The sequence below is a fragment of the Schistocerca nitens genome, chromosome 8 (assembly GCF_023898315.1).
Source record: "Schistocerca nitens isolate TAMUIC-IGC-003100 chromosome 8, iqSchNite1.1, whole genome shotgun sequence".
Lineage (NCBI taxonomy): Eukaryota > Metazoa > Arthropoda > Insecta > Orthoptera > Acrididae > Schistocerca > Schistocerca nitens.
In genome coordinates, this window is record NC_064621.1 from 138,566,831 (window position 1) to 138,638,919 (window position 72,089).

Sequence of the window (72,089 nt, forward strand, 5' to 3'; positions counted from 1 at the left end):
GTTGTCGTGGTGGGGGTACGTGCCATCACGAAGCGATGCAGCGATCTTCTGAGTTACAGCGCTTGCGCTGTACATGTCTGGGAGCGGGAGGAATGGGACTTCCTCCCACTCCCCTTCTTGCGCTGCTGCTTCGTGGTCCGTATTGGGCTGTGTTGCCTCCCCTTCGGCAGGCACGTCGGTCTGCGTGGCCACCGTCGCGACCTTCTTCTCTCGTGGAGGAGTCGTCTGGGTGGCGGTGTCGACTGCTGTGGCGGAAGCTGCTTTGGCTGAGCGAAGCTCCTGCGTCAGCTCAGTAATCTGACGCCGAGCCTGGCCCAGTTCCGCCCGCATGATCGCCCTCTCTTCCGCCATGGCGGATTTGAAGGCGGACATGGCGTCTTGTACGGCGTCGTTAAGGCGCCTGGAGACGACGTCTTCTGTGCAAGTGACCACCTCTTCGTGTGTGGTCGTCACTTGCTTCTGCGTCTTCTTCTCCGGTCCGCGCCAATTTCTTCTGTAGGCGCAGGAACGGGCGTTGGCCGCGTGTGCGCCGCCGCAGTTGGCGCAGGTGCAGGGGACGTCCTTCTGCTTCTTGCAGTCACGTGTGTCGTGTGCTTGCGCACACTTCAAGCACGCGACTGCTCCGCTGCAGTGCTTAGCCACGTGGCCAAGCTTTTGGCAGCGAAAGCACTGCAATACAGTCTTCCTCTTCTTCTTGCCGGATGTTCTTGCTAACGTGAGCAGCAACTCCGCCAAGGCAGCAGCTTTGCGTCCACTTCCGCGTCCAGGCATCTCGAGTGGCAACAGCGACAATCAGCTTATGCGCAACTCTCCGCGAAGTGTCGAGATGCTGTGTTGCGCGGTCCTATAAAGGCTCCTGGACCAGATTCCGGGCGCCGACCAATCAGGTACCTGCGGAATCGGCCGCCGCGCCAGTGGTGGGAGGTTCGCGGCGCGGACCGGGCGTCGAGTCCCTGCCGGTTCCAAATACGTCTGTGGCCGCTACCGTCTTCGTGCCGGAGCGTTCTCTTCTAATTTTAGTTATTGCGGGATTCCACGCTGTACTGAGTTGGAAACCAGTGTCTCGATTGATCAGGTTGCTGTTCAACCGAATTTCTACAGCCTCTTTGAAAACTGAATCCCAAAATCCTTTAGCGTCACACAGCTTCTTCGTACCCTCAAAGAGGAAGGTGTGTCCTTCGTTAAGGCTATGTTCCGCTACCGCCGATTTTTCTGTCTGACCAAGGCGTACATTTCTAATGTGTTCCGAGCGCCTCTGCGTGATGCAGCGCTGCGTTTGTCCGATGTATTTCGTACCACATTCACATTCAATACTGTATACGCCCGGAGTCTGCAGTCCTAGGTGGTCTTTGACTGAGCCAAGTATGTCCTTAATTTTACTTGGGGCATGAAAAATTGTCTTGATGTTGTGTTTCTCCAGAATGCGGGCAATCTTGGCTGTTGGCGGTCCCGCGTATGGTAGAAATGCCAGGCATCTGGTCTCATCTTCTTCTTCTGGTGTGTCTACCTTCCTGCTCTTGTGAAGGGCGCGCGAGATTTGCGTCTCATTATAACCGTTGCTGCGGAAGGTCTTCCTTAGGTGTTGTAACTCTGCCGGTAGGCTATCATCATCACAGATAGACTTGGCCCTGTGCACAAGTGTGTTAAGCACTGAGTTGCGTTGTGCTGGGTGGTGGCAACAGAGTTATACAAAGCAGAAGGTAACAGAAATGTGTCACTGAAGTGTCTTAGCAAATTTCAGTTGCATAGTTATTCAGACTAAACATAATAACAACTGATGTTGTAAATGCAGATTGTGTAGGATGATGTGAGTTCTAACAACATTTAATGAATTCTAAAACAAATTAGCAATAAAATGCAGTGAGCGATATGCGCACTTCCATACATGATCTAAGTTCAGTATTGCTCTCAGCTACACATAATTTTGTGCTGTTTCACATCAAGTTAAATCTTTATTCTAATATATTAAATAATAATTCTATCATCTTTCTCGACCATATTTTAATATAATAAAAAATTTAATTACTTCTACAATAACTCGTTACGTTAGGCTAGTTTGGTTTTATCATACGATCACAAAATTTTAACTGCAAGAGACAATTGTTTACTGATACTGTAGTTAATGCTTAATGGAATATGGTTTGTTATTTTCTTAAGGAATGTTTACATTGTCCTCTTGATTTAGTACACTTTACTGTGATATACTGTATGAAGTCTGATTTGAATGACGCAGTAACAAAGACGACGAATGATAGTTAATTTCTGAAACACTATTGTCTACCTGGCAGTGGAAGTTCTCTGGAGCTTGCACTCTGCTGTTCTCGATTATTGCTGAGCTGCTGCAAGATGGCAATGGCCAATTTGTCGATTTAAAAATTAGTTACAAAAATTAAAATAAAACTTTATGGTGGCTCTGGCATGTTATTTGGTAGCAAAAAACACTGTAAAATAAGCTTTAGACTGTTTCCAAAAGTACTGGAGGAGATATGCTGGGTTGAAGAAATTTGGAAGACAAGATTTAACTCTTCCAACAATGACAACTGTTTAACTGTATTTTCAAATAGCTAATAGCTGGTTTATTATTTCACCCAAACACTATAAATTGTCAGAAACTTGGCCCTCGTACTGTCAATACACAGTTTAAAGAACAATTCACAGGTCAAGTCACAGAATAATGCCAGTCAGTCTCAACTCGATGGGAAACAATAAAATGTTTCACAAAATTCATAAAATGAAGCTGTATTTGAATCTTTTGTTGTACTATCGATTATGGTTACAAACTATTTTCTGCTACCAGTATCATTGTAATTGAAGCACAAACCACAAATGTAATGACAATCGCAAAAATAAACTATAAATGACAAGTGCATTACACAGCAGTACTTACGAAACTCAAACAAAAACACGGTACATATTATAAGAATGGAAACATAGGAATACAGCTACTGACAGTGACATAAATACGTCCATCAGATTCAAGTTGAAATAACTTTACAGAATACTAGAAAGTGACAAGATGAGCTGCATACCTGTAGGTGAAGTATAAACAGGAAATTTACTAAGAATGGAAAGTTACAGAAGCAAAACAAATTCTTTTAGGAAACCATCAGTGTTCGAATAACAATAACGTTACAGTTGTGTCCAGGAGCAGCAAGTGTAGCTCACAATTAGAACGATAAATTAACATGCCAGCACGTACCTATTCCCTACCAACATAATTATGGAATGCCAAAAAGTCTTCTTTGGGAAGCAATATAATTTAATTCATGAAGAGAAATAATAGTTACTGTAGTCAGGTTAAATAAGCCCATCAACATAGATCATTTTATCTTTAATACAAGGGATGTGGAACAAAACTAAAGATGTTCGTAATGTGCATACATCTTAGTGGTCATACCAATTGAGTGCAAAATAAATAGCAGTAGATATGATAAAGTTACAGAAAATTGACAAGGTGAAATGAAATGTGGAACAGTATCCTAAGCTATAATTTATGTCAATCTGTTAAAAGTAACACCTAGACAAATACTACAAGGATGATAAAACACACCATTGTATAATAGTAACAAAGAAGTACAAATCGGTGATATTTGATTACTGAAGACATAAATGGTAAAATAGAAATATATGAAAGTAACACAGTACTTGTTAATACAGCAACAAGGAATTACTACAAACATGTAAAGGCAGTTGTATATTGGTTGCACAGGTACCCTGTCTTATCTCTTGTTCCCATTTTTATGCTAAACAAAACCAGGATAAACTAGCATGTTACATAGATAACCAACAATATGCCATTACTACGATGGAGCACAAGTGAAGGCAACTGAAAGGCAAATTTTTCAACCATAGGAAAAGAGACAAGACACAAAAAATAAATATACATAAATAAATATACATTCCCATTACATCCGTTACATGGATTATGGCAGTATATGGCTTAAAGTAGTACAGTGTTAAGAGGAAGTTACAGGAAGACATGTTCATTGTAATATGCATAGATGGCATAACGTCCTAGACCCAAAATTGTAAGGCAGGTCAAGTGACAGGATCCTCCAGAAGTTTTGTAATATGTAATACAGTAGAAATACAAAGTTTATATAACAGTCACTGTTCAATTGTCAAAATCACCAAGAGCTGTACCCTGAAAAGAAGATGCCAAAAATTCTGTTAAAAATTGTACATTTAAAAAAAATGAAGAACAATATTATTGTTGTCAGCTTAGCCTAGTCCATTATAGCAAATCACTTGGTCATAACATATGGAGATTATGGAACAAAAATTTAGGTATTTAAAACACAAAAATATGCTGGAAAAGTATATACATCCTAGAGGACATATTAGTTAAGTAGCATTATAAAACAGTAGGCATGATGAAACTATAGAAATTCACAGAATGAAATGAATGGAGAAGTTTATCACAAGCTATAACATATTTCAGCAGTTAAAAGAAACCCATGGCCAAATAGTATAGGAACTCTCTCTCTCTCTCTCTCTCTCTCTCTCTCTCTCTCTCTCTCTCTCTATATATATATATATATATATATATATATATATATATATATATATATATATATATATACATCATTGTATAGTAGTAATTAACAAGTAAACCTGATGAAAGTACATTTTTGAAGAATATGATTATCCTGACATGTCTGTACTAATTCCTTATGCCTATATTGACAAGTACTGTGTTACCTTCATATATTTCTATTGTTTTATGTATGTTTTCAGTAAGGAATTATAACCAGCTTGTACCCCTTAGTTACTGTTATACAATGATGTATTTATCATCCATACAGTATTCGATTACATGCAAGAACAATTTGTAGCCTACCAGTTTAGTACAAATAATTAGCGCAAGACTTACATAGTCACTCCAAAAAATCAGTCAATGATGGTTCCTTAAATTTTATTTTTATGGTGTTCCACAGCTTCAACGTGTTTTGAGGATGAAAACATGGTCCAATTGGGCTGCAATCTGTTTATTATCTGCGCAATTTGCTAATTTTAATCATGGGTCGTTTGCAAGCACATATTTGGAGCTTCACGCTTCAGTTGAAGTTTTACTACATTGGTGGTACATGTGGACAGATATACATCGTATTTCTGTGCATAGGTGGCACAAAAACAATACAATAGTGTAAATGGCTCAAATGGCTCTGAGCACAATGGGACTCAACTGCTGTGGTCATAAGTCCCCTAGAACTTAGAACTACTTAAACCTAACTAACCTAAGGACAGCACACAACACCCAGCCATCACGAGGCAGAGAAAATCCCTGACCCCGCCGGGAATCGAACCCGGGAACCCGGGCGTGGGAAGCGAGAACGCTACCGCACGCCCACGAGATGCGGGCACAATAGTGTACCACGCGCGCACAGAAATGTAGTAAAATGTGAACTGAAGCATGAAACTTCAAATATTTGCTTGAAAATGACCCACGGCTGATACTAAGTGCACAGATGATAAACAGATTACAGCCTCCTTGGACCATGTTTTCATTCTCAATGATGTATTGTCGTTGGGGTGAGAGAATCATTATTAAAAAAAAGTATTTGCTCTTAGCCTTGTTTATTCCGAGTTAGAACTAGATGGCGGTCTTCGAGTTTTTATTAATCTGTGCTGATATTGTTGCACATGCTGTTTCCAGCGTTGTATGCATCCTTAGTGTGACGGTACACGGGGGAGAATATAGAGGTGTGCGGAGAAGGGAAGTGTTAGCTGTGCCTGAGCAGTATAAAGCAAATCTCGATATGCTGAATTCCGCTGGTTACAGAATCCGCACGCAAAAGTGTAACAGAACAGCATTTCAAACCCCTATTGCCACAAGCAGCTTGTACCATCAGACGTAACAGAAGCAGCGAGCCCAGAAGCGGTGGGAAGATAGCAGCTGCTTGCTATACGGCAGGCGCGTGTTTTGCCTTAGCATTAATTACGCCTGTCACGTATATTCCTTGCAAATTGCCAGCCCTGTCAGAAAGATTGTTCTTAGTGACTCACTTGGAATCCCTCCTTGAGATGTTAGAAAGATGCAGAACGTTCACCTTTCGGCGGTAGAGGAGCCCCAGCCCTCTTGCTGTACACTGGGGATACGCTCTGTGTTGAAGATGTGGCTGTCTACTCGAGTCCCAACATCTTTTGTTTTGCGTGGCTGGCCTATCTTTAGTCAATACATTACTGCCTTTTCTGCAGATCAAGGTTCAAGACGTCAAACACGCCCTGCAGTAAGCCACGAATAGCCAACGATCAGTTAATACCCTTGGGCAACGTAAATGTAGCGACATGACACAAGGGTCAAATCCTGGTTTCGTACTAAGGAGCAGTAGCATTCAAAATCCGTACTGTTCGTCAAGATTAGCAACACTCACTCACTTGAATCAGCGGCTATTCTATTCCCCTTCTGTTTGTGACATGTTTAAAGATGTCGCTGACGCCAAACAAAGAGAAATTAATGTCCGACCCTGTTTTATGTGTGGGCTGTGGTGACTGAAAGGCTTTACGACGTGATTTCTGTGGCAGTTACTTTCAGTACGCCAGCGGCACCACGCAAAGGGGGAATAGTGATGGCTTCAGTTTTGCGGCGTAGACCTTGTGACAGTTGCAACTGTTAATATTTGAGGCCAACCTTGGGGGAGAACAATTTGGTCATCGAAGAAATGGAGGAACACGCGAGGCAATAAGGGCTCTACGACTTATCTTGGAAGATAGGTTGAAGAAAGCGTAACCTACATTTAGTTGTAGATTTAGAAAATAATTTTGACAATGTGGATGGCTCTACACTCTTTGAAAGCAGGGATAAAATACAGGGACCGAAAGTTTATAACGTGTACAGAAACAAGACTACAGTTACTGTATCAATATTCATATCTATATCAATGTCATTGATTTTGTATGTAAATGCTTGAGTAATAAACGAATCTTTAACGGGCAATTAAAAATTACAAATGGACCAGCTACCGCGCACCTCGCCGACAGTAGGCAACTCTTACCCATTGGCTACGCGACTTCCCTGAGGCATGGGCTCACGGAAGATAATTTACACAAATGCCTAAACTCCAAATACCAACTATAATTCAAAAATGACACGAAGCTACCAGAATCCGACAGCAAGCACAAGAGTTCTTGCCGTAGACGGGCACGTATAAAAGGGAGCGTAGATCCGGAGGGGGCTTGAGTATGCGCGCACCATCGACGGAAACAATGCTCCCCACCCAACCTTCTTCACCTGGCGTCATTTCCCGGGTCGAGGAGCTCGTGCTACGGAACACTCGCGCACCAAGTGATCGGGGCCACCGCACCGAAGACGAAGACAACGTTTCCCAGAAAATGTGTTGGATCCTTGAGGAGCCTTATTAATTGTCGAGACGGGCGGAGGAGTTTCCAAGTGCTCCTCACGCCTTCGCGCCTCATCGCAAATGACAAGGACTCCATGGAATCAACAATGTTTGCAACTCCCGGAAGTTAGTGGGGCGGGAAGGAAAGGCCAAGCGATACCTATCCTCCAAAATCTCTGAAACAGTACTGAGTGACGAAACCGACATACTAAGAGCCAAGGTGGCTAGGCGCACTCGCTTGACATACTGGCTCAGCGATTCAAATGATGCCTGCACCCGTCAGTAATATTTGCGTTCAAGCTAGTTCCGCATCGGCGGCTAGAGCTTCCTATCGACAATCAGTCCCCTTAGTTGTCCTATTGGGCCCTCCCGCTTCAGGATTTCAGATATAAAATCACTGAGAGTACCCTTCGCCAACGGATGAAGTAATGCTAATATCACGTTGTGAGACGTCCCCAAGGCTTTCGCATGAAACTGAAATCGCACCAACAGCCACAAAAACAGCTGGATACGGCCCATGGTATCGAGTGAAAGCTCTGAAATACCGTTGAGTAGGCACGTAAATGGGTTGAGTAGTTTAGCGAAATGATTAGCCGGAGGGTCCCTAAACCTTGAGCCCCAGACATTTGAGCAAAGAACTGATTGGTGGAGGTAGGCGCTGGACTTGCTCCCACTTCCTGACTTTGCAAGCTTATAGATGCTGCTTGGACCTGCAAATCCCTCTCTCGATCACCATGGTAACTTCAGGCTGGCTAAGTTGCAAGGAGATAATGCCCCTCAAACGATTCCCCAAATGTTCTAGGTGTGCCTGAATTCTACCAAATTGCCTGCCAGTAGGTTGGCTGTCCTGCAGCAAGGACAGGTTCCGCTGCACTTCATCCAACACCAAGGAAATATTGGCGAGAGAAAGACCTACCTCCCAAATGGCGCTCATCGAAAAGCTGATTGGGGAGCCCAACGTCGCCCGCAACCTGACCTACAGCTCTGCAACACTACCCTCGACGCTAAGCTCATACTGCAAGTGGTCCTTCTTTAGATGCCCGATCCCGGTCTGGCCTCTTGGATCCATAGCAAGCTAGCTCCCTGCGAACAACAGAATAAATTAATACAATGCTCGACAGATAGTAAGGGATCCTTACACACTAAGGAAATGATCACAGGAAATGACAAGTGACCTGAGAAAGGGTAGACAATTCTAAAAATCCCCCCTGCCAACAGAATGCAATAATGCTCTGCTACCAGTTGCAACCTAGAATTTTTGATAAAGGAGTGTAAGGCGAAAGGTTAGAGCCCATGTACCATGTGTCATTTTCTGTTACTACCATATTGACAAAAATACCTCTGAAACAGGTATTGGCGAGAGGCGAGATGGCAATCACAGTGTCAATCAATTAGAACACAGATTTAGTAAGATATAAGATCTCAATAATAGGGCAGTAAAAACAGGCAGGCCTTGATTAATAAGCGTTTCAGCCAATCCAAATCATGAAATAGCTCATTAAACGGTTACAGGCAGGTCTTCAATAATAACAGCTTCAGTTAAGTAAAATTATCAAATAGAAAACAGGCAAGCTTTCAGTAATAACAGTTTCCGTTAAGTAAAATTACCAAACAGAAAACAGGCAGGCCTTCAATGATAACAGCTTCAGTTAAATAAAATTACCAAAATAGAAAACAACCAGACCTTCTTTAATAACAGCTTCAGTTCAGTAAAATTATCAAATAGAAAACAGACAGACCTTCAATGATAATAGCTTCAGTTAAGCAGAATTACTAAATGTAAAACAGGCAGGTCTTCTTTAATAACAGCTTCAGTTAAGTAAAATTATCAAATGCAAAACAGGCTGGCCTTCAGTAATAACAGCTTCAGTTATGTAACCAAGAGTTTGAATTGCCTCCTCGCAAGAGATGCACCAGAAGGCTTACACGTAAGGAGCACAAGACTACGCCCAGTGTAAGTAGGCTGTTTAGGTTTTTATGTTGGTAACGTCACGAGTGCTCTGTATGAAAATCACTGGCTGTGCTGTGTCCAGTCTGTGGCTGTTTGGCATTGTTGGGATATTCGCTATTGTAGTGTTGGGCAGTTGGATGTGAACAGCGCGTAGCGTTGCGCAGTTGCAGGTGAGCCGCAAGCAGTGGTGGATGTGGGGAGAGAGATGGCGGAGTTTTGAGAGCGGATGATCTGGACGTGTGTCCAACAGAGACAGTAAATTTGTGAGACTGGATGTCATGAACTGATACATACATTATAACTTTTGAACACTATTAAGGTAAATATATTGTTTGTTCTCTATCAAAATCTTTCATTTGCTAACTATGTCTATCGGTAGTTAGTGACTTCAGTAGTTAGAATCTTTTATTTAGCTGGCAGTATTGACGCTCGCTGTATTGCAGTAGTTCGAGTAACGAAGATTTTTGTGAGTTAAGTGATTCATGAAAGGTATAGGTTATTGTTAGTCAGGGCCATTCTTTTGTAGGGATTGTTGAAAGTCAGATTACGTTGTGCTAAAAATATTTTGTGTCAGTTTATTCATTATCTGAATAAGTAAAGAGAGAAATGTCTGTGCACGTTCAGTTTTGCTCAGCTGTTTGAAAATCAAATAACGTAAGGGGTTTATCAGCACAATCATTCATAAATTTTCCTATGGGGAGGTTTCACCAGTATGAAGGCCAAGAAAGGTTATAACGAGAGGACCAGCGTGCCAAGGCCCTTTTCGTTGGGTACAGACCAGCAAAAGAAATATCAACACAGCAATGTTAATTACGTGAAAGCAACAAATAACTAGCCAAACGGTATACTCGCGTCACTTCAAGATACCGTCTCTACAACGACGGCGAAACGCCAGAAACCCAATATACAGAGCAATGACGTCTGCAATGTCCGATGATATCTCGAAACCGGCACCCGGGTGTATTACGAGAGACAAGTACTTATCTGGTGTTCGAAGGCGTTTGGCAAAGAGGTCGGTTAACATTCAACCATCTAGGTTCCGCATGACGACGACGACAGGGGAGGGGGGGGGGGGGGAAGGGGGGGAGGGGGGGGGCGAAGATTGAGGGTTGCCTTTATCTTCATTTCAGCTGATACCACAGTGGCAGTTTCACTTCTCATATTTGTAAACGATCATATCAGTTTTTATCTCTTTGAATGTGGTCATATCATCTTTTGTACTCAGAGTGTATATTTCATCTTTAGTAGCCATAGTGAATCAGCTTTTATTTTTTATTTCACCTTTAAGAAGGAGTGGATATTATAGTATTAAGAGTGGACATCTTAGCTTATATCATCTTTTGCAACAGTTCTCCTATCTCGAGTTCACTAAAAGCTCGTGCTGGCAGCAATGCGAGGTGTGATGAAGGTCGAACCAATGCGTTTGCGATGTGTTCATTACTTACGGATGGTTGCACATCTGGTTGTAACCTATTGTAGTACCTTCAGCATCCATGCTGCTTTCACTCACAGCTTCGTTAATATCTTCCACATTTACGTCCATTTGTACTCCGTTATTTTACTCGTCTGAAGATGTATTAAAATTTATTTCTGACATTATTCGTTTTTTGCCAATTTTCACCTTAATACTGAAAGACCGAACAGTAATGATGCGTTTTTTTAGTAAATGACATTATCTAACAATAAGAATATTAACACCGTTGCTGAATGGGCACTGTACGGGCTGCATTTGTGTCAGTAATGGAATACGCCATAAGGCGAGCGATGCAACAAGATGTCCACCTTGTACAAGGTAAACTGCATATTGTGAAGTTTGTCACTGTTAACTGTATTGTGTTATGTTGTATTTTCTACGAAAATAATGTACTGTTGATATACTCGTATTTAAATGAATAGTCTATTGCAGAAATAGCACTTTTCCACTTTTCGACGCTATGTGAGTTACTTATACTTTCATGATAATAGAGACAATACCTACATTTTATGTAGAAAGAACACGTCTATCATATGTCCCTGGCCTACATACAGCGTGTAAAAGTTCAGTTTAGTGCAGAAATGAGACTCCTCCTGGAGAGGTGATGTTTCTGCTCTAAATGTGTGCGTGCGATATCAACCAGCACAGGAAGCTTTTTATGCAGGCAATTCACCATAAATGTAGCTAATATTCACAACATGAGGGACAATACAGCAAAATTTTATGTATATCATGCGTGGAAGGCTAATAAAAGTCTGGTTGTAGTTTTCTCTTTTATGTTAGATGACATTAGTAGTGAGCTACTAAGTTCTGCTAAGTACCCAAGCGTATTTTCTGATGGGCGTTCTGATCAGTCAAAAATAACACTGTTGTTATATAACACTGTTGTTATACAGGGTGCATCAAAAAGAATCATCCGATTTGGCACGTCTGTATTTCTGATACAAATAAACATATACAATGAATTTGGCTTTTGATGAACAGGAAACTCAAAATGTTTTTTTTCCTACCTTTTCATAGGTATTCAATATGCCCCACTTGAATGCGGTATTCAAATTGTTCCCACACTGCTGCTAACATGTCTTGAGTTACAGATTCAGCTGCTTTTATGCGATGTCTCAGTTCGATCACTGCTGTTGGTAACGGAAGCACATAAAGAGTCTTTTATAAACCCCCACAAGCAATAATCACATACAGTCAGGTCCGGTGACGTTGGAGGCCAGTAATATAGGGCTGAATCATTTGGTTCAGTGCGACCGATCCATCGTTCAGTAATCCTTTGATCTAAAAATTCCCGCACTTCAAGGTGCCATGTAGTGGTGTCCCATCCTGTTGGTAACTGAAGTCGATCGAATCAGTCTCCAACTGTGGGAAACGAAAGTTCTACACCTTTTCCCATGAAACTGCATAAAACACATCAAATTTTAGAGAATCCCTCTGATGTTGTACAACTTCATGTAGTTGTTCCGTACTCCATATCCAAACATTGTGACGATTCTCCTTTCCATTTAAATGGATTGATGCCTCGTCACTATATTCTAAGCGTGAAAGAAAACTGTCATCCTCCGTCTTGCCAAGAACGAAATTACAGACCTCCACACGTTGTTGTTTGTCACCTTCACGAAGAGCTTCCATAGCTGCGACGCAACACACACCCCAGACGGACATAGGGGGCATGTCGAGTTGCACGTTGAACGGATTTCTGCGCACTCCTTGTGCAACTACGGCGGATGCGTTCGACGTCTGTGTCAGGCATTGGGGACCGCCCGGCGATTTGCCTTTACGCAACCAACCTATTTCTCGAATTGTTCATGCCATCGTCTAATGCTCTGTGCTCTAGGAGGATTCACACCGTACCTAGTACGAAATTCACGCCGATTAGTTATTACTGGCCCACACTGCGCAAAACATACAACACAAAACGCTTTCTGTTGAATCTATTCTCTGAAGGAACAGTCCGCCCCCGGTAGCTGAATGGTCAGCGTGACGGATTGTCAGTCCTCTTAGTCCTGGTTCGACTCCCGGCTGGGTCGGGAAATTTTCTCCGCCCAGGGACTGCGTGTTGTGCTGCCCTCATCATGACCCTCTCATCCTCATCGACTGCAGGTCGCCGAAGTGGCGTCAAATTGAAAGACCGGGACCCGACGAACGGTCTGCCCGACAGGGGGGGGGAGGGGGGAGGGCTAGCCATACGATTAAATAAACAAATACTGAACGAACAGAACAAGGACACACAGCAGACTTTTTGATTTTCATAATTGGTGGGACAGAGCTTCAAAACATCAGTATTTTCAGTGAAGTGTATGGGAAGCAGTGTGAAAATGATGAAAAAGCAATGATCCATGTAAGTGAATTTGTGGAATTTCAATACGAGGAGAATTGTGTCTTGCGATAGAAGTTTTTCATGGAAAGCTTATTCATAATTTTCAACAGTTACTTTCTACGATCAGCTGTCTATTTTTACCACAATTTTCAACTGATACTTTCTACAGTCAGTTGTCTATTTTTACCATGTTCTCCAGCTTATCCGAAGGCCTATGTGGAAGTAAATGAGAAAGTAGCTGGCATAAGGAAATCCCAATCACATATACCAAAAAAATGTCGTGACATTTATGGTGAACTACCAGCTAGACCCAGCACAACAGCTGGGGACAAATGGTTCAAATGGCTCTGAGCACTATGGGACTTAACAAAAATGGTTCAAATGGCTCTGAGCACTATGGGACTCAACTGCTGTGGTCATAAGTCCCCTAGAACTTAGAACTACTTAAACCTAACCAACCTAAGGACATCACACACATCCATGCCCGAGGCAGGATTCGAACCTGCGACCGTAGCAGTCGCACGGTTCCGGACTGCGCGCCTTCCGGACTGCGCGCCTAGAACCGCGAGACCACCGCGGCCGGCGGGACTTAACATCTGAGGTCATCAGTCCCCTAGAACTTACAACTACTTAAACCTAACTAACCTAAGGACATCACACACATCCATGCCCGAGGCAGGATTCGAACCTGCGACCATAGCGGTCGCGCGGTTCCAGACTGAAGCGCCTAGAACCGCTCGGTCACACCGACCTGCAGCTGGGGACAAATTGTGTTGATAAAGCTCCGTACATGGATATATTATTTTTATGTTTTCATCCTTTATTGAATTTCTAACAGTGCAGCCTCATAATGTAATAGAAATGTTGAAAAATTTTATTTTTATTTTTAAAAAGCATGTTTTGTGAGGAAATTCTTGAGTCATAGTAGTGTCCGGGCGTAACGACAAGCGTCCGCACGAAGATGAAGAAGGCAAGAACAGAGAGGGCCGTGAGACGACGTCAACCAATAGCGCGCTGACTAGGACCGCAACCACGGCAGGAGCGGCCTCTACAAGAAGAGAATATAAGCGCCTCTACAAGAAGAGAATATAAGCAGACCGGCAGTAACAGATCAGACTTGCAGTAGAGGGCGGACATTAGTAGAGAGGCTTAGAAGAGCAGTGATATTAACGATAGCAGTGACATATGAGCGAGTGTGAATTACTTGCGTGGACATTCTGTATAGCGAAAGGCACTGACTGTTTGCGTGTCGCTAGTCGCTTGCGACACTTTCTTGGAACCCAAAGTTAAGTATTGTGAATCGGCTTTATTGTAATAAAAACCATTAAAGTGTATGCTTGATTTATTACATAGCTATCCGAGAAGGCAGCATCCTTTAGGCACCCTGTAAGAGACGAGTGAGCTGGGCCCCACATTGGCGACGAGTAGTTACAAACAAATCACGCGCCTGACGGGCACGGAATTTAGTGTTTGCTGGCTCCTTAATTCTCTCTTGTCTTTACAGGGGCGTTTACTTGCTTTAACAGTCTCTTTCGCAAATCAGTGTTTTCAGGTGAGCGTTGTAGATATCTTCTACGCTTGTTGTCATTTTGATTGCTTGCCTTGTCTGTTTGTTGCATTGGTCTCTCCCAACTTCCCCCCCCCCCCCCCCCTCCCACACCCGCCTATCCTACTCCCTGCCCAGACGCCACAGCCGCAATCGATAGTTGCCACACAGCTAATGCAGATGTTTCAGTTCCAGACGCAGCAAATCTCCGCCCTGCCGAACACGGTGAAGCAGCTACTGGCCAACTCTGCGCGCCCGGCAGAACAAGCACCACCTACAGCAACATCTACTGCTATGCCGCCCTTTCGACAGTTTCGTGAACAAGAAGAGGAAAGGTTCGAATGTTTGTTCCAATTCAAGGCACACATCCTACAGCTCACAACGTACCAGGTACTGTGAAACATCCATACCTACTGTCAACGGTAGGTAGTCCAGTGTTCCCACTAACTCAGAAGTGTTCCCAAACGCCACTCCGAGTGAACTTGCTTACAAACAAGTGGTACAGTCGCTAACTAACTATTATGACCGACAAGTGAATGTGTTAGCAGCTAGTTCTTTAATTGCAAAAAACGGCCAGAACAAACTTATCGTGAGTGTGTAACCTCCCCCTCACTTATCGACCTTAATGACAGTGAAAAATTAAACCGCGAGTACCTAATGGAAATTTGGGAAAATCAATCGTCACCGAAGTTAATCTGTCGGTAAAGAGGGGGAAAGGGTTACATCTAAATGAAAGGAAAAATGCAAATGAAACTGGTGGAAATTAATTTTGAAATGGGGTAAAGTTAATAAAGAAAGTAAATGTGCGGCCGTTACGTTAACAATTAACTAGCGGTAATTAGATATTTGAGATTTGGGAAAAATTACGGTCGCCAGTCCTATGGACAATTACTATAATAACTGAAAAAGAAAGGTTATTGCACATATAATTAGCACTAAAAGCGTGGCAACTGAAGGTTGACACGTGTTGTGTGAAAACTGAATGCTTGTCTGAAGTAATAAATTTCGCTACACACTGACTTAATTCAGCAAAAGAATTAATAAAACTGGAAAATTGAAAGTTAGTTTAGTGACTGAAATTAATAGTGAACTTTGTTTCTGAAGCATATCGAAATTCAGTAAAATACAGTTAGTCTTGGGCTACCTCAACAATCATTTCAAAAGCTACTTGAATCTACGCAATTTAGAAATAAGAGATTTAACTTCGAACTTGAATTAAATGATTCTGAACAATTAACAATAGTAAAATTTAGTACGTACCAAGCTGAGCTGCAGTCACAGGTAAGCTAAAATATGCTAACAAAACTCGCACTCTTAATTTGTGCTCGTGTAATCTAAATATTGTAGCCAGCTATGAATACTTTAACTGAACTTTGAAATTAAGGCAGTGAAATTGAATTATATTATTTTAATGCTGGCGTCAGAATTTCAACGACACTCGGGTTCATTTCGGAAAAGGAAGGGACCCTGCTTGGCAATGCAATTGGGACAATGAGCAACAAAGGTTCATGCTAAGTTGCTGTAATTTTGTGATGCAACAATTTTAAAAGCTGAGGTCTGCCATACAGTTCTGAAACTATACGTGCTTTTAGTCTTCCTTGTTGGCTGATTGAAGGTTTGAAGTCGTCGATCGAGGAGGTGGCGACAGTCACTCATTGTCGGCCGTCGCTGTTGCAGAAGCTGGAGTCGGCGCGCCTTCTTCTCCACACGGTCACCAGACGAAACGGGCTCTTGACGTGCGCCAGCTAATGCTTCCCGTCCGCGACACCACGTCAGGAACTATCATCGCAAGTCGAGCGCAATTACATGCTGCCAAACCCCGAAAGTGCGGCAACTCGCGGGAGCGTCACACAACACACCTGCTCCACTCGCTACTCCAGCCAGACTCCCTCTCTGCCCGCGCTCCACGCGACAGAGTTAACACTACCAAAGATCCTAAACACTTTGGTTCTCCACACGACCTATCGATGTATTCGTTCGATAGCATAGTTTTCCCTAGGCCAGACCCAGCGTATAAATACAAATAATATTCACAAAACAAACCAACATACATCGACGTAAATGCATATATATATATATATATATATATATATATATATATATATATACTCCTGGAAATTGAAATAAGAACACCGTGAATTCATTGTCCCAGGAAGAGGAAACTTTATTGACACATTCCTGGGGTCAGATACATCACATGATCACACTGACAGAACCACAGGCACATAGACACAGGCAACAGAGCATGCACAATGTCGGCACTAGTACAGTGTATATCCACCTTTCGCAGCAATGCAGGCTGCTATTCTCCCATGGAGACGATCGTAGAGATGCTGGATGTAGTCCTGTGGAACGGCTTGCCATGCCATTTCCACCTGGCGCCTCAGTTGGACCAGCGTTCGTGCCGGACGTGCAGACCGCGTGAGAAGACGCTTCATCCAGTCCCAAACATGCTCAATGGGGGACAGATCCGGAGATCTTGCTGGCCAGGGTAGTTGACTTACACCTTCTAGAGCACGTTGGGTGGCACGAGATACATGCGGACGTGCATTGTCCTGTTGGAACAGCAAGTTCCCTTGCCGGTCTAGGAATGGTAGAACGATGGGTTCGATGACGGTTTGGATGTACCGTGCACTATTCAGTGTCCCCTCGACGATCACCAGTGGTGTACGGCCAGTGTAGGAGATCGCTCCCCACCCCATGATGCCGGGTGTTGGCCCTGTGTGCCTCGGTCGTATGCAGTCCTGATTGTGGCGCTCACCTGCACGGCGCCAAACACGCATACGACCATCATTGGCACCAAGGCAGAAGCGACTCTCATCGCTGAAGACGACACGTCTCCATTCGTCCCTCCATTCACGCCTGTCGCGACACCACTGGAGGCGGGCTGCACGATGTTGGGGCGTGAGCGGAAGACGGCCTAACGGTGTGCGGGACCGTAGCCCAGCTTCATGGAGACGGTTGCGAATGGTCCTCGCCGATACCCCAGGAGCAACAGTGTCCCTAATTTGCTGGGAAGTGGCGGTGCGGTCCCCTACGGCACTGCGTAGGATCCTACGGTCTTGGCGTGCATCCGTGCGTCGCTGCGGTCCGGTCCCAGGTCGACGGGCACGTGCACCTTCCGCCGACCACTGGCGACAACATCGATGTACTGTGGAGACCTCACGCCCCACGTGTTGAGCAATTCGGCGGTACGTCCACCCGGCCTCCCGCATGCCCACTATACGCCCTCGCTCAAAGTCCGTCAACTGCACATACGGTTCACGTCCACGCTGTCGCGGCATGCTACCAGTGTTAAAGACTGCGATGGAGCTCCGTATGCCACGGCAAACTGGCTGACACTGACGGCGGCGGTGCACAAATGCTGCGCAGCTAGCGCCATTCGACGGTCAACACCGCGGTTCCTGGTGTGTCCGCTGTGCCGTGCGTGTGATCATTGCTTGTACAGCCCTCTCGCAGTGTCCGGAGCAAGTATGGTGGGTCTGACACACCGGTGTCAATGTGTTCTTTTTTCCATTTCCAGGAGTATATATATTCCTGGAAATTGAAATAAGAACACCGTGAATTCATTGTCCCAGGAAGGGGAAACTTTATTGACACATTCCTGGGGTCAGATACATCACATGATCACACTGACAGAACCACAGGCACATAGACACAGGCAACAGAGCATGCACAATGTCGGCACTAGTACAGTGTATATCCACCTTTCGCAGCAATGCAGGCTGCTATTCTCCCATGGAGACGATCGTAGAGATGCTGGATGTAGTCCTGTGGAACGGCTTGCCATGCCATTTGCACCTGGCGCCTTAGTTGGACCAGCGTTCGTGCTGGACGTGCAGACCGCGTGAGACGACGCTTCATCCAGTCCCAAACATGCTCAATGGGGGACAGATCCGGAGATCTTGCTGGCCAGGGTAGTTGACTTACACCTTCTAGAGCACGTTGGGTGGCACGGGATACATGCGGACGTGCATTGTCCTGTTGGAACAGCAAGTTCCCTTGCCGGTCTAGGAATGGTAGAACGATGGGTTCGATGACGGTTTGGATGTACCGTGCACTATTCAGTGTCCCCTCGACGATCACCAGTGGTGTACGGCCAGTGTAGGAGATCGCTCCCCACCCCATGATGCCGGGTGTTGGCCCTGTGTGCCTCGGTCGTATGCAGTCCTGATTGTGGCGCTCACCTGCACGGCGCCAAACACGCATACGACCATCATTGGCACCAAGGCAGAAGCGACTCTCATCGCTGAAGACGACACGTCTCCATTCGTCCCTCCATTCACGCCTGTCGCGACACCACTGGAGGCGGGCTGCACGATGTTGGGGCGTGAGCGGAAGACGGCCTAACGGTGTGCGGGACCGTAGCCCAGCTTCATGGAGACGGTTGCGAATGGTCCTCGCCGATACCCCAGGAGCAACAGTGTCCCTAATTTGCTGGGAAGTGGCGGTGCGGTCCCCTACGGCACTGCGTAGGATCCTACGGTCTTGGCGTGCATCCGTGCGTCGCTGCGGTCCGGTCCCAGGTCGACGGGCACGTGCACCTTCCGCCGATCACTGGCGACAACATCGATGTACTGTGGAGACCTCACGCCCCACGTGTTGAGCAATTCGGCGGTACGTCCACCCGGCCTCCCGCATGCCCACTATACGCCCTCGCTCAAAGTCCGTCAACTGCACATACGGTTCACGTCCACGCTGTCGCGGCATGCTACCAGTGTTAAAGACTGCGATGGAGCTCCGTATGCCACGGCAAACTGGCTGACACTGACGGCGGCGGTGCACAAATGCTGCGCAGCTAGCGCCATTCGACGGCCAACACCGCGGTTCCTGGTGTGTCCGCTGTGCCGTGCGTGTGATCATTGCTTGTACAGCCCTCTCGCAGTGTCCGGAGCAAGTATGGTGGGTCTGACACACCGGTGTCAATGTGTTCTTTTTTCCATTTCCAGGAGTGTATATATAGTAAAACAATTACAGTATACAAAGACACAGAAACGTGATATATTGAGGTAACAAAATAAGGAAAAAAAATATAGTACAATAGATGGAAATAGGAGGATATGCATTTCCGGCGTTACAAGTGGATAACAGATTTGCAGGGTATGGCAAGGAAATGCAAATGCAAATGTGCTTGCGGTGCTTTATATTCAGCTGTTACGTTGCGTGATGAGATCGTCTACAATTTACCTGACGTCAGAATCAGAGAACAGATTTTGCACCAATCCGATCCATCATTTCAGCAGGTAATGCAAATATTAGACCAGTGCTATTCAGGTGTCTGCAGCTCGTGGTCTCGCCGTAGCGTTTTCACTTCCCGAGCACGGGCTCCCGGGTTCGATTCCCGGCGGGATCAGTGGTTTTTCCCCTGCCCCGAGATGACTGGGTGTTGTGTCGTCGTCATCATCATCATTCATCCCCATTACGGTCGGAGGAAGACAACGGCAAACCACCTCCATTAGGAGCTTGCCTAGTACAGGTGTGCGGGTCTCCCGCTTCGTTCCCCTACGCTCTATCAAGAAGCATGGGACTTCATCATCACGATTCAGGTACCCTGTTAGCCGATACATTTGAGCAGCCAGCTATTTACCGGGTTGAGTATCTTGTTTGTGATCGGCCTATTCAGCGGCAGCTTGCGCTGGCCAAGATGAGTAAACAACACCTCTCCACGCCGTGTAAGCAGTTCGCTAAACAGGCGGCTACACAGGCGAACAGAATGAAGTCTTCCCCTCCGTGTGACTCACGGCACAAACGCCAAGACTGCACCTTCCGCCAAGCTCAGTGTTACGCTTGTAGCAGGAAAGGACATGTACAATACGTATGTTTGCAATGGAATAAACATAAGAATTCGGCTCACTCACAAAAATCTAGTCACAATGCCAATGTCATTAACGCAGTAAATTAGAAGTCTGCAACAGGGAGCAGCAAAACTAGAAAGCGTGCAGTTTTCCTCAGTGATACGCCAGTCAAACAAACTTTTTTGTTCAATTACTTCTTTGTGGGCAACGTGGGAAACTTCAGTTGGACACCGGTGTCTGTCACGTTGCTAATCGTCACACATATGAACTTACAGGGTCCCCACGCCTGTCTAAAATTAACACATAACTGACAGCTTGTAATGGACAAGACATTCCCGTTATACAAGAACAGTAACTTTTTGCTACAATCACGCGATGGTGAGAACATATTTGGTCTTGATTCTTTTCCGCGGGACTGCTACGGTCGCAGGTTCGAATCCTGCCTCTGGCATGGGTGTGTGTGATGTCCTTAGGTTAGTTAGGTTTAAGTAGTTCTAAGTTCTAGGGGACTTATGACCTAAGATGTTGAGTCCCATAGTGCTCAGAGCCATTTCTTGATTCTTTTGATTTGTTTGGCTTTAACATTCAGGACAATGTGTTGTCTATGTCTACATTCCATGCAAAAGACAGTGTAGCTAGCTTGCTAAAAGAATTCCTGGAACTCTTTTCTGTAGGCTAACAATTTTGTTGCACATATTACTCTGAAAGACAATGCTCAGCAGAAATTCTGCCGGCCCAGAACTGTTACCATTGCATTACGGGACAAAGTCGCGGCTGAACTTAAAGAATTGCAACATAGCGGAGTTATTGCGCCCATATCAGATAGTCAATGGGTAAGTCCACTGGTTATGCTCCCCAAACCTTCAGGTTACATACATCTGTGTGTTGACTTTAAGCCCCACAAACTGTTATTGGTACTTATCCATTGCCACGGCCAGAGGATCTCATGGTCAGATTAGGCGCTGGTCGCTACTTTTCAAAAATTGATTTGCGCGACACATCTTCAAATAGCGCTAGAAGAAGAATCTCAAAAAGTTTGCTAGTAAATACTCATTTGGGCTTGTTTAAATATTTGCGGTTGCCTTTTGGCAGTGCCTCCGCACCCGCGATTTTGCAAAGGTATTTGGAAGAGCTGACTGCTCAAATACCAAACTGTTAGGACGACATTGTCGTAGAAGGTCGTACACCTGAAGAATATATTGCAAATTTACGTGCTTTGTTTCGTGTGTTGTCTGATGCAGGACTAAAGTGTAGACCGGACAAGTGTAATTTTTTTTAAACCTGCGTTGCAGTGACTTGGTCATGTCATAAACAGTCAAGGTGTACATCCTCTTCAGTCGAATTTGTTAGCCATAAGAGATTTGTCAGTTCCTCGCAATGTCACACAATCACAGTCAGTCTCATAGAAAATGAAATATTGTATTTGGTTCATACCGAATGCTGCGCAAATAGCGACTCCATTGCATCGCTTGCGTCAACCAGACCATCCCATCTGTTTGGACAAATCAGTGCCAAGTAGCTTTTCAAAAACTTAAAGATGCATTGCTCAGTGATCGATGTTTACTTCACTTTGACCCTGACAAACCAGTGGTATTGCAAGTTGACGCTTCCTCTTACGGAATCGGTGTAGTGCTTTCGCACAAAATGGGTAATAAAGACAGGCCTATTACTTTCACGTTAAAAGTGTTCACCAAAGCTCACTGTAACTATTCACAAAATGAAAAAGAGGCTTTGGCTATTGTGTATGCTCTCCCCAAATTTCACCACTGTTTGTATGACAGAAAATTATAATTAATAATGGATCACAAGCCTTTGCAGTTCTTGTTTCAACCGAATAAACCGGTTCCTGTACGAACCGCCCAAAAATTGCAAAGATGGGCTTTGTTGTTGTCTCAATACCTGTACGAGATTGTGTATCGTCAGACGGCTCAGCATGTTAATGCGAACGCACTTTCACATCTTCCGATTGGCCCTGACACAGACTTTGACGCTTCTGCTGCACCTTGTTGTCACATCGATGCTCAGGATTCTGAACTGCTTCAATCTTTCCCGCTGAACTATGGAAAAATTGGACAGGTTGCGAAAACTGATTCACAATTGAACACTTTACTAACGTACATCCCCACATATTGGCCTGATATCTTGCATAGCATAAAGAATCTGTAGTGAGCCGATACTTTGCACTTCGGCATAGCCTCGCTGTACAGAAAGTTATGATTCTTGTTCAAAATGACAGTGGACAGTTATGTATGTTGATCCCTAAGGCTTTGCAAAAAGAAGTGTTGCTGTTAGTTCACCAAGAACACTGGGGGATTGTTCGTACGAAACAGTTAGCGCGTCGGCACTGTACTTCGCAGGGTATTGACCTCCAAATAGAACAGATGACGTTAGTGTCACGCATGTACTGAAAATCAGTCCATCCCACCTCAAAAATTCTCTGCTTGACCTAAGTCGCAATCGTGATGGCAACGTGTGCACATCGACTTTGGGGGACCTTTTCGATACACCCGTTGGTCGATTGTGGTTGACTCGTATAGCAAGTTTCTTCTTGTTGTGCCAGTGAACTCCACAACGTCACGTAGCACAATTCAGGTGTTGTCCTCTATTTTTTGCCTCGAAGGTTTACCTGATGTAATAGTGTGAGACAACAGCTCTCACTTCATGTCAAATGAATTTGAAACATTCTGTGAACGCAATGGTATACAGCACCTAACTAGTGCACCGTTCCATCCACAGTCAAACGGCGAAGCGGAACGTTTTGTCAGGACCTTGAAGCAGCGGATGGCTAAACTTCGTTCCGTACACACCAGGGATCAAGCATTGCAACCGTTTTTCGCCTCCTATCGTTCGCACGCACGGGATGGACCATCGCCGACGGAACTGCTTCACGGCCGCCGCCATCGGTCACTGCTCCACCTGCTCCACCTTCCTGAGCATCCGGCGCGGATGGAAGGCCGCAAGTATCGCCTCGTGCAGCATGATATTGTCTTTTACAGGGTTTTTAGCGACAGCATGTAATGGTACTTGAATTACGTAACCATTATGGTACCTCACCTGAACCTCTCGATACCAGTAATATTCTACTGTATTTCTGTTAACTACTTAACATATTTCTGAGACAACATTCAGATTTGATTTCACTTTTGATACATCGATATGTTTATATTGCAATGATATTATTCTTATCTGTATTCTTTCTTTTGTCACTATGATCTTTGACGTACTTGTAACTCTGATTTTTGGGCGCGTAAGCGATAGTTAGTTAGTTAGTTGTTAACTTGTTAGAGAGTCGGACCTTGAGAAAGTCAAGTCGTGGACGTCATGTTAGAGAGACGAATATTGTCGTAAGCTTATAAAATGTGAACTTTAACAGTGACTGTGAGGAAGATGTTTTCAAGTATGTTTTGTATTCTGAAGTGATGTTTTGTGTGTTACGTGATATTGCAATAAAAGCAATTAAAAGGAAGTGTAACTTAAATTCGGAGTGCTGATTATTTTCTTTTACATCACTATTGTGCTAACTTTGAAAGGTTTAATCTCCAAGAATGGTTTGAGAAGCGCATCGACAAAACTTTTGAATATAGCAGGATAAAACCTAGGCCTCTTTGCATCCGAGCTTGGAAAAATAACCACCTAGATTTTCAACGATTGAGCCATGATTTTACGACGAGACCAGCGTGGGAAACACAAAAAGATGACTGCCTAGTTTTTTCAAAAATGGTTCAAATGGCTCTGAGCACTATGGGACTCAACTACTGAGGTCATTTTTCCCCTAGAACTTAGAACTAGTTAAACCTAACTAACCTAAGGACATCACAAACATCCATGCCCGAGGCAGGATTCGAACCTGCGACCGTAGCGGTCTTGCGGTTCCAGACTGCAGCGCCTTTAACCGCACGGCCACTTCGGCCGGCTCCTAGTTTTTTCAGTATTACATGAAATGACTATTAACTCTAATGACACCTGCCACATAATATGACTGCTGTTGCCCGAAAATGCAGTATTTACCAGCGTGAGCAACACCACAATCGTTATTAAAATGCTACCTTTGTTGTGGTAGGGTTGTTAGAAGCAGACGGTGGGCGCGAAGCGAGATCGTCCGTAGACCTGGCGCTTGCATGTATCTTATTCCAGGACCAGATGGCTTGCAGTGCCGACATCAAAATCAACTTCGTCGCTGTCATGTGCACGAAGATCTTTCTGTCTCTCTTCCCCCAGATTCACGGATCAAGAGGACAGCGCGGCCACAGGAGCCGCCAGAGGGTGTCATCACGACACCGCGGGACGACCCCATGGAGACGGAACCTTCGCCTCCTCCTCTCGTCCTACCGATGGAGCTGGACCCGTCCACGCTGCAGCAGTCGCCGTCGCCTTCTTCATCTGGTTCGTGGCAGCAAGAGATGGACGCGTACCCTTCTGGTCGTTTTCCGGGGGACGTTTCCGCCAGAGTAAAGACCGGACGGCGGGGCACGACCGGAAGCTTGACGTCCCCTGCAGTCACAGCTTCCGGTCCAGCGATCCGTCCACCCTCCTGCCTCCCCCGCCGTGGTCGCACTCCCTACACGACGACGGTTCTTCGCTTTTGGGAGGGGGGAGGGGGGGAACAATGGTCCGGCCGAACGACAAGCGCCTTCACGAAGGTGAAGAACGCAAGAACAGACAGGGCCGTGAGACGACGTCAACCAATAGCGCGCTGACTAGGACCGCAACCACGACAGGAGCGTCCTCTAGAAGAAGAGAATATAAGCGCAGCTGCTGCGAGCCTCGGCCGGGCAGTAGTAGACCGCCACTAACAGAGCAGACCTGCAGTGAAGACGGACATCAGTAGAGAGGTCTAGAAGCGAGTGATATCAGCGATAGCAGTGACTTATGAGCGAGTGTGAATTACTTACACAGACATTCTATACAACGAGAGGCACTGACTGTTTGCGTGTCGCCAACGCTTGCGACACGCTCTTTTAACCAAAGTTAAGTATTGTCAATCTGCTTTATCGACATAAAAACCATTACGGTGATTTGCTTGAATTTATGTATATCTATCTAAGAAGACAGCTTCCTTTAGGCACTCTATAAGAGACGAGTGAGCAGGACCCACATATAGCTTTTTTTTTTTTTTTTTGTTACTAAGAACGCCTGTCATAGAATATGAATTAGGCACATAATCTGTTATCAGTTTACAACTTTTCTGTAGTAAGAAATAAAGTTCTAAATTCGTCGCAGATTATTAAAATCGAATTACTGCTATATGGTTTCTACACTAGTGGCCACTAAAATTGCTACACCGAGAAGAAATGTAGACGATAAACTGGTATTCATCGGACAAATATATTATACTAGAACTGACATGTGATCTACATTTTCACGCAATTTGGGTGCATAGATCCTGAGAAATCAGAACAACCACCTCTCGCCGTAATAACGGCCTTGATACGCCTGGGCATTGAGTCAAACAGAGCTTGGATGGCGTGTACAGGTACAGCTGCCCATGCAGCATCAACACGATACCACAGTTCATCAAGAGTAGTGACTGGCGTATTGTGACGAGCCAGTTGCTCGGCTACCATTGACCAGACGTTTTCAATTGGTGAGGGATCTGGAGAATGTGCTGGCCAGGGCAGCAGTCGAACATTTTCTGTATCCAGAAAGGCCCGTACAGGACCTGCAACATGCGGTCGTGCATTATCCTGCTGAAATGTAGGGTTTCGCAGGGATCGAATGAAGGGTAGAGCCACGGGTCGTAACACATCTGAAATGTAACGTCCACTGTTCAAAACGCCGTCAATGCGAACAAGAGGTGACCGAGTCGTGTAACCGATGGCACCCCATACCATCACGCCGGGTGATACGCCAGTATGGCGATGACGAATACACTCTTCCAATGTGCGTTCACCGCGATGTCGCCAAACGCGGATGCGACCAACATAATGCTGTAAACAAAAGCTGGATTTATCCGAAAAAATGACGTTTTGCCATTCGTGCACCCAGGTTCGTCGTAGAGTACACCATCGCGGGCGCTCCTGTCTGCGATGCAGCGTCAAGAGTAACCGCAGCCGTGGTCTCTGAGCTGATAGTCCATGCTGCTGCAAACGTCGTCGAACTGTTCGTGCAGATGGTTGTTGTCTTGGAAACGTTCCATCTGTTGACTCAGGGACCGAGACGTGGCTGCACGATCCGTTACAGCATGCGGATAACATGCTTGTCATCTCGACTGCTAGTGATACGAGGCCGTTGGATTTCCAGCACGGCGTTCCGTATTATCCTCCTGAACCCACCGATTCCATATTCTGCTAACAGTCATTGGATCTCGACCAACGCGAGCAACAATGTCGCGATACGATAAACCGCAATCGCGATAGGCTACAATCCGACCTTTATCAAAGTCGGAAACGTGATGGTACGCATTTCTCCTCCTTACACGAGCTATCACAACAACGTTTCACCAGGCAACGCCGGTCAACTGCTGTTTGTGTATGAGAAATCGGTTGGAAACTTTCCTCATGTCAGCACGTTGTAGGTGTCGCCACCGGCGCCAACCTTGTGTAAATGCTCTGAAAAGCTAATCATTTGCATATCACAGCATATTTTAATGGCCAGTAGTGTAAGTTATTGCCGTTTATTTCAGAAACAGCACTTCTCCGTCACATATCAAAAATTCTGTGGGCTTTTGTATTGGTCTCAAGGTGCGGAACAAGATATAAAAATATCTGCACGCAGCAGTGGATAAAACAAAAAAATCCGTAGCTTTCCTCCCTATTTTATCCCTTACAAATTTTTTTTCCATTTCCTGGGGGATGTCACCGAGTGGAGAATGTTGTTTCAGAAATAAACGCTTCTGCCAGGCACTCAAGTGTGATTGCAGAGTATCCATGTAGAGGTAGATGCAGAAGAATCATAGAAGAAGGTTGTATACATGAAGGAGGACGGCACAAATAAAGAAGCGTAAGATAGCAGCCTAGCACTCACTCCTCCAAGCAGCAAAGCGCAATAATGACTTTTCTCTTACCTCAAATGCTTTCATTCTAGTTCTGGATTATTGTTAACTTGCCTTCGTATTTTCTTTTGTAATTCATCTTTACCTGTGTCTAGTTGTTTCAAGTTCAAGCTTTCGCTTACTTCATGTCCAAACAGTAATACTTCGAGCGATCGCTCGACCATAAAAAAGACAACAAATTAGTACAATGAAAACAATGCCAGTCGCATACAATGGGCGTTATTTAATAACTGTGAGGCCGTGAGCACCAGTGTGAGTTGGGTTCCACCTCCACCAACTCAAATATTTCAGAATTTTTTTTTACCAGAATGAAGATTGTAATATCAGACTGGTGCAGGGAGCGGCGCAACCGAACATGTGGGGTGATTGAATTTTTGATAAGTGTACTCTGCATATTACGATCAGGTTGTCGGTCAATGATGTATGATTGATTTGAAAAACTCTTCTCTGAATGACTGCAGGTTCAACGTACACAATATGTAAAAATGAACACTGCAAATTAGTAATCCCAATGGCGGATCGGTGCCACATCGAAGTGTTGCGTCTTTCCTACAAAAATTATGAAAAATAAAACAGGTAATACAATAAATGTTGATATAAACATCTAAGATGGTAGACCAATAAGAATGAAACTACAAATAACTCAAAATAAGGTCGTATATTATGAAATCATTTATAGCTACAGCCCATGATGCTTACAGTGTGATAGGACAATTGCGAACAGCCAGGCTTCCACTACCCCCTCTCTAAAAAATTTGAGGGCTGCGCCTTCTTTTGTTACTCAAGCATTTACATACAAAATCGTTGATATTAATATCGATGCAAACATTGGTATACAGATACGGAAAGTATTCTTTTAGGAAGAGGAATTACAAAAGGCAGTGTATCTGAATTGTAGCTTATCCCCAATGTTGTTCACCGGCCGCTGTGGCCGAAGAGTTCTAGGTGCTTCAGTCCGGAACCGCGCTGCTGCTACGGTCGCAGGTTCAAATCCTGCCTCGGGCATGGATGTGTGTGATGTCCTTTGGTTAGTAAGGATTAAGTAGTTCTGAGTCTAGGGGTCTGATGACCTCAGATGTTAAGTCCCATAGTGCTTAGAGCCATTTGAACTCGTGGCGATAACATATTAGACCTTCTGGTGACAAACAGACCCGAACTATTTGAAACAGTTAACGCAGAACAGGGAATCAGCGATCATAAAGCGGTTACTGCATCGATGATTTCAGCCGTAAATAGAAATATTAAAAAAGGCAGGAAGAGTTTTCTGTTTAGTAAAAGTGACAAAAAGCAGATTACAGAGTACCTGACGGCTCAACACAAAAGTTTTGTCTCAAGTACAGATAGTGTTGAGGATCAGTGGACAAAGTTCAAAACTATCGTACAATATGCGTTAGATGAGTATGTGCCAAGCAAGATCGTAAGAGATGGAAAAGAGCCACCGTGGTACAACAACCGAGTTAGGAAACTGCTGCGGAAGCAAAGGGAACTTCACAGCAAACATAAACATAGCCAAAGCCTTGCAGACAAACAAAAATTACGCGAAGCGAAATGTAGTGTGAGGAGGGGTATGCGAGAGGCGTTCAATGAATTCGAAAGTAAAGTTCTATGTACTGACTTGGCAGAAAATCCTAAGAAATTTTGGTCTTATGTCAAAGCGGTAGGTGGATCAAAACAAAATGTCCAGACACTCTGTGACCAAAATGGTACTGAAATAGAGGATGACAAACTAAAGGCAGAAATACTAAATGTCTTTTTCCAAAGCTGTTTCACAGAGGAAGACTGCACTGTAGTTCCTTCTCTAGGTTGTCGCACAGATAACAAAATGGTATATATCAAAATAGACGACAGAGGGATAGAGAAACAATTAAAATCGCTCAAAAGAGGAAAGGCCGCTGGACCCGATGGGATAACAGTTCGATTTTACACAGAGTACGCGAAGGAACTTGCCCCCCTTCTTGCAGCGGTGTACCGTAGGTCTCTAGAAGAGCGTAGGGTTCCAAAGGATTGGAAAAGGGCACAGATCATCCCCGTTTTCAGGAAGGGACGTCGAACAGATGTGCAGAACTATAGACCTATATCTCTAACGTCGATCAGTTGTAGAATTTTGGAACACCTATTATGTTCGAGTATAATGACTTTTCTGGCGACTAGAAATCTACTCTGTAGGAATCAGCATGGGTTTCGAAAAAGACGGTCGTGTGAAACCCAGCTCGCGCTATTCGTCCACGAGACTCAGAGAGCCATAGACGCGGGTTCCCAGGTAGATGCCGTGTTTCTTGACTTCCGCAAGGCGTTCGATACAGTTCCCCACAGTCGTTTAATGAACTAAGTAAGAGCATATGGACTCTCAGACCAATTGTGTTATTAGATTGAAGAGTTCCTAGGTAACAGAACGCAGCATGTCATTCTCAATGGAGAGAAGTCTTCCGAAGTAAGAGTGATTTCAGGTGTGCCGCAGGGGAGTGTCATAGGACCTTTGCTATTCACAATATACATAAATGACCTTGTGGATGACATCGGAAGTTCACTGAGGCTTTTTGCAGATGATGCTGTGGTGTATCGAGAGGTTGTAACAATGGAAAATGATACTGAAATGCAGGAGGATCTGCAGCGAATTGACGCATGGTGCAGGGAATGGCAATTTAATCTCAATGTAGACAAGTGTAATGTGCTGCGAATACATAGAAAGATAGTTCTCTTATCATTTAGCTACAAAATAGCAGGTCAGCAACTGGAAGCAGTTAATTCCATGAGTTATCTGGGAGAAGGCATTAGGAGTGATTTAAAATGGAATGAACATATAAAGTTGATCGTCGGTAAAGCAGATGCCAGACTGAGATTCATTGGAAGAATTCTAAGGAAATGCAATCCGAAAACAAAGGAAGTAGGTTACAGTACGCTTGTTCGCCCACTGCTTGAATACTGCTCAACAGTGTGGGATCCGTACCAGATAGGGTTGATAGAAGAGATAGAGAAGATCCAACGCAGAGCAGCGCGCTTCGTTACAGGATCGCGAAAGCGTTACGGAGATGATAGATAAACTCCAGTGGAAGACTCTGCAGGAGAGACGCTCAGTAGCTCGGTACGGGCTTTTGTTAAAGTTTCGAGAACATACCTTCACCGAAGAGTCAAGCAGTATATTGCTCCCTCCTACGTATACTCGCGAAGAGACCATGAGGATAAAATCAGAGAGATTAGAGCCCACACAGAAGCATACCGGCAATCCTTCTCTCCACGAACAATACGAGACTGGAATAGAAGGGAGAACCGATAGAGGTACTCAGGGTACCCTCCGCCACACACCGTCAGGTGGCTTGCGGAGTATGGATGTAGATGTAGATGTAGATTTGAACCCAATGTTGTTCAGCCTGTACATTGAGCAGGCTGTGAAGAAAACCAAGGAGAAATTTGGAAAGGAATTAAACTTCATAAAGAAGAAATAAAAATTTTGCAGTTTGCGCATGACATTGTAATTCTCTCAGAGACAGGTAAGGGCTTGGAAGAGCAGTTGAGCGAAGTGGATAATGTCTTCATGAGTGAACAACAACAACAACAATGGAACAAAGGAAGTGGAATATAGTCGAAATAAACGACGCGATGCTGACGGCGTTAAGAAATTAAACGTAAGAAGTAATAGACGAGTGTCTCTATTTGGGCACCGAAACTGTTGATGGCCAAAGAAGGGAAGTTATTAAATACAAATGCCAATAGCTACAAAATATTTATGAAAAAGAGGACTTCGTTAACGTCGAATATAAATGTGTTAGGAAGCTTTCTCTGAAGGTATCTGTCTTGAATGTAGCCTTGTATGAAATTGAAACGTGGCCCACAGGCAAATTAGACACAATGAAGATAGAAGCTTTACAGATATGTTGCTATAGAAGAATGCTCGAGATTATAAGGGTTGATCGAATAATAAATGGGAAGATACTAAATGGAATTAAGAAAAAAAAAAGAAATTCATGGCGCTACTTGACTAAACAAGGGATCGCTTGATAGGACACATCATGAAGCACCAAGGAATCGTCAGTTTGATAATGAAGGGATTTTTGTGCGAGGGGATAAAAGTTGTGGAGAGAGACCAAGGCTTGAATACAGTACGCAGCTTCAAATGGATGTACACTGAAGTAGTTATGCAGAAATGAAGAGCCTTTCACAGGATGCAGTAACATGGAGAGCTACATCAAGCCAGTCTTCGGACTGAAGACAACAGCAACAACAATGACGACAAAGACGAAAACAACAATACGAAACAACTGCAGGAGTGCAGAAGTTGAATGCTGTGTTTCAAACGAACGGGTTAAGAATTCGTAAATCACTCGTTAATAGAATTACTTGAAGTATATTTTCAACGGAAAATAAATTTATCTTTCAAGTTTGTGTCTTTGTAGTTAAATATGCATTTTCCGACCTTTTATAACGTATTTAAGCTCTCCAAGAATTGAGGTTTTAAAACTGATGGCATTCCTTCCCTGAAAAAAGTTTTCGCAACAGGCTTCATCGCAAGAAGAAGAAATGTATTGCTGCATGTATTGATATGTTTGGCATCCCACAGTGATTCGGAATCCCACGCAGCCCGAGTACTGATATGGAGGAAAGGTCAGAGATTCCCAGGCTAGCCCCGTGGGATTAGCCGAGCGGTCTGAGGCGCTGCAGTCATGGACTCTACGGCTGGTCCCGCCGGAGTTTCGAGTCCTCCCTCGGGCATGGGTGTGTGTGTGTTTGTCCTTAGGATAATTTAGGTTAAGTAGTGTGTAAGCTTAGGGACTGATGACCTTAGCAGTTAAGTCTCATAAGATTTCACACACACTTGAACATTTTTCTCAGGCTAAGTAACACAGCCGCAGCTTGCTCCTGCAGAGAAGGCCCATGCTGCGGGCACGTCACCTAGGCATGGCCACTGATGCGTCAGTAAATTCCCTAGCCCTGCATCCTTGCAGCAGTTCTCGCTATTGTCTTCAATACGCGCCATCGATAATAGTGATTGACCTGATCTGTGTTTACGTTTTCCTATATGGACCCCTCCCTGGACTATTTGCACATGCTTACGACGACTTCCTGAATTCCACCACCATTGACCAAGGGAATCACCTGTTTTTTTTTTTTTCCACCGTCCTCTGCGTGACCACCAGGGTGAATGATCGTAAACTGTTTTACGTGTGCCGAGTAGGCCGGCAAAGTGGTGACAAGAACTTTGTCACCTTCGGCTATTCACTGAGGCATTGGTCTGAGTTTCTAAAGTAGTTGCAGCAGGAATTTCATCTGCAACAACCAACAACGGTCTGCAGCTGCGGTCTCCCATCGACCACACGCTTGTCTGGACGAGGCAAGCGAAAGTAGAGAGGTCTACTTACATCGTTAAGTTGTTCACTGCAGTGCAAGTTAGATAACTGACTCTCATCGTCAGAGTGCACTTTTACTGTCTTCTCCAGTAGTTTGAGCTTTTCTAATGATTGAGGTTTGCCGAAAAATGGTTCAAATGGCTTGAGCTCTATGGGACTTAACATCTGAGGTCATCAGTCCCCTAGAACTTAGAACTACTTAAACCTAACTAACCGAAGGACATCACACACATCCATGCCCGAGGCAGGATTCGAACCTGCAACCGTAGCAGTCGCGCGGTTCCGGACAGAAGCGCCTAGAACCGCTCGGTCACAGCGGCCGGCGTGGTTTGCCGATGAACTATTGTAGCCACCATGTAACACTTCCACGCAGCATTTGACATTATGAGACCGTATTTACTTTGTGTTATACAATGCTATTCTTCATGAACGTAAATTTTTCCGTTGTTTCTTTGCCATAAACAATAAATTTCAGTACTGTGATTATTTCCAGTAAGTGAGTGAAAGCAATATTTTTTATAATTTTTGTAAAGTAGACACACTGTCTGTATGAAGTCAACGATATAACCTGAATAGTAGAGTAGGATCTTTGCCGTAAGAAAGCGGAGAGTAGTGCGCACTGAAATGAAATGATCGTACGGCGATGTTGGCCGGGAGACCCTATGCGGGGTGTTCGGCCGCCGAAAATTGCAAGTCCTTTTATAGCTGACGCCACTTCCGCACTTGCGAGTCAATGATGATGAAATACACACAACAACCAGTCATCTCGAGGCTAGAAAATCCCTGACCCCGCCGGGAATCGAACCCGGGACCCCGAGCGCGGGAAGCGGGAACGCTACCTCACGACCACGGGCCGCGGACGGCAATGGGCACTGAAAGAGTATGACGCTGAAGTAGCTGCGATTAAAAATAAAAGGCGCGAGTGAGTGCGTGTGCCTCCAGCGAGGTGGTTATGCGTACAGCAATGCCTTGTGGCCGTTAGAGGCCTGCAATTCCTGTGAGTCACACTGCAATTTTAATTTATGAAGGAGCTTCAAGAGAATTATGAATGAACAGTACTGTTTGATTAAAGCGTGGATAAAATTATCTACAACAAAAATATGAGCCACGGGTGACATTATTGTTACCACCGAACTAATATGTCACACCAGAAACTACACACCTAGTAAGACTGAACCATTTCAGACAAACATTTCTTTAAAAGACTTTCCAGAGTCTTAGAGCCTTCTTTGGACAATGCAATAATTATGTGAAGTTATTCATAATCTTACAGTGGTTATTTACACAAGTCATTGTTACTGTAAGCAGAGTCCGTATCCTTTTTTCGTAAATACCGAGAACCACATTATGAATGAAAGAAATATTTGAATATAAGAATGATAATTTTGCCAGAAAAGGAAGCTAAATCTTTCACTCAAACTGGAGCTCATTTCTTGTTAGTAACCAAAGTTATTAGGGCAATTTTTGCACTATAAATACCTTAATTAAACTTTTGGCAATATCTGAATCCCGTTAGAGCTATTAAATCTGACAAAGTACAGCGAATTTTGTGAGACCTGAGTTTCTTGCGGTGTACGCGGTGTTCAGGTAGCAGCTTACAGGAACGAAGCCGGGTGACGTTCTGTACAGCCGGCGATATGCCAACAAAAGCACGCCCTGCCATTTTCAGTTTTGCCTTGAAAATGGCAGGATGTGTCCGAATATCGGCTGTTGTCGACGATGTCACTCGGCTGCAATCCCGTATGTTATTTGGATAGTTAATTTTGACTTTTATCCAACTACACTACTGCCCATTAAAATTGCTACACCAAGAAGAAATGCAGATGATAAACGGGTATTCATTGGACAAATATATTACACTACAACTGACATGTGATTATATTTTCACGCAATTTGGGTGCATAGATCCTGAGAAATCAGTATCCAGAACAACCACCTCTGGCTGTAATAACGGCCTTGATGCGCGTGAGCATTGAGTCAAACAGAGCATGGATGGTGTGTACAGGTACAGCTGCCCCTGCACCTTCCACACGATACCACAGTTCATCAAGAGTAGTGACTGGCGTATTGTGACGAGCCAATTGCTCGGCCACCATTGACCAGACGTTTTCAGTTGGTGAGAGATATGGAGAATGTGCTGGCCAGGGCAGCAGTCGAACATTTTCTATATCCAGAAAGGCCCGTACAGGACCTGCAACATGCGGTCGTGCATTATCCTGCTGAAATGTAGGGTTTCGCAGGGATCGAATGAAGGGTAGAGCCACGGGTCGTAACACATGTAAAATGTAACGTCCACTGTTCAAAGTGCCGTCAATGCGAACAAGAGGTGACCGAGACGTGTAACCAATGGCACCTCATACCATCACGCCGGGTAATACGCCAGTATGGCGATGACGAATACACGCTTCCAATGTGCGTTCACCGCGATGACGCCAAACACGGATGAGACCATCATGATGCTGTAAACAGAACCTGGATTCATCCGAAAAAAATGACGTTTTGCCATTCGTGCAGCCAGGTTCGTCCTTGAGTTCACCATCAAAGGCGCTCCTGTCTGTGATGCAGTGTCAAGGGTAACCGCAGCCACGGTCTCCGAGCTGATAGTCCATGCTGCTGCAAACGTCGTCGAACTGTTCGTGCAGATGGTTGTCGTCTTGCAAACGTCCCCATCTGTTGACTCAGGGATCGAGACGTGGCTTCACGATCCGTTACAGCATGCGGATAAGATGCCTGTCGTCTCGACTGCTAGTGATACGAGGCCTTTGGGATCCAGCACGGCGTTCCGTATTACCCTCCTGAACCCACCGATTCCATATTCTGCTAACAGTCATTGGATCTCTACCAACGCGAGCAGCAATGTCGCGATACGATAAACTGCAATCGCGATAGGCTACAATCCGACCTTTATCAAAGTCGCAAACGTGATGGTGCGCATTTCTCCTCTTTACACGAGACATCACAACAACGTTTCACCAGGCAACGCCGGTCAACTGCTGTTTGTGTATGAGAAATCGGTTGGAAACTTTCCTCATGTCAGCACGTTGTAGGTGTCGCCAGCGGCACCAACCTTGTGTGAATGCTCTGAAAAGCTAATCATTTGCATGTCACAGCATCTTCTTCCTGTCGGTTAAATTTCGCTTCTGTAGCATGTCATCTTCGTGGTGTAGCAATTTTAATGGCCAGTAGTGTACTAGTGATCCCGGAATTCCTACCCAATTGGTAAATATGTATGGGTAATTGTATATACGTCATAATCTTCTTTCCCCCCTCTCTCTGATCATCTCATCCTCCCCCGTCTCTGTCCATCACCTCCTCCGCCTTCCCCCCTCTGCGTCCCTCTCCCGCTTACCTGTCTTTACCTCCTGCTCCCCCCTCACTCAGTCCATCTCCTCCTTCCTGTCCTCTATTTGCATCCCCTCCCCCCTCACTTTCCATCTATTTACTTCTCTCTTACCTCGAGTCTTGTTTATTGTTACTGCCAATGACACATTTCTGGGAATAGAAGTCGCTTAAAATGAATGGCTACATCGATTAGAATCATTGGTATACGGAATATCAGAGGCCTCTCCTGCTGATGGATCTGTGGGTGTAGTATCTGATACAAACAATCATCGTCTCCGAACTGATTTCCTACTGTATACAAAACAAAATTCTGTAAAAGTGTTAATACCTTGTGCATTTAGAGTTTTCTTGAGCGTAGTAAGGGGACCACACCTTAATCACAGAAAACACCCCCTGTCAAACATCACCAACCCTGTACTTGACTGTTTGCCCTACATATGGCGACAGGTAACGTGCTCCAGGCATTCCTCAAACCCAAACCCTTTCACTGGATTGTTACAGGGAGTAGCGAGATTCATCAGGTCAAACCACTCGTATGCAGTCACTGACTGCCCGGTAGTGCCACTATTTACACCCTTGGAAACGTAGCTTAGCTCTGCCTACATGAACGTTTAGCTTATGAGAAGCTGCTCGTCCATTGTATCCCATTCCTTTTAACTCCGTGGGCACGCTCATTGTGCTGGTTGGACTGCGGGCAACTCTTTCAAAATGGTTTAAATGGCTCTGAGCACTATGGGACTTAACATCTGAGGTCATCAGTCCCATACACTTAGAACTACTTAAACCTAACTAACCTAAGGACATCTCACACACAGCCATGCCCGAGGCAGGATTCGAACCTGCGACCGTAGCAGCAGCGCGGTTCCGGACTGAAGCGCCTAGAACCGCTCGGTCACAGCAGCTGGCTGGCAACACTTTGAAACGCACGACGGATTCCTTCTGCTGAATTCGTGCGACTTTTTGCGACATCCTTCACAATGCATCACAGTCCTTGTCAGTCAGTACACGACAGTTGACTGGCCTCGAGCTAGCTGTGGTTGTTCCTTCGCGTTTCCACTTTAGAATCACATCACGAATAGACGACTTTGGCAGCTGTAGAAAAGTTGAAATATCCCTGACATTCAGTGACTAGTCCACGTGGAAATTACTGACCTCTCCTGACCGACCAATTCTGCTGTTACTGTTTCTCTGCTGATAACACACATCTCCACTTCTCTTTTTATATCCGCGAGTCCGCCTCTTTTGACATCTCGTGGTGAATTTCTTATTTTATATGAGAGTCTGGATACTATTGATTAGAAAGCGTAGATTGTGAAGACCCGTAATAATATCATTCAGAAGCTTGGTGGTACCTCCTGGGGTTGAAGCGCTCAAACTCTAAGATCAACTGCTTTGGCACTATCATACTCTGTCGTTGAATACTGTAGTCCAACTTGGATGAACAGTGCTCACTGTAGCAAAATAGATGCGCAACTCAACCAGTCAATGCGACTTATCACAGGCTGAATACGTAGCACTCAAACTGCATAGCTGCCAGTTTTAAGTAACATCCAACCTCCAGCTCTAAGAAGATCAGATGCTCTCCTGAAGACCTGGAGAAACATTCAGAAGAACCCCCAACTACCTGTACACAACGATATATTGGTAGCAGAACATTAGTGTCATTAGCGTCAAGAAAGCCGGCCGGGGTGGCCGAGCGGTTCTAGGCGCTACACTCTGGAACCGTGCGACCGCTACAGTCGCAGGTTCGAATGCTGCCTCGGGCATGGATGTGTGTCGTGTCCGTAGGTTAGTTAGGTTTAAGTGGTTCTAAGTTCTAGGGGACTAATGACCTCAGAAGCTAAGTCCCATAGTGCTCAGAGCCATTCTGAAGTCAAGAAAACCACCTTAGCAAACTATATGACATCTTGAAGCCTCCGACTTTAACATCAACGAAGTATGGAGAAGTCAGTGGGAACAATCTCAGCCTTCCATGCGAGTTCCAGGTTTCACACTCACCAGACGCCAGTGGAGAACCATCAACAGCATCCGAACAGGACAAGGGAACTGCGGATATCTAAAGCACAAATAGGGCTGGGCAACATCTGCAGAGTGTGACTGTGGATCTACCCTGCAAACAATTAATCACATTGTTGGTGAATGCCTGAAACCATCCTTTGGGGGATCAATAAATGACATCCACCATGCATCACCTGAAGGGCTCAACTGGATCAACAGGTTGGACTTAGAAATCTAAGAACTTGTGTAATGTGTAGATAATTTAGCATAATACTTTGAACATTTGATTCTGTACACGTATTTTGCTTGTCATTTATTACACTGTATACTCTTAAAATTATGCATTTGATCCAAGCTCTGTATCATCATAGGATAAATAAAATCAAATTAGATAGCGTACATGTGTGAGTGTGTGTGGGTATTCTGTGCGTGTGTGTATGTGTGTGTGTGTGTGTGTGTGTGTGTGTGTGTGTTGGGGCGAGAGGGAGAGAGAGAGACTTTTGCTGTGTTGAGAGACACTCTCCGATGATGAGCGGCATAAGCTAGTGTAGCGTACATCTTTCGCGTGGTGAAATATTCATCGCCGGTCGAAGTGGCCGTGCGGTTAAAGGCGCTGCAGTCTGGAACCGCGAGACCGCTACGGTCGCAGGTTCGAATCCTGCCTCGGGCATGGATGTTTGTGATGTCCTTAGGTTAGTTAGGTTTAACTAGTTCTAAGTTCTAGGGGACTAATGACCTCAGCAGTTGAGTCCCATAGTGCTCAGAGCCATTTTTTTTGAAATATTCATCAGTGCCCACTCTGCGGCAGGCTGTGTAGTCGCGAGGCTTCACACCGATGGCGCACTTGCATCGCCCCGTTCGTGCAATTTCCGAAAACTCTTAAAACATTCTACCGCCACCCTGAGCTGCATCACTCGTAGCCCATATAGACTGCAGCCACAGCTCGGAACCATAAAAATTTTAAATAAAAATGTCTGTATCAGTACTGCGATGTGGGCGATCTTATAAGCGAAAAAGACGTAGGCGTAAAGAGGATGGAGAAGAATAGGGAAACATCTTGAGAAACGCATGCTTCAACATAAATGCAGATTCTCGCCAAGCCTGCTGACTGCGCTCTTGTATCTGACCACATGCGGCACCTGTGCAAAGTCCTCTATGAGCTGCAAGTGTGTCAGTCGTGGTCAGCACAGTGTCGTGCACGGTAACGGGTAATAAGGCTAACAATTTTTATTGTATTCTCCTTTCATCATTTTACTTAGCCTCAGGCAGCGACGTGAGCAGTTACGTAAACTACTCCACAGTACTTGTGGCTGGTTCTGACGCTGTTACACAGAGCTAGGGACCCCACCGCAGTACTGCTGAGGGAGCGACACCATGTTTCTGCCACAAACTCGCCAATGGAAGGACCGGGTGCCATCACGTGAGGTACGCAAGAGGGTCGGCAAGGTAGCGGCCGCAACAGCGGGTCGCTCTCTTGCCTGCCAGCTTCCTTACCCTTCGGACGTGTCCACCAGTCCTTCCTATTGAGGGTGAAATGCTCTTTTCGTACCATGTGCGGTTCACTCTGTGATAATAGACAGTTTCCATGAACATTGTATCCCTTAGTGGTAGTTCTTGGGAATAAGATCATTTTTTTCTGAATCCTGGCATTTCTCATTTTACATGTAGGTAAAACACCCTGGATGCTCACCTGACATGTACAAACTGGTGTCTGAGAGTGAAGTCTTTCCCACTGTTCGATCCGAATCAATATTTTCCTGCCGATCCTACGTGCCGGCAACCATAGTGACACCTAGCAGTTTGCCGCCGCGGACCGCTTACCTGTTTGCACTCTTTGCGCTAAACGCACCCCGGGCACGCACAACATGTTTGGCCGTGAGGGTCCAATCAAGCATGCGAGCGCACTATGCCGCTACATCGCGTCCCACACCAGGCCGACAGTAGAAGAGTCGCCGCGGGGCATACCGCATCGTGCCCCGCCGCTGTGTGCTGTAACGGGGCAGCCGCCTCTTGCCGCGGCCCCCGGCGCCGCCGCTTTCGCCCCCGCCTCCTTCGTCGCCCCCTACGCACATATCGATGCCGCCGCCTCCGCCCCCATGTGATGTAAGTGTCGCTGCAATGCATTCTGGTAGTTAAAACTCCGGCGAACTTGCGCCGAGGGATCTTCCCATCGCCAAGAATAGAGCGAGATTTTTTTTGTGTACATCTGTTCGGTCTCAGTCCCAGTTTTGTAACCATGCCCGATTTACGTCCTCGCCAACCAGCGGAGAGGACCGAATCGGCTCCCAATGCTGTAACTACGGCCCCGAACGAACCTGATCGTTACTGCAACAGCAACTAAAGACCCTCTCACTTGAAAAAATAGTGTTACAGGAGCGGCTTAATTCGATAACTCGGGAACTCATGTTGTATCAGTGGACGCGTTGCGGGAAGCACGTACTTTTGAATTCTGGGCGAAGAGGTTGCTGAGCGCTACTCTGACAAGCGTGGGGTTAGCTATTACCACGATCGGTTGTCCACCCATAGACAGAAAAGTGGGGAGGATTTTGAAGCATTTGCGCTCACAATTAGCACAGCATCTTGCTGCACATACACTCTAGGAAGGGATGTTAATTGAAGAGGCGGAAGAACAATCGATGTATTCATACGCAGAATCAATCCACATATAGGGAGTGAGGTAAAAGTAGCCTTCACCACCTCCTTGCTTGAAGCAGTCAGGCTTGCTCTAGTATGCGAGGAAGCGCGAAGATTTGTATCCGCCCCCGCGAGTGCCAGCGAAGCGTGACACACGTTCATTAATGACTCGAAATGCCGGAGATATAGGAAGCCTAACAATACAGCCAAGTGCTGCTGGGCTGCCTGTTGTAAGAAATGCCATACTGTCGGGCACGAACAGGATCGTTATCCGCAAAAATAAATAGCAACATTTCCCCAAGAGGAACGTGCCAGCAGGCAACAAAAATAATAATCAATAAAAAAGGAGTACTACTCCACGAGGAAACAAGTGTGGGGCTGGTTCTGCCACCCACCATCGCTCCCAGTGAAACAAATGAACCCTATAAAAAGGGGAGAACCCAGTGAAGTGGCAAATTTAGTTTTAGAGGGGAAGCTCAGAGGGAAGACTGTCTAAATTCTTGTAGATACTGAAGCTCAGATTAGTGTTCTTTTTCTTTCTAATAATGACAAGCATGTTCTAAAACCGCCACCCTACATTGTAAGTGGACCTGGAGAGGAATGGTTATACCTGCAGGCACTTGTACAACAGACCTCCATATTGAAGGGAAAAAAATATGTCTTTGAAATGGAAGTAGTGAGGGAGTGCAGATGGGATTTTGACATCATCCTGGGGAACGATTTCCTAACACGCTATCAGGCTGTGATAGATTATGGGACGCACACTGTTCTATTCAGTGATACACACTGCTGGGCGTACAGTGAGCGCGTGTTTCATTCGCGAGGAACCTGTGAAGGGAGGCCTACCTCACAGACTCCAACTGAACTGCGTAAATGGGTGTTAAATACTATCACACCTGTAAAAATTAGCGGTGGAACGGGAAAAGTTATCTGGATTGAAGTCAAAGACCACCGAGATCGGACTTTCTGGTCGATCTGCTCGCCCAACTTGGTCGACAGGCTACAAATCCAACTAAAGAGAGGTCTAAGTAGAACCAAAGTGAAAGGGAACTGGTTTCAAATACCAGTGTGTGTTGACAATTTTGGTCAACGGGATGTAGAAATCCCATGTGGCATAATACTAGCCAATGACAAAGAAGTTATGCAAATAGAAGTTTCAAACCAAAAACAGCGTCAAGAGAAAAGACGTAAGCAGTTACCTGCGAGGAAGCTTTGTGCATTAGCAGCTTCGATAAGAAATCAGTTGAAAGAGAAGTTGACACATTTGCCGGAGTCAGAGCAAAATCTTTTGTATCAAATTTTGGAGGAACATGCATGCTTATTCGAGGAAATGCAATACTTTCCAGCAACTGACCTCAAACACGAAATTCCGACAGGAGACGCTAGACCAATAGCGCAGAAGGTGTATCGTTTACCCCATCAGCTACAATCTATTGTTGAAGATACATTCAACAGCAGTTGACTACAGGGATAATTCAACCCTCTGCAAACCCTTGGGCGAGTCCAAAAAAATCAATCAATGGGAGAAAACCTATCGTCTGTGTGTCGATAAGAGAGCGGTAAACAAGGTTACCAGACCAGACGCTTACCCTCTGCCATGTATCGACGAGACCTTAGACAGGGTAAGAAACTGCAAGTACTTTACCACCCTGGACATGACTTCTGGATATCATCAGATTCCGACTGCACTACAAAACAGATCTAAAACTGCTTTTGTGGTATGGATTGTATGAATTATTATGGATGCCTTTTGGTCTAAGAAATGGGCCTGTCACTTTTCAAAGATTTTCCGACTTTTTGCAAAAACAATAGAGGAGCATGCTAAAACATTAAGAAATGTATTGTCTAGATTACAAAGTGCACACTTGAATTTAAAAGTAGAAAAACGTTCCTTTGCACAGTCATAGTTTCAATACTTGGGGTACATCATTAGTTCAGATGGAGTTAAGCCAGGTCCTAGGCCAACTGAAGCAGTGGATAATTTTCCAGCCCCAAGAAATGTTAGAGAATTACAATCCTTCCTAGGTTTAGCCAACTATTATAGGAGTTTTGTGCAGGATTATGCTACAGTAGAAAAGCCTTTACAAAGTTACAAAAAAAAGACGCAGTATTTGAACGGACAGATGCGAAGCTACAGTGAGGAAAATTAAATAAATTTTGACTAGTCCACCTTTACCAATATATCCAGATTCTGAAAAATATTTTATTCTTTTGACAGACACATCCAGTTACGCTGTCGGACTGTTTAAAGTCGGGAATATAATGGCGAAGAAAAAGCAATTGGTTACACCTCCAGACAAATGAATTCAGCAGAAATTAATTACAGGACTACCAAGAAGGAGTTGCTAGCTCTCATATTTGTAGTAAACTACTTTAAGTGTTTCTTGTTGGACATCAGTTTACTGTGGTTAGGGACCACGGTGCTGTAGTTTGGATGTTAAGTTTAAAAGACCCCAGTTGTCGCTTGACTAGATGGGCATTAAAATTGTCAGAGTAACATTACGCAGTTTGGCATAAGCCTGGCTGCCTGCACAGCAATGCTGATGGCCCAAGCAGAAAGGTTAGAGTTGCGCAAACAGATGATGTTTCCATAGAGGAATTGAAAGAATCACAAGAGAGAGATGTTGAATGCCACCGGTATACATTACTATCTGATTTTGTTACAGAAGATGGTATACTATACGCAAGACCGCAATGGGTAACGGAGTAGTAATACCCAAATAACTGCAACAACGAATAATAGCACAGTGTCGTGTCAGTTTGCATGGCTGCCATAATGGCTGATAACCCATGAATGCGAGAATAGCCTCAAATTACTGGTGGAGAGGTCGGCAAACTGACGTTAGGAAGTACGAGGTGCATTCAAGTTCTAAGGCCTCCGATTTTTTTTCTAGTTAACTACTCACCCGAAATCGATGAAACTGGCGTTACTTCTCGACATAATCGCCCTGCAGACGTACACATTTTTCACAACGCTGACGCCATGTTCCATGGCAGCGGCGAAGGTTTCTTTAGGAGTCTGTTTTGACCACTGGAAAATCGCTGACGCAATAGCAGCACGGCTGGTGAATGTGTGGCCACGGAGAGTGTCTTTCATTGTTGGAAAAAGCCAAAAGTCACTAGGAGCGAGGTCAGGTGAGTAGGGAGCATGAGGAATCACTTCAAAGTTGTTATCACGAAGAAACTTTTGCGTAACGTTAGCTCGATGTGCGGGTGCATTGTCTTGGTGAAACAGCACACGCACAGTCCTTCCCGGAAGTTTTTGTTGCAGTGCAGGAAGGAATTTGTTCTTCAAAACATTTTCGTAGGATGCACCTGTTACCGTAGTACCCTTTGGAACTCAATGGGTAAGGATTACGCCCTCGCTGTCCCAGAACATGGACACCATCATTTTTTCAGCACTGGCGGTTACCCGAAATTTTTTTGGTGGCGGTGAATCTGTGTGCTTCAATTGAGCTGACTGGCGCTTTGTTTCTGGATTGAAAAATGGCATCCACGTCTCATCCATTGTCACAACCGAAGAACAGAAAGTCCCATTCATGCTGTCGTTGCGCGTCAACATTGCTTGGCAACATGCCACACGGGCAGCCATGTGGTCGTCCGTCAGCATTCGTGGTACCCACCTGGATGACACTTTTCGCATTTTCAGGTCATCATGCAGGATTGTGTGCACAGAACCCACAGAAATGCCAACTCTGGAGGCGATCTGTTCAACAGTCATTCGGCGATCCCCCAAAACAATTCTCTCCACTTTCTTGATCATGTCGTCAGACCGGCTTGTGCGAGCCCGAGGTTGTTTCGGTTTGTTGTCACACGATGTTCTGCCTTCATTAAACTGTCGCACCCATGAACGCACTTTCGACACATCCATAACTCAATCACCACATGTCTCCTTCAACTGTCGATGAATTTCAATTGGTTTCACACCACGCAAATTCAGAAAACGAATGATTGCACGCTGTTCAAGTAAAGAAAACGTCGCCATTTTAAGTATTTAAAACAGTTCTCATTCTTGGCGCTGGCGGTAAAATTCCATCTACCGTACAGTGCTGCCATCTCTGGGACGTATTGACAATGAACGCAGCCTTATTTTAAAACAATGTGCATGTTTCTATCTCTTTCCAGTCTGGAGAAAAAAAATCGGAGGCCTTAGAACTTGAATGCACCTCGTATATATAAAATTGTCTGCCTTGCGCAAAAAGAGCGCCTCCACCAAGGACTGAAGTTCCTTTGCAGACATTACCAGAAGCATCGAAACTATTTCTAATTGTGGTCCTGGATATATGTGGCCCATTTCCACCAAGTACCAAGAATAATAAATATACACTGAAGCGCCCAAGAAATTGGTACAGGGATGCGTATTCAAGAGATATATAAACAGGCAGAATACAGTGCTGCTGTCAGCAACGCCTATATAAGACAATAAGTGTCTGGTGCAATTGTTAGATCAGTTACTGCTCCTACAATGGCAAGTTATCAAGACTTAAGTGAGTTTGAACATTGTGCTATAGTTGGCACACGAGTTATGGGACACAGCATCTTCGATGTAGCAATGAAGTGGGGGTTTTCCCGTATGACCATTTCAATAGTGTACCGTGAATAACAGGAAGCCAGTAAAACATCAAATCTCCGACATTGCTGTGGCCAGAAAAAGATCCTGCAAGAATGGAACCAATGATGATTCAAGAGAATCATTCAATGTGACAGAAGTGCAACCCATGTGCATCTCTTCTCTAGGCTTTTTCTTGGGTACATGGTTACAGGTAAAAATGGTAAAGATTTTTATTGTATTCTATTTTCATCATTTTAACTTAGCCTTAGGCAGTGACGTGAGGAGTTATGTAAACTACTCCACACTAGTTGTGAAAGGATCCCAAGCTACTACCCTGTGCCAGGGATGCTACCACAGTATTGCTCAGTGAGAGACGCCAACTTTCTGCCACAAATCCACCAATGGGAGAATCAGATGTCATCATGAGAGGTACACAAGAGGGTCGAAGAGGCAGGAGTCCCAACAGTGGGTCGCCCTCTTGCATGCCAGCTTCCTTACCCTCTGGATGTGTCCACCAGTCCTTCCTATTGAGGGTGAAATGCTCGCTCCATACCATGTGCAGTTCACTGTGCACCTGTAGCCAGTTTTCAAGAATATTGTATCCCTTATTGGTAGTTCTTGGGAATAAAACCCATTTTTTTCCTTGAATACTGGCATTTCTCATTTTACGTGTAGGAAAAAAACCGAGATGCCCACCTGATATGATCCTGATATGTAATGTGTTCTGTGTAATTGTGAGAGCATTATGTTGGAGCTAAGTCAGTTCAAATTGAAACGGTACAGTAGTTTCCGCTCTATAAGCAGCAGATTTCGCTGCTCGCTCGCACGGGGAAATACAAACAGAGGCGGCTCCACCGCCAATTTTATTGCACAACGCGGCTGGCCGCAGGTGCAACAGAACGCATGTGGACGGGTGGAAAGAAATGTGTCAGGCTTCATAATACATATTTATATGTGTCGTGTATTATGCATTTCTGGTACGTGAATGTGAATCTGCACATGAACTTTCCTTATCCTCCTCACACCTTTCCGTAAAGCGTGGCCAAATCTTAGTTGGGAAGTAGTTCTGTAGTATAGTAGTGCCAAACTTACTCCTGGGTAGGGGATCAGAGAGACAGCACAGGCAGGTAAAAGTCAAAGACGTTCCATTGTCACAAGATTTGGGGTGGAGAGGTTGGTCACGGCAAAGTGGTTCGACCATCCCCTCCACTGGGGCCCAGGAAGACCTCTGGGTACTATTCGGGGAGTGTTACAGAAGACGGGTAAGTGAACAGACGTGCCCTCAGTGCATCTGTCTCAATGTTTACGCATGGAAGAGAGGTATTTGAGTATTTGTACTAATTCTTTTATTTCCAGCTTTGGATTGTGTAAGGAAATGAATGTTCTCGTTTAATTTCGGAAATTTGACCCCCTGTGTTAATGTATCTAGTCCCCAGTTTGCCCGTTATCCTTCTCACATAGTGGATGTCCTATGTAAAATATTGGGAGACTTTGGTGGTATACATTTGGCCAACGCAATTCCGTCTTGTCCGTAGAAATGTGCGTGCAGATTAGTATATAATATACCCAAGATATAAATTGTAATATTTGTAAACTGGAGCCGGCCGAAGTGGCCGTGCGGTTAAAGGCGCTGCAGTCTGGAACCGCAAGACCGCTACGGTCTCAGGTTGTGTTGTCCTTAGGTTAGTTGTCCTTAGGTTGTGTTGTCCTTAGGTTAGTTAGGTTTAACTAGTTCTAAGTTCTAGGGGACTAATGACCTCAGCAGTTGAGTCCCATAGTGCTCAGAGCCATTTGAACCATTTTGTAAACTGGAACAATTGCTGCAATCGCTGTAAAGTCGAGTGATAATGTTTAAAATAAATAGGTAATCAATTATCATCAATCTTCAACATACCTTAAAAATCACATAGGAGTCACGTTAAAGGAATTCATTTAAAATAAAAGATATAGAGTAAGGGACCCACACATCAGCGTGTTAGCCCTCCAGCCCCTTGGCTAGTATCGTACAGAAGGGCACGCTCTCCAGGTAGCGCTCTCAAGCTCCCCTCCCCAGTTATCCGTTGCGCAATTTTCATTCAGGGCTTGACGACATCGACTTTCATCTGGCGTCCCTAGGCAAGGAGGTTTGACGGTAATCTTTCAAAATGTGGGCAAATTGTTGGTGTTCATTTATAGGTGCTTCCATCACGGTGTTTCAAGAACCACCATATTGAGTGTGCTGGCGTAAGGTGCCACCAGCACATCATGTGACATAGAGGTTGCGAGAAGATCGATAAAGGCCACCGACATACTCGCAGGAAACGTGCCGCCAACACCCTCTCAGCCGCCAGTATTTGGATCGCTGCTGCTGACCAGAGGGCCAGTCAGTCACGGCCAGTGAGGCCAGTCTGTCATCGAGTGAGTCAACTAACTAGTCGAGACTTCAGTCCCAGCCCAGTGCGAGTCACAGTAGCAGAGTTAGCTCAGCCTCTAGCTCAGAGACCAGCGTAGTGTACATAGCGGAATTGTACTTCAGCCAGCAGTGAGGCTAATGTGGACTAGAACGGAAGAGCTTGTAAGACAGTGGCTATCTTGAGTTACGTAATTTTCTAATCTTATGAATAAAGAACCCAGCTAATACTTGCGTGCAGTTTTTGTTATAGAAAGAGGATACTGGCCACCAATAAACATCCTTTCCTTGCTTCCCATGGTACAGAGACAACGAAACGACATAAAAGATGACGATGAGAATAGTTTAGTGAAGATTTTGCTTGCCTGTCTTGTGTTTCAGATTGCAGGAGCGATCGTATTCAAGTGTTTGCTAATTTTTTGTTGTGTTCTTGCATGTATTCCAGTAGGAGTGACGCACAGATAATCAAATTTCTCTTTTCAGAGGCCTTGCTTGTTTTTGCTATAATGTATTCGTGTAAAACATGGCTACTCCGCCCCCTCCACCCCCTGCCCCCGCGCCTCCTCTGCAGATGGCCATTGTGATGTGTCTAACACAAGCTTTCAGTTTCAGAACAAACAAACTGCTGCTTTTTGCGACGGTACAACAACGTCTGGCTAAACAACCTGCGTACGACGGACACCCAACAGGCCGATCGACTAGCCCAAGTGCCGCCGACCAGCATACCACCGTTACGGCAATTTAACGACCCCGAAGAATAGCTCGAATATCTTACACAGTTTCGAGTACATTACGAAGTTCAATTACGAACTTCATTGAGTTCAAGGTACTGTGAAGCTACAATACTTTCTGTTGTGTTGGCAGAAGAGCCAACACCGTGTTACTAGAGGAGGCCGAAATGCACGCGTTTTAGCTCACGCAGGCTGGCGTGAGGAGGGAAGAACTGTACTGACGTGAGGTCTGGAACATGACAAGGAATTAGAATTCAGAAAGCTCAGGTAGCTGGTTTGATACTTAACTTTAATCCATTAATGATGAACGTCGCTCTTGAAGGCACATGATTCACAATATCAATATTAATAGTAACTGAATATGGCGCCTTGCTAGGTCGTAGCAAATGACGTAGCTGAAGGCTACGCTAAACTGTCGTCTCTGCAAATGAGAGCGTATTTAGTCAGTGAACCATCGCTAGCAAAGTGCTAGGGATGCTCTCTACACTACATCTGCCGTGTGGCGGCGCTCGGTCTGCAATCACTGATAGTGGCGACACGCGGGTCCGACGTATACTAACGGACCGCGGCCGATTTAAAGGCTACCACCTAGCAAGTGTGGTGTCTGGCGGTGACACCACATATTCTGTACTTCCTCATTAGTCACCTGATCGAGACATTTGATCTTCAGCATTCTTCTGTGGCACTACATTTCGAAAGCTTCTATCCTCTTTTTACCTAAACTGTTTATCGTCCACGTTTCATGACATTCTCATTCTATGTGATATCACACTTTCTTTTGGTTGTGGAGTCCCCAGTGTTCAGGTTAATACAAAAACTATTCCCAACTGCGTCTCCCGACGTACTCAGTTATGACGAAGTAGTCGCTGCATTAACCAAGGACCATAACCAGCAAGTTCAAGTAGCTGCAGCCAGATGCCTGTTTTCTCGTTTGCAGAAAAAGCCGGTTCAGGCATACCGTCAGTAGTACACAGGATTAACGGGCATGACTAGGAAGTGTAAATTTAACTGCAGTTGTGGCAACTTTCACAGTGACTTAATGATTAGTGATGCAATAACATTCAGTGTCCAAGAAAGTAGAATACGGAAACAGATCCTAAAGTACTGTAATCCATCACTTCCTCGTGTATTGCAAATCTTAGAGCAATATGATTCGGGTGCAATAGCGACTGATAAGTTTGACCAGGCCCCAATTTGTCGGGTTGAGTCGCCCCTTGCTCGTGACCGCCCCAAGCAGCCTCAACGACGAGCGCATACACAGCCGCGCGGACAGCCATGTAGACATGTAAGCAGACCTGTGAACTTAGTGAAGTCTTGCCCTAGATGTTTTGCTCGCCATAAAAGACAGGATTGCCCATCACGTCACGCAACGTGTTACATGTGTGGAAAAGAAGGCCATGTCCAAGCAGTTTGTTAGCAACGGCACAATAATGCCAATTTTGCCCGCTCTCAGAAAAAAAAACAGACTCGTGCACATGCAGTGAACATTGTGTTTCCCAAACCTACAACAGGCTCTGACAAAAGTAAGATTAAGGCTGTGCCTCCTTCTCGCACTAGTGCCGTACAACGACGTTCTAACAAACTATTCGTCTCGTTACGAATTACTGGCCGACGTATGAACTTTCAGTGAGAACAGGTGCCTCAGTAAATTTGCTGAAGCGTGCCACGTACAAACAGTTAGGCTCACCACGCCGTTCTAAATCTAGCAAGCACCTCACTGCTTACGACGGACAGGAAATTCCAGTGCTTGGACAGTGTAGCTTGCCTGCCACGATTTGCACCAAAACACAGTGTCGATAGCTTGCTTAAAGAATTTCCTGATCTATTTTCAGAAGTGGGAAAAGCTAAGTACTTTTTAGCACATGTTAAATTGTAAGAAAATGCACAGCCTCAGTATTTTTAGGCCTGCCCCGTTCCAATTGCTTTAAGAGACAAAGCAGCCAGTGAGTTGAAATAATTGCAAGATAATGGTGTGATTGCTTCCACTCAAGCTAGTCAGTGGGCAAGTCCTTTCGTTTTTTTGCCTAAGCCTTCCGGTTGCATCCGCATTTGTGTTGATTTCAAGTCTACAGTCAACCCACAGATCTGTTACCTCGTCCTGAGGAACTCATGGACAGGCTTGGTGCAGGACGTTACTTTTCTAAGATAAATTTGCATGACGTCTACTTGCAAATTCCATTTGAGGAAGAATCACAGAAAGTATTCATTGTAAATACACACTTAGGTCTGCACAAGTATTTGCGTTTGCCCTCTGGCAGCGCTTCCGTACCCGCCATTTTTCCTCGTTACTTGGAACAGCTGACTGCTAAAGTGCCATTTTGTTCAAACTACCTTGCCAATATTGTCGTCTCAGGTCGTACGCCAGAGGAACACGTTGCAAATTTGCGTACTCGTTTTCAAGCATTGTCAGTGTTGTGACTTGGCAAGACAGCCAAGCCACTATGAGGTGAAGACGAAAGGCACGCGTTAAAGCTCACGCAGGCTGGCGTGAGGTCTGGAAAATGACAAGGTCTTTATAGTAGCAAAAATAGTACGTAGCTTCTGGAATACTTAACTTTAATCCATAATTGGTGAACATCTGTCTGACGGTACATGCATCACAAGATAAATAGCAAATGACAATGGCGCCTTGCTAGGTCGTAGCAAATGACGTGGCTGAAGGCTATGCTATCGTCTCGGCAAATGAGAGCGTAATTTGTCAGTGAACCATCGCTAGCAAAGTCGGCTGTACAACTGGGACGAGTGCTAGGACGTCTCTCTAGACCTGCCGTGTGGCGGCGCTCGGTCTGCAATCACTGATAGTGGCGACACGCGGGTCCGACGTATACTAACTGACCGCGGCCGATTTAAAGGCTACCACCTAGCAAGTGTGGTGTCTGCCGGTGACACCACAGTCAGAAGCAGGACTCAAGTGTTGTCTCGAAAAGTGTGACTTCTTTCAAACTGAACTACAGTATTGATTGGCGACTCCATGGTGTGTTGTGTGCAACACGGCCAAATAGTGGACAGAATTGGAAAGAAAATCAGCATTGTCTGTATTTTGTTGTTTTATTGTCAGCAAAATCGATTTTCGGTCACTCCTCAGTGCTAGAAGTTAAAAATTTTCACATAACGATGAGAGAGTATAAAACCGAAAATCACAACTACACCTGCGTGTGAACATAACAGTTGGTAGGAACATATCTGTAACATACAACTAAAATTGGTAGGCACTGGTATCAAGCTATAACCACAAGCTTAGAGCGATCACATAAACTGTCATGTATGCATGGGTTCTGACCCAGTGCTTATGCGGAAGCGTATAACCATTGTTATAATAATGATAGCTTGTCCAAAGGGACAAACGAGATGTACATCATCATGTCGGTTAAATATGATAACAAAATTGTTTGTCTACACCGTCAAAACATTTTTGTAAGTAATATTGTGTTTCACGGCATTTTAATTATTACGTAATGGCATTTTCCTACTATTACTATTTACGTATTTGACTCCTTAGTCTTAACATAACAGTTTACGTAAATCACGAACGTTGTACTTCTAACTTCCCACGCCAGATGGTGGGTACTACGTTTTTTAAAAAACTGTGTTATACCTCATTTCATGTTATTCATATATTATTCTTTTTCCTTTTCTTTTTGGCTTGTCCTGCACTCTGACAACTTACTATCGATCGTTTTTATGTTTTGTAAGTTGGTTTTTTTAAAAAAACAGTACTCCAGTGTATTTTAAATGTTTCCTTCCCCCTTCGTCTGCCATGTTTTACGTACGTTTTAAGTGTGAATTACTTCATGAGTCACAAATACACAAGAGGTATTTTGTGTTAATATCTTGCAAAACCAATAATATTAAGTCTTCACGTGACACATGTAAGATAGAGGGCGTCCCAAGCCCTGTCACACCGAGGTCTGCTGTACAGGTGCATGTAAACAGCGGCCTCAGTTTATGTGATCGCTCTAAGCTTGTGGTTATAGCTTGATACCAGTGCTTACCAATTTTAATTGTATATTACAGGTATGTTCCTACCAACTGTTATGTTCACACGCAGGTGTAGTTGTAATTTTCGGTTTTATACTCTCTGATCGCTATGTGAAAATTTTTAACTTCTAGCACTGAGGAGTGACCGAAAATCGATTTTGCTGACAATAAAACAACAAAATACAGCCAATGCTGATTTTCCTTCCAATTCTATGAACTACAGTAGTTAGGTCACGTGATAAGCAGTCAAGGTGTACACACCCTCCAATCTCATTTGCTTGCAATACGTGACGTGCGTATTCCTTGCAACTTGTCTGAACTGCAGTCAGTACTAGGCAAGATGACATACAACATTCGGTTCATACCAAATGCAGTTCAGATCGCGGCTCCATTGCATTGCTTGCGTCGCAAAAATGTGGCTTTTTGTGGACTAAAGACTGTCAAGACGTATTTCAGAAACTCAGAAATGCTTTGCTTAGTGACAGATTTTTAGTGCATTTTGACCCTGCCAAGCCAGTAGATTTGCAAGTTGACGATTCATCCTACAGAATCGGCGCTGTGCTCTCTCACAGAATTGGTACACAAGACAGACGTATTGCTTTTGCCTCAAAGTTGTTAACTCAAACTCAGTGCAATTATTCTCAAGCTGAAAAAGAAGCCTTCGCTATTGTGTATGGTGTGACGAAATTCTATCACTATTTGTATGATCGCAGGTTCTATTTAGTGACAGATCACTAGCCTTTGCAGTCCTTGTTTCATCTGTCAAAGTCGGTTCCTACATGCACCGCTCAAAAAATGCAACGTTAGCTTTGTTGCTTTCGCAGTATCAGTACGAAATTATGTACGGACCTACAGCAAAGCATGGCAATGCAGACGCCCTATCTCGCCTTCCGATTGGTCAAGATTCTGACTTTGATGTATCTGCCGCATCTTGTTGCCAAATCGATGCTCAGGACTCTGAATTGCTGGAAAAAAATCGCGCAGGCCACGGAAGCAGACCCAGAGCTCAAGATTTTCTTGCATTAAATTCGCACTTCTAGACCTCGTTCACTAAACAGTATCCAGAACTCAGTTGTGCGCCGATACTTTGCTCGTCGGCAAAGCCTTTCAGTTCAAGGTAGAGTTATAGGCCCTTTGCTGTTCCTAATCTATGTAAACGATTTTGGAGACAATCTCAGCAGTCGTCTTAGGTTGTTTGCAGATGACGCTGTCGTTTCTCGACTAATAAAGTCATCAGAAGATCAAAACAAATTAAAAACGATCTAGAAAAGATAACTGAATAGTGCGAAAATTGGCAGTTGACCCTAAATAACGAAAAGTGTGAGGTTATCCACATGAGCGCTAAAAGGCATTTGTTAATCCTTGGTACACGATAAATCAGTCAAATCTAAAAGCCGTACATTCAACTAAATACCTAGGTACTACAGTTACGAACAACTTAATTTGGGAGGAACACATAGAAAATGTTGTGGGGAAGGCTAACCAAAGACTGCGTTTTATTGGCAGGACACTTTTAGAAAATGTAACAGATCTACTAAGGAGACTGCCTACACCATGCCTGTCCATCCTCTTTTAGAATACTGTTGTGCGGTGTGGGATCCTTACCAGGTAGGACAGACGGAGTACATCGAAAAGTTCAAAGAAGGTCAGCACGTTTTGTATTATCGCGACATATGGGAGATAGTGTCACAGAAATGATACAGCATTTGGACTGGACATCATTAAAAGAAAGACGTTTTTCGTTGCGACGGAATCTTCTCACGAAATTCCAATCACCAACTTTCTCCTCCAAATGCGAAAATATTTTGTTGACACTGACCTACATAGGGAGAAACGATCACCAAGAAAAAATAAGGGAAATCAGAGCTCTTACGGAAAGATATGGGTGTTTGTTCTTTCCGCGCACTATACGAGATTGGAATAATAGAGAATTGTGAAGGTGGTTCGATGAACCCTCTGCCAGACACTTAAATGTGATTTGCGGAGTTTCCATGTAGATGTTGATGTAGAAGAGGTGTGAGTCTTGTTTGAGAATGACAGTGGACGACCCCGTGTGCTTATTCCCAAAGTACTGTAAAAGGATGTGTTGTGATTGCTCCACCAAGGACATTGGAGAATTGTTCACATTAAACAGTTAGCGCGACGGCACTGTACTTGGCAGGGCATGGACGCCCACGTTGAACACGCCACCAGAACCAAATTCGCACATGTCATTTGCCCCGTACTCTGCTGCCTTTCTTCTCCCAAATTTACGGCCTCACAGCCATGGCACTTTTTTCCCTCTGCTCTTCAAATCGCTACCCTCACTCGCGTTTCGTCCACTAACTATCACCTGATGAACCGTGTTAATGCTTAGTCTTACCCAGACGCACGGATAACATCACAGCCCAGCAGCCTGTGATCCACTTACTAGATAACTAACATGCTTACGGAGGTGACAGTAGAACTCTTGGTTTGGTCACCACGTTGGTGCGGGCGTGGAGGGGCCCCATCTCTATTTAAAAACCGTCGCCGTCATCCCCCCCCCCCCCGCCCCCCTCCCCCCCCCCCCCCAGCACAAGCCCTCAGGTCTGGACGTATGCCCTGACAGCAGTTTTCCGGAGGATGCTTCTGTTGCCTCGCAAGCCAGATGGCGGGGTACGGTCAGGATAAACCGTCCTCCACAGTCGTGGCTCCCAGCCTATCTCTATGTCCAGCGTCCTGCCTTTCTCCCTGTTGTCGTCCTCAGCGTCACTACCTGACAAAGGTACGTAATTTGCGAGGAGGGGGGAGGGAGGGAGGGGGGCGGGATGTGCTGGCGTAAGGCGTCACCGGCACACCATGTGGCAAAGAGGTTGCAGCAAACGTCCTCTCGGCCGCCAATATTTAGATCGTCACTGCAGACTGGAGTGTCAGTCTGTCACACCCAGTGAGGCCAGTCATGGAGTGACTCATCGCAGGCCAGTGGGAGTCTCAGTAGCAGAGTTAGCTCAGCCTCTATCTAAGAGACAGGCAACACATTGTGACCAGCGTAGTGGACATAGCGGACTTATACTTCAGCCAGCAGTGAGGCTAACGTGGACTAGAAAGGAAGAGCTTGTACCACAATGACTATCTTGAGTTCAGTTATTTTCTGTTCTTGCGAATAAAGAACCCAATTAATACTTGCGTGCAATTTGTGTTATAGAAAGAGGATATCGGCCTTTCCTTGCTTCCAAAGGTACGGCTCTACAGGGACAACGAGACGACATAAAATCGAGGATCTAAACTGCATACAGGAAGAGCAGAAAAAGATCATTCCTTAAGTCACAATGCAGACGGATGTATGTGTCGAGTAATGGTGACAGACGATCATTGGAGAGGACTGTGTCGATAAATAAGAGGACGACAGTTGCAAAAGTCACTGCAGAACTCAATGTCGCACTCGCGTACCCTGTCAGCACCAAAACAAGACGAAGGGAACTCCTTAAGAACGGAAATGCGCGCTGAGCGAAAACTAAACTAAACTCCGCCCTAACAGGCCATGAGGAGCTAAGAGTACCGACCGGCCGCCGTGTAATTCTCAGCCAACAGGCGTCACTGGATGCGGATATGGAGGGGCATGTGATGAGCACACTGCTCTACTGGCCAAATGTGAGTTTACGAGATCGGAGCTGCTACTTCTCAGTCAAGTAACTCCGCATTTTGTACTAGCTGAGCTAGAATTACAAAAAAAACTCATCACTAATAGAAAAACATCGTGGCGATGCCATAAGACCTGGACCATGGAGCAATGGGAAAAGTCATTTGATCGGGTGAGTCTTGTTTCACTCTGTTTCTAACCTCTGGCCGAGTTTATATCCCAAGAGCGAACTGTGGCGTGGGTTCGGTGCTGATTTGGGCCGCTGTATAGTGGTATTCCATGGACCACATGATTAGTTCAAATGTATGTGAATTCGTAAGGGACCAAACTGCGGTGGTCATTGGTCCCTAGACTTACACACTACTTAAACTAATGTAAACTAACTTTTGCTAAGAACAAAACACACACCCATGCCCGACGGAGGACTCGAACCTCCGGCAGGAGGGGCCGCGCAATCCGTGACGTGGCGCCTAAGACCGCGTGGACACTCCGCGGCCACATGATTAGACTGTAAGGTCACATTACTGCTAAGGATTTTGTGACCATGTTGGGTGATCAGGTCCATCACATAGTATTAGACACTGGTGTCCAAAATTAAGGAACCAAACGAAAATTTTGCAAGGTTGTATTTATTTTGTCGCAAAACACTATAAACAGATGATAGTAAAGTAAAATTAATGTAAAGAACAAAGAACGTAAACAATTGCAATTTGCATAATGGTAGACAAAAATGTTCTTCGTTTGTTACAACTTAACTAATTGCTACACTCATTCCGACAACTGGGTGATGTGCTCAGCATGGGCTGTGACCACATGTGGCAGCAACACAGGCCTTACAACGACGGGGCATATTATGAATGATATCATAAATATCATGTCGAGGCAATAACGCCCATTCTTCCTGCAGAGCTGCTCTCAAGTCATAGAGAGTGGTTGGCGGATGCTGAAGTGATGCAACGCGTCTTCCTAGTCCACCCCAGTCATGCTCTTTGGGATTCAAATCGGAAGAGCGAGCTAGCCACGCCATGCGTGCAGTATCTACTGTTTCCAAAGAAACATCAATCGTTCTTCCTCTACGAGGTCGAGCATTATCGTCCATCAAAACGAAGTCTGGGTCGGCACCACTTCGCAGCAACCGCATATGAGGTCCCAAGATCTCGTCACTATACCTGACAGCAGTTTGCTGATTCAACGATACAATTTCATGAAGAGGTGTTCATGTAGTGAACATAATCCTTGCCCACGACACTAGGGATGCTCCGCGATATCGGTCACTTTCTATAATGTTTGGGTCGCTCAAGATGCGAATGCGTAGAGAATCACTTTGCAGACCAAATCGGGACTCATCTGTGAAAAGAACATCGGCCCATTGTTCGAACGTCCAGATGGCATGTTGACAACACCGCTCTAGACATTCCCTCCTGTGGAGAATGGCCGTGCGGTTAAAGGCGCTGCAGTCTGGAACCGCAAGACCGCTACGGTCGCCGGTTCGAATCCTGCCTCGGGCATGGATGTTTGTGATGTCTTTAGGTTAGTTAGGTTTAACTAGTTCTAAGTTCTAGGGGACTAATGACCTCAGCAGTTGAGTCCCATAGCGCTCAGAGCCATTTGAACCATTTTTTGAACAATAAAGGCCACTCTGCCGAAGCTTCTGGACAACGTTTGCCTCGATACTACACGTCCAGTGGATGCTGCCGGGTCAGATGCCAGTTGCCGTGCAGTGCTAAGGCGGTACTATCTTGCCCATATATCCAAATAACGGTCCTCCCTTTCTCATATCACACGTGGTCGGCCCTGTCCTGGCCTTTGAGGTAATGTGTCGGTCTCTATAAATTGTTGCCACATCCAAGAAACAACATAACGATTTACAATGATTTTATTTTGGAACTCTTCCATTTGGTCCGTGTTTGCAGGGGAAAACAGTAATATGAGAAATTGAGTCCGCCTTGATGCAAAACACCTTGTTATTCGTTTATTTCTCTATTATCCCAAACTAGTTTCGGTGACAAATATCACCATCATCAGTGGGGTTTTTTAATCTAAAACAGGCAGAAAACAGCACGGTTATACAAACAAGTAAAACATTATTACATGTTTACTATTCGTCTTTTGAAATATAGCTTTCTATGTATACTTTCATACTACCTTATTTATTGTATGTTACAGCATGTTTTAAGCAATTATTGGCGTTGTTTGAGACTTTTTTGTGCTCTTTTTTTCTGTTGCCATTTTTTACATAGCGAACATCATGTCACCTGCAACCCTGTGAGCGGCTGTTAGTAAACAAAATACTAAAAGGTGAACTGTGTATGTCAGCAATATATACTTGGGGTTGTGGTAGTGTTGTGGAAACCAGTTATTCGGTGTGTACTGAGATGTTACTTAGCTATTCGTGTACTCACGTTCGTTGCATGGTATATGGCTGCTTTTATACACAGAAAAACAAAACTTTCGCACTTTATTTCTGATCCAGAATATTACGCCATCTTGCTGTTCGCGTGTGTCGCGAGAGGTGTATCGCATGTGGCGAGAAAGGCTATGAAAAACTGTAGCGCGAATTGCGACGACTTCTGTTCATTATTTATGTCTCTGTGTGCGATGGGGAAGTGGTTCTTTTGTGTGAGTGTGCTTTCTGTTCTGTGTTCTTGGTCGGTTCCCTCGGAGCGGTAAAGAGTGTGTTGTTGCAAAGTGTTGTGTTTTCATTTATTACATTTTTCCTTTCGACTATAGCCTATTGTATGTCGTAATTTTCTTCTATTGCTAATTGTCGGTATAGACTGTTGCTGTTTCTCAGAATGTGTAAAAATGGTTCAAATGGCTCTGAGCACTATGGGACTTAACTTTTGAGGTCATCAGTCCCCTAGAACTTAGAACTACTTAAAGCTAATTAACATAAGGACATCACACACACCCATGGCCGAGGCAGGATTCGAACCTGCGACCGTAGCCCGGCCCCCGGTCGGCTCGGAATATGTAGATCGTTTTCGATATTAGTGGGGTTATGGTTTTTGTTCATTAGGTGTTCTGTGAAAGTTGAATGTGTGCTGTCACTTTTTAGAGCTCTCATGTGCTCTGTGTACCTCGTTCAGAAATTTCTGCTTATTTGTCCTATGTATTGGGCCTGACAGGACTTGCAAGTGAGTTGAATTTGTCAGAGGTTTTTCTGACTGGTCTTAGTCTTTTCTGAACTGTATTGTTTGATCTGAATGTTATTTACATTAACCCATTGGGCCTCATCAGTTTGTGACTGTCCTGCTTCCATTCCTCCTATGGCCCTCCACCTTCTTTGTCCCATACTGCACCGTCTGTGACTGTACACATAGCGATTGTGGACGTGGGACCATCCGGCAAAAACTATCACGCTTGGTAGGTGAGCTGACGTCATCGTTGATGTGGTTATCCGTTGACGGACATCTGTTGATAGTTTCTATGATTATATCGTGAATTAGACACAAGACGGGGATATAGCGGTTCGTTGCTTTAATTTTGGACACCAGTGTATTTGTTTCGCAGCCGTGATGCCGTGTCCCGAGACGGTAGGGCCCCTTTTCACACAGTTCACGTAGTCCAGGACTGGTTTTGTGAACACGAGGACGAATTGTGCCAGCTCCTTTGGCCACCACACTCACCAAATCTCAGTATCATTGAACCGTTGTGGTCTACTTTGAGGAGAAGGGTGCGTGATCACTATCCACATCCATCATCGTTACCTGCCTTTGCTACTCTTTTGTAGGAAGAATGTTATACGATTGCCTTGAAAACTATGAAAGGCCTATATTTATGCATTCCAAGACGACTAGAAGCTGTTTTGAATTCCACTGGTTTCCTACACCCTATTAATTACGGTAATGTGTCGTGGTTTCACTCGTTTCATATTTTTGTCCAACCCCGGTAACTATTTTACATCAGCTTATTTGTCACAATTTTTCAGTGCGCAACTGATGCGAATTGTCGAGCACTCACTTCCCAAACGTACCGCTCCTTCTCATCAAAATCCTAGTGGTGCCCGGTCAAACAATTGCCTCTTCAAGTGGAAAAACCGCCAGTATTTTTAGAGAATATTTAACAGATTTTTTTTAAGTGAGCTAGATTTCACGGAAATGTAATTTCATCCGTACGTCACTTCATACAAACCACAGTCTGTAGCCAAAAGCGGATTCTTGAGCTGTTGAAGCTCAAGTCATTTCAGTCAACTTTATTCGTTAAGAAGCTATATGGACAGCTGTCGAAGAGGTATCAGAACTTAATGTGCGCGCTCAAAATATTACACCTCTCTTATGTAATCCATCAGAGTTGTGCAAAATATTTCATAATCACTTCTCGTTAACAGTCTGCATGTTATATCATAATTTTATCAGTACATGTAAATACACAAAACTCCTAAAAGCCCGTGTCCTGAGTCAACTACATCACATGTAGCTACAGGAAACGAGCACAGATGAAATTGAACTAATTATTAAATCATTATAGAGTCAAGACTCCTACGTGTATGTTGAAATTTCAAGTAGGTATATTATGAGTGCACCATACATTAATTCTGTACGCAGTCACCTGTTCGATCTGTCTTTTCAGGTGAGATCAATTTCCTGACGGACTGAGATACTCTTTAGGGAAAACGAGATAATGTAGATAGTTATCAGCCATTTTTTGCTACCAATATTTTCAAAAGTTTCTGAAAAAGTGTCATATAGTGAGTAGTGGACATCTCAGTGAACATAATTTGCTCTGAGTTCCTCAGTTTGGATTCAAAGTATTCACAAAAAATGCAGTGCTAAAGGATGGCTTAAGGACAGTAGGCATTTTCTTTGATCTAGCGAAGTACCTGATGGTGTAGACCGCACAATACTTTTGCATGAGTTGGAAAATTAAGAGATTGAGGCAAAAGCTTGCATAATGCCGGTGGTTGGACAGTGTGGAATCTACCAAACATTTACTTCTTAATCAGAGTTTTCCTCCGATACAGAGCCACCCTTAGAAACACTACATTAATCTGTGCATAATGGATTTCTACAGCGCTAATTAATTAAATTTTGGCTAAATTGTGAACCTTCAGTTGGCACTTCGGCATAAATCAACGTATATCATATGAAATGTACCACAGATGAAACCAGAATTGCAAAATTAAATGGCTAAACGAGTTATTAATGTTGAAGTGAAAGGCATTTCACTGTAAAAAATAGATTTATTTGTCTAATACATGTGAGAAATGTTGCTTTCTCACAAGCAAAATAAGACGAAATTAGTTCACATCAATGAATCACATTAATGGAAATTGGAGTGTTCAATTGGCAATGCTGATATGAAAAGGGCTACTGTTCGAATGCCACCAACTGTGAGTACTTTTTTTGTTAGTGCTATCTGACTGGTTTTACTCCGCAACTACCGTTCCATTGTGCCAAAACAAAGAGCTTCTTTTCAATATTTGGAAATCGAAAGAAAAAATCCAGAATCACAAATGTCCCCGTTCTCGTGTCCGGACACTTTGAAAAGGAGGGTGGGACTAGGTCCCATTGCTGGGTGGATCAATGGCCTATCAAGTCTTCGCGAATGCAGATTCAAGGAACCCGCCAGAAAGTGTCGCCAAACGTGTTCTTCGTTTGATTCCCTAAAACCGAACAAGAGAGCGATACAAAAATTGGACACTGGACGGTAGTAAGGATCGAACCCGAGCCACAGGCCAAGCAGTCTTGTGCGCTATTATCTTCGTTATGAGAGCAACTGAAATTAATTGTGTCTTTCAGGCCTCTCGAATTCGTGCTCGATGGCATGATTGGCTAGCTTCAAAGTTAGTTAACTCGGAAACAGCCCATCATATAGAATTATATTCCTAACAATTATTTCTCATCGCAGCCTGCACTGCAACGTCCTTACAAGCTTTTCAGACTGTTTTGAGCACCCGTGGTTAGCGCACTGGACTCTCATTCTGGAGACCGATGATCCTGATTTAGGTTTTCCGTGATTTCCCTATATCGCTTCAGGCAGATGCCGGGATGGTTCCTTTGACAGGGCACGGCCGACTTCCTTCCCCATCCTTCCCTCATCTGATGAGACCGATGACCTCGCTGTTTGGTCTTTTCCACCAAGTCAATCAATCAACGGAGCTGATCCTGAACAGAACCTATGGCAGCCCCTACTTAACATGCCCGCACTCGGATTGAAACCAGTTCCTATTTTCCAGATATGGACTAAAGCAACGTAGAGCTTGAAAGACGGCAGGTCCATTTGGACCGCTCCCCTTTCGTAAGTACGAGGTGTAGAAGTATGAAACCGGAATTTGGTTGCAATGCTTACAAGTATGTTGTTTGAAACTGATAAACAATATTTTATTCAAAATAATCTCCATGGGTATTTATGCGTTTCTCCCACCTCTCTGGAAGGCTATGAGTAGCACGGCAACAAAATAATTTATTTTGAAGCGAACCAGTCAGCGAGTCATTTTCGTACATTTTCAAACGAGTTAAAGCGTTTTTCAGCGAGAGCGTGTCCCAGTGATGCAAACAGATGATAATCGGACGGAGCCAAGTCTGGAAATAAGCCGCATGCCCTAGTACTTCCGCCGGCCGAAGTGGCCGTGCGGTTCTAGGCGCTGCAGTCTGGAACCGCGAGACCGCTACGGTCGTAGGTTCGAATCCTGCCTCGGGCATGGATGTGTGTGATGTCCTTAGGTTAGTTAGGTTTAACTAGTTCTAAGTTCTAGGGGACTAATGACCTCAGAAGTTGAGTCCCATAGTACTCAGAGCCATTTGAACCATTATGAACCTAGTACTTCCCAACAGAACACCTCGATCATTCCCTGACTCGTTTGCTGTATATTAAGGGGGCGTTATTGTGGAGCAATATGACTGTGTTGCTTTTTTCGATATTACGATCGTTTTTCACGTAATGGTCGATTGAAATCGATCATTTGCTGTTGGTAGCGATAGGTGTTAACGCTTTCACCATGTTTTAGCAGCTCATAATAGACGAAAGCCTTCTGACCCCACCAACCACAGACCATTGTCCTCTTTCCAAAGCGATTTGGTCTTGCAGTGAATGTCGATGATTTTCTTGGATTCGTCCATGATTTATTTCTCAAAATACATCCACTTTTCATCACGTCACTATTCAATGGAGAAACGACTTTCTTTTGTATCTGGCGAACAGCATTTCACATGGTCTTTCAATTTGGTTGCTGTCTTTCATTCGGTTCATGAGGAACCCCTTTCTGCACCTTTCCCATAGCTGTCAACCGAAGAGAAACGGCTTTCTGAAAACATTCAATTGTTCCGCGAGTTCCTCTTGAGTTTGAGTATCATCTTCATCCAATAAGACTTGCAATTCCTTGTCTTCGAACTTTTTGGTGGTCTCACTTGCTCGGCGTTTCTCAAGTCAAAATCACCACTTTTGAATTTTTCGAACCACTCGGAACAACGTGTTTTCCCAAGAGCTGGCGGCGCAGGCGATAGACATTGATCTTTCTGGACAGTTCAATAAACAACAATTAATTGGAGGTCCAAACGTATTTCGTGGACTCCGTTTGAACTTTACATGTGATGTACAAGCCGTGTTTGGAGGTAGTACATGGCTCACACTTGCTGTAGTATGGGGCAATCATTGTGATTATGGTGGCCTTGAAGCTTTCCCAGATGCAAATATTCTTACATGGAAGACATGGAGTATAGCAGAGACAACGGACTCTTAGCAAAAGTTCCATATGGTACACTTGTTCCCAGTATGCCATTTGTGTTGAGTACTAGAAGGAAGAAGAAACTAAATGCCGATGAGTATCTGTTTATATGGGCTAAAGTTGGTAATGGAAATTGTAAAATAAAGATAAATGGTGACTGTATGTTATATTACAGACAATAAAGTTTGTCCTACCCGAGAACCATCCTTATCTATCCCGTAAGATTTTTTTTTTTTAAATTAAAAACAATATTCACTTATAAGTTGGTGGCCGTGCGAGTCTTGGTTGCTCGCTAGGCGGGTGACCTTGAAGCGGACTTAGCCGCCTCGCTCGCTGCTGCGCGGCTTGTGATTGGCTGGGTAGCCTGTGGCGCGCGATTCAAACGGCCTGGGCAACACGCCGAAACACGCCGAAAGCTTCGATAAGTAACCGATGCAATTCTGCAGCAGTTTTCTTCAAATGGTAACAGAAAACCAATCCTGTCCACAAATAGTAGTTCATAGGCACAAAACTCACATGTTTAGGGTTTGAAACAGATACATTTGTATGGAACTTGGCTTACTGTGAGTTGACATTCGTCGTCAGCCCTTACAGGAAGCAGATGGCGCTGCAGACGCGGTCTCACGGGCCCTACGCTGACGACTGGCGCCATCCATAGGGAAATTGCGGTTTCATACTTCTACACCTGGTATGTGAGCCGTGGTAAAAGTTGCCGTTTTGAAGAGCGCGCCGCAGCGCATAGTGTGAAGCAGTCGCCCTCCGTTTCTGGTGGTGGCGCCGCTGTGACAATCGCAGCTTTGGTGTCTCCCTCTGGTGGGAAAGGGAATAGTAGTCTGTTCACGTGCATTTAAGGGGCGCTATGAGCTATGAGTAGAGGGTCGGTCAGTCGGAGTCATTCAGTTAATCAGTCGGAGTCAGTCTGCGGGGGTCAGGAGTCAGTCTGCGGTCAGTATCTCGTCCCCAGCTTGCTATGTCTCTCGTCCGAATTTGTGGCGCAGTGAGAGAACTCAACGAGTGGTCGCCCAGTCAGGGGCTTAGTTCCTGCATCTAAGTCTGCGCTTTAGGCCGCCAGTCTGCTCGAGTTGCTCAGGCAACAGTCATTGGCGGTTGGATCGATCGGTTGGTCGGTAGCGTACTGAGACACAAGATGACTTGTCCGCCTTGAGCGTCGGCGCGTGTGAGGTCGCCACGTGAGTCCAGTCGGCCGCGCCGTATAGCGAGAGGTAGTGGCTTCGCGGCCGACACGAGAGCAACAGGAGTCAACCCACGACATTGGTCTGGGCGGTGCGAGCTTCGACGCCGTGAGACGGGAGATCGGCGCGCCTTCCTGCGTCCGTTGAAGCGGCTGGCAGCAGACGGTTCGGGGGAGCGTTTTGGGGGTGCTGCGCCAGGTCTTCGCCAGAAATCGCAGTTTATTAGAAGTTAAGTGATTGGTGATACGTTGTTTCATTTACTTGTTAAATTCTACTTGTTTTCTTGGTGAGGTCACCAGCCGCTTTGTTTTGGGGTCGTCCCACCATTCTTCTCCGTTTACCCACCCGCGGGAAGGTGGTTATTTATGAATTAGGTGGTCCGTTTTTCCCTTGTGGAGTAGGAGCTGGTTAGAGCAACCTGCGGTTCGGGTTGTTCGCTAATCTCCCTATCAATCTGCCGTACGTTAATAGCTGCCTGTGCCATGTTTGTCGGATTCGGTGTGTTACCGAATTTATTGCTTGAAGTGTAATTCCTGAAATATGTTTTTATCTTGCCTATCATCTTGAGAGACGGTATATGTGTACTGCAGAGCATGTTTAACCAACCTTGTATAATTTTATATAAGATTGCATTTCATGGACTTTTATTTAAATGGTCATTTTAGTATATAAAGTTGCCACCCTTCCACTGTAAGATTTTTCTTAGAAGTTAAAATCAATTTGCACCTTCGGTGGCAAGTTAATCTTTTAATTTTAGTGTTTTATACCATTTCCATCCCTCCTACGGGTTGCATAGTTTGCGTGCTTGTGTGAATTGTTAAAACTTTAATTTAAGGTAATCTGGTGTGTTGCAGATTTGCACCTGTGTAGTCTTCCGGAGGTTGTTGTGAGCGGTCGTGACTACGGCCGTGTCAAAAGGGAGCGGTAAGGTTCTCAGCCCGAAAGCTCATACACTCAGAAGTTTGTTTCTTTCTGCCTCTGAATAAATTGTAACTTTGATATTTAGAGGGTGCTTTCTGCTTATAATTTTAAATCTGTTTCTTAAAAAAAATAGCTTTTAGGAATAAAATTCCCATTTGTTAAAAGCAATTTCATTTTGATTTCATCAGTTACTCCCTGGCAACTACTTCCACGCTAACTTAGTGTGATTAAATGTGTTAATGTTCTTGATGAATCGCTAGTAAATAAAGTAAATTCTTAAGAAAAAGTTTTGAAAGTAAAATCAGGGTTCAGTATGGTAATTATGGAGTCAGCTTATCAATATTGTGACGAGGTATGTTTGATCTGACAGTGACAGTGCACTTCGAGGGTTGGAATTTAGTTGCTCTGGTTGACCAGGAGGTTACGGATCCTTCCTTTGTTTGACTATTATTTCCTTGGTCTGTTTCGCTGCTGCTGCATGCAGAGGTAAGCGCATTACTGTGTGGTGTTTCCGGAGGGCGACAGCCGGACAGGTATTCGCAGAAGGACGGGTCGTCCACACAGCAGGCGAGAGCAGTGGAGCTGTTTCACTCAATGCGGACCTCACGCAAGGAGAGAGAGGCAGCAGCTTGGCCGAACGGCACCCGCGGTCGGCTGTGGGGGACGCTTGCCTCCACTGTCCGGTAGCTGGCCAGTGTCCATAGCAGTAACAGGGGTAGCGCCCAACGCCAGGGAGACATCTTCGCAGACGTTTTGTGCCAGAAGACTCTCTCAGTATTTGTGGGTCGAAATGACCTACGCCTGGATTCAGAGTTGCGTATCTCGTGAAAGTTCCCTTCACAAATAAAACCTGGACCTGCGCAGCGGGGTGGCCGACAGTGTGTTGCCCACATAGACAGCATATTTTTCTGTTTTCTTTTTGGTTCTCACATGGAGTGATTCCCCGCGTATGCAACAAGGGAGCATTTTGATTGGAAATCAGACGTAACGATGCAGCTCTAAGTTTTTGGTAGGAAGTAACTTTACTGGAAGAGCGACTTCTGCCCGTCTGCAGGAGGGAGAGAAACCGGGATATTTGTTTATGGGATTGGCATGGAGATGTACTGCCTCCTGCTATTCGTCAACATACGTTTTTGGCGGTATCTACGTAAAGTAATTTTGGAGCTCAAGGAGCACGGTGACGGGAGTTTATGGGAAGAGACCGTGGCAAGAAGCCGATGCAAAGTCGATGGTGAGGATCCGAGGAAGAAAGTCGGTGGCGACGGCCAGAGTCCGACGTTCGTGACCCAACCCAGGCGGGCCTTGTCGCAGATTTGTCGTTTATCACAGTGCTGAGCACCGAGTCCACACTGCGTCAACGGTCTGTGGTGGATATACTCGCAGCTCTGGCATTCAGGGAGTTTTGTGCTTTTTCTATTTACACTCTCTGTATCGTGTTTCCGATTTAGCGGCAGCAGCCGATTATTACTTGCATGTTTGCAACCAAGGACAAACACACGCACGCATGCCCGAGGGAGGACTCGAACCTCCGCCGCCATATATATATATATATATATATATATATATATATATATATATATATATATATATATATATATATGGGCATAGCCTATTACACAAGATGCTTTCCGTATATATCGCTCACAGATGCTTATTATATCACAAAAACACAATACACAGTAGCACATCTGTTCACATAAGCTGGACATATTTTAAACAGTGAAAACCCACTTTAAAACGGCGTATAAGGTATAGAAGACAAGTAGAAGTAGTATTGCTAAGATGACATTTGCATAGCGTGTTACAACCACCAGATTGCTCTTATATCGGAACCATATATATATATATATATATATATATATATATATATATATATATATATATATATATATGGGCATGGACTGTTACACAAGATGCTTTCCGTATTTAAATTATTAATTATGACATTCCTTTTCTAATGTGGTAGTTTTTATCCACTCGATAACTTGGCGTGAGGATTCAACATAAAATGAACACGTTTTACAACAAAAATATTTTTAAGGTATGTAAATGTACAGTTCAACTTCCGGTTTCTATAATGCCAAACTAAAGCTATTATCTCAAATATTAAATCTTAACTCATGTTATGAGACGTACTCCATGAGTATGCACTTTGATACAGACCTGATGATGACAGACAAGTGTGTCGAAACTGGTTGTCTTAAATAAAGAAATATTTTATGCGATCTTCGCTTCCGAATGTTTTTTAGTCAGATGGTTTCATTTTCATTACACTTGCAGCAGAACCAAAAATACAGTGATAGACCCAGAATATTCAACTCTAAGTTGGAAAGTTTTCTTGAGACACAATCCTTCTGTTCTGTACAGGAGTTTCTCGCAGTAGTTGAGAATTTTTCTCCATAGTATGTTACTCACTCGCACACTATCTCAGAATTTTTTCGTGTTTCATTTATTCTTTACTGCTTTATAAATTCCCTAATCAACGTTCTTGAAACTATATACTGACTCGGTTCTCGACCAAGTAACTTTAGCCTGCATAGCCCCTCGGAACCTGATAGATAAATCGAAAATAAAATAAAATTGCCCGAAGCGAGCAAGCTCTTTTAAGATCCATAGCGTCCCAGAGATAAAATAATTATGCGTGACGTCATAGCAAAGTCACGCGAGTATCATGAGCGTTTTAGAGGAAAATTCTGGTTTCGTCCATTACGTAAAGTAGTACTTTAAATGCACTAAGTTATGGAGATATTTTAAGTAACGACATTAGTACAAAATGCACGCAAACCAATTAATCGATAATATTTTTTCAAAATATTCATTTTCAGGCTTATTGTTTGTGGAAGTATTGTGTTTGAATTAAATATGCATGAAATTGGTATGGTTGTTACATTCCTTTTGTTATAGCTGTCTACCATACATCTTTGCTTACAATTACAACACGTTATTTTCAGAGTTGAAATATGTATAGACATGAAACATCATTTTTGTTCTCTTTTAAAAAAAACATTTCTTCATTACGATGTTAATAAATCGATTTGAATACCTGTATAATAATTTCATCCCTTACTCATATTTTTAATGTCTTTGATTTACAGTATTAAACCATAAATTTAAGTAACATTTTGTACCTTTAAATAATAAATGTTAGTTGCTGCATTGCACACTTTTAATTTGGAAATTTCTCTAAAATGCTATTTTTGCCGATAACTTAACACAAAATTTCGATTTGTAGGGCACACACGAAAGGCTTAATTATATGATCTTAAATACTGATCTTAATATTATTAATATTAATATTACTTAATATTATTATTATATTATATTGTATTATATTGTTAATATTAATATTAATATTATATTAATTTCTCTTATAAATATGATCTTAAATACTGTCCTGCCATCACTCTAACTAAAAGCCGAACAATTGGTAGTTCGACGTGTGTAATCGTCATTACAGAATTTGAGTAAAATAAGGAATTTGAGTAAAATAAGGAATGGGTTTGTAGAACGCTTCTTGAGCAGTGAAGTATTTGTTAATTTGGTAAAGGAGGGAAGTGTGGGGAGTAACCACTCTTCAGGAATAAATAAACAAACACCATCTGGATCACAACATTTTATTTATTGACAACCGATTTCAATCTGTGCTGCAGATCATCTTCAGGTCTAGATTGGAACAAAAATGCAGTAACAATAATTATTTTACAGGAGTGTGATAGTACATGCACTTGTCTCGTGGCTAGAAGAAACAATAAAATATTATGAACTCACATGTACCTGACAGGCCAAGCGGTTATAGGCGCTTCAGTCTGGAACCGCGCGACCGCTACCGTCGCAGGTTCGAATCCTGCCTCGGGCATGGATGTGTGAGATGTCCTTAGGTTGGTTAGGTTTAAGTAGTTCTAAGTTCTAGGGGACTGATGACCTCAGAAGTTAAGTCCCATAGTGCTCAGAGCCATTTGAACCATTTTTTGAACATGTACCTGACACCCGAAAGTGCAGCTTGTCAACGTTGTGTGAAACAAGCATAAAAAAACAAGGATATAGTGTGGAGAAAAATTTTCGTACAGTCACATGATACGTGTGTACATCATAGATGAGTATATTAAAACAGCTAAAACTATCTCTCAGTTTATAAATAAATAAAAAATTAATAAAAATTCAGACTTTAAAGAACATGTAAATGAAGTAAATTTCAGCATAATGACAAAGAAATGTTATAAACGTACTGATAGGACAGCATGCACTGTACATTTTCTTTGTTCTTCACACATTTATTAAGAATATTTTAAAAGTTGGTGCAAAATTACCAAACATATTTGGGACGTTAAGAAATTTGCCTTCATTATAATGAACAGAAATATACCGAGGATTCTTACTATAGGTTAAAAAAAAGTGGAAACAAAAAGGAGCCAAGTTACTAAATTACCATAACTACATAAGTGTGAAACTTTCAGCATGAATGATGCTTTATACAATATTAGATAAAAATAAATGTTATACACACATTGATAGCAGCTGTGCATCACATATTTTCATTCTTGTTTAGGCCTATGTGTTTTAAAAGACAGTGCAAAATTACCAAACATATCTGAAATTTTAAGAACTTCCCTTCATTTTAATGAATAAGAACAGAAATACAGTGAAGAGTTTTAATGAAAAGCAAAATGGGGGAGGGGGAAAGAAAAGGAGTCTAGTTACGAAATAACCATAATTTCGTTAATGTAGTAAATTTCACCATGAATGATGTGCTACACCAGATAAAAATCAAATGTAACAAACAAAAGTAGGGGACAAAGTACATTTTGGCGCAATTTTTTAGTGCAGATTGCTACATTCAGGGGACGACCTATTGTTCTCCTTTGATTGAAAGGTCCTTAACCTGTTGTTCTGCTAAGAGGACTATGACCCTCTCGAGATACTCTATCCTTTTGATTGACTGGTTTTAACACCCTGGGGATAATCCTTCCTTTTGATTGACAGGTTCTTAACCTATTGTTTCCCCAATCCTCCTCCTCCTCCCCATCCCACTCCTCCTCCCCATCCCTCAGGGAACTCCCCTTGCCGATACAAGCACACTTTTGTTATCAATTTGATTGACTAATTAATTAAACCGATCATTTGGAGGAAACTACTGTATGTTTCTCGATCTGTACAACATAGATTGCACTGAGATTCTGGTAATTTGTCCATGTGCAGAAAGTAATGGTGATTTTCGAAATATGTCATGAACTTTTAGATATATCATTGTTCTGATTTCCCCATTTGTGCTTAGAACCAGTGTGCTTCGAAAAGTGAGGACAGTAAATAATAAGAGTCTGACTTCATCCCTGACTTCGGAAGCAAATATAGACTAAGCCTGCTCAGTGCTTACAAGAGTGATCATAATAAAAAAGTGTCACAGTTGTTTAAATGTTCCATACTGCGATCGATTTCCTGACAAATTCTTTAAATAAACTGTATTCCATACACCATCTTGGCCGTGTGGGACTAGCCGAGCAGTCTGAGGCGCTGCAGTCATGGACTGTGCGGCTGGTCCCGGCAGATGTTCGAGTCCTCCCTCGGGCATGGATGTGTGTGTTTGTCCTTAGGGTACTTTAGGTTAAGTAGTGTGTAAGCTTAGGGACTGATAACCTTAGCAGTTAAGTCCCATAAGTTCAAATAGCTCTGAGCACTATGGGACTTAACTGCTGAGGTCATCAGTCCCCTAGAACTTAGAACTACTTAAACCTAACTAACCTAATGACATCACACACATCAATGCCCGAGGCAGGATTCGAACCTGCGACCGGAGCGGTCGCGCGGTTCCAGACTGTAGCACTAAGTCCCATAAGATTTCACACACATTTGAACATTTTGAACACCATCTTGTACCCTGTAAATTGTTTAAATAAACAGTATTCCATACACTGCAGTCAATTTCCCAAAAATTCTTTAACTAAGTATATAAGCTATATTACAAACAGTGCCTTGTATCGTATAAATTGTTTAAATAAACGGCATTCCACACAGTGTCTAAATTGTTTAAGTGGACATTGTATGCGAAATTCGTTGAAATTTGACAGTTCGGTTATTTGCGCAGGAGACCAAACTGCGAGGTCATCGGTCTCATCGGATTAGGGAAGGATGGGGAAGAAGTCGGCCGTGCCCTTTCGAAGTAACCATCCCGGCATTTGCCTGGAGCGATTTAGGGAAATCACGGAAAACCTAAATCAGGATGGTCGGATGCGGGATTGAGCCGTCGTCCTCCCGAATGCGAGTCCAGTGTGCTAACCACTGCGCCACCTGGCTCGGTCTGAAATTTGACACTTTCAGTTTTCTTTTT